Source organism: Cucurbita pepo, chromosome 15 (assembly GCF_057944985.1).
Source record: "Cucurbita pepo subsp. pepo isolate OVF chromosome 15, ASM5794498v1, whole genome shotgun sequence".
NCBI classification, from domain to species: domain Eukaryota; kingdom Viridiplantae; phylum Streptophyta; class Magnoliopsida; order Cucurbitales; family Cucurbitaceae; genus Cucurbita; species Cucurbita pepo.
The window spans coordinates 4,132,172-4,204,076 of record NC_141812.1 but is presented as its reverse complement, the minus strand read 5'-3'; the positions used below and the strand labels follow the sequence as shown (position 1 = coordinate 4,204,076).

Below are 71,905 nucleotides of genomic sequence, written 5' to 3'. Positions count from 1 at the left end.
GCTAGAAGCATATTTCATTTTTTAGAATTAGGGTAGAATTGGTTATGCATTTCATGTTTTTAAATTTATTTCATTATCGTTTTCAATTTCATTTTTGAATTATGTTTTGAACATGTAAGACCATAACGGTACTTTTATTGATAAAGTATATTTATGTTTGAAATCTAGGGTCGTTACATATCTAAAGTTTTTTTTCTTCAAATAACTATTGTTACAGCTTGCCAATCTACTTCCGTCATGTCATCTCTCCCTATGGGTACATTCTCGACCAACAAATAGTTGAAGATTCCTTGATTGTGGTCACATGAAGCCTATCTTTGGCACAAGTGTACTCAAGGTATGACTCTCGTAGATCAAGCTCCTCAAAATCTACTACCAACATTTGCGGACCCATTACTATGAAAAGTTTCACTAACTACTAGTCCTCACATCGTCATATAATCTAGTTGAGGGTAACTGTTGAGGATTATTGGGAGGGAGTCCACATTGGTTAATTTAGGGATGATCATGGGTTTATAAGTAAGGATTACCTCTCCATTGATAACGAGGTCTTTTGGGAAAGCCCAAAACAAACACACGAGAGCTTATGCTCAAAATGGACAATATCATACCATTGTGGAGAGTCCTGATTCCTAACATGGTATCAAAGTCATGTCATTAGTTATGTCAATAGAATCCCCAAAAGTTGATACCATTGATAACGAGGCCTTTTCGGGAAGCCCAAAGCAAAGTCATGAGAGTAGAAATATATCTCCATCGATACCAGGATTACCCCTCTATAACAATAATACTCCTAAGCACCTCTCTACCTCAACCGGTACCTGAAAAAGAAAGAAAAAAAAGGGGTGAGTATAAAAATATACTCCATAAGAAACCTATTTGTATGTAGGCTCTCATCATTTTCCTCCAAGTAGATTCTCACGGCTTTCTTTTTGTCTATACGAAGTTCCAATTGATTCCTCACTAATCATCAACTCGTCTAGTCCCTAGTCCCTTGTCGAAACTAGTTTACGGCGTCACTGTGTCGACCTTGACCCGTTTCTACACTTAATCGAATTGTTCATGCTAAACCACTTACCCTCGTAGTCCCTGATCTCTACCAAGACCGTTTATGAAGTCAAAACGTCGGCCTTAACTCGTTTTTACGCTCAATAGGAGCTCTAATCTTGACACCTACTCGTGTAGTCCCTAGTCCACCAAAGAATGACTGGTTTATAGGTTCACCTATTTCTACACTCAATAGGGGCTCTCCACCTACTTGTGTAATCCCTAGTCCAACCAGGACTAGTTTACAATATTCATCTGTTTCTACACTCAATAGGAGTATGTCTTGAGCTAACTATCCATGTAGTCCCTAGTTCTTCTCAAGATCTGGTTTAATGAGATTAGAGCATCGACCCTATCTCGACTCTACACTCAATAGTAACTCAACTTGTTTCACGATTCTGTAGGTTATTCAAATCATGTTAATACACTATGGAGGTTTACTAGGCTCTAGGAGCATTCATGCATTTTAAATTCCATTTTCTCAATTTTTAGGACGTTCTAGGTTACTCTCGGGGCTTAATCAATCCCTAGGTGCACATAGATCTAACCTTTGACTCTACATGTAAACCACACTAATTATAGCACTCTAATCTTAGTTGTGATCTTGATGTGTGCTCTACTAGAAAAAAATATAACTAGCAACCGTCTCTAATACATAAATCATGTCTATCCATTCATATATATTATTTAAGAAGGTATTCCTACCAAGCCTTAATGCATGAAAGTCATGACATAAATCATGCACAAGATCAACAATCAAACAAGCTCAACAGGGAGATAACATCCATCAATCACCCGAAGAACAGATCAGAATATCCCTTCCTCTATCATACCACATCGGAAAACATTAATTAGACATGCTTCTCAATTCCCTTGCTCTAAGGGAAATTTCGTAATTTTATAGTGTGTGTCATAATTACAAACGTTCTAAACACCTAAGGTCCATCATGCTTGCATACTAGCTTGTCCTAGCGATCTCTACTAGTATTACCTGCCTCAAATCCAGATTGTCACTTACTCGAATGAAGCTTGCCTTTTGAAACTTATTTTTCCACTAGTTGGGAGACCCAAATTTCTTGAAAGCTCTCTAATAGGCCATGAATCAAGTCAAATTTAGGCTAGTATGCATCAAAATTGGGACGAAATACAATCGAACAGGAGTCAAATCAGGTTAAAAGAGGAACCTCATGTGTTGGTTCACAGGCCCCACGCGCACAAACACACACGCGTACAGGCGCGCCTGAGGGGGAGGGCACGCACTAAGGTGTTCCCACATGGCGCAACCTGAATGGTCCACCAAGGTCGAGGGCATGAGTTTGAAACTTTGGGCACTCGCTGGGAGTTTGATTTTTCTTACGCTCAGTTGGGTCAGATCATCTTTTCAGGATGCACGCAGGTTATTGGGTACCCGGCCTTCGAGTATTGCCTGACATAATATTTTCTTTATTTTTTCTCCACCAATGCACCCGTCCTTTCTTTCCTCCTCAACACCTGAAATGTGTCCCCCCGTCGTTCGTCTTATTCCTCCTCAACACTACTATTTCCAGAAGATCAATTATTTTTTATTTTCATATTTCTTTCTACATAACTTGGATTAATACGATTCCTTCACAAGATTTGTCGAATATATATCCATCCACCGGTATGTATTTTTCTTGTAATTTATTTCTAATCACATAGATAATTAACTTAGTCCAAAGTTGGCAAGAAACATCAATATCTACCTCTTTTGATGAGCATCGGAATGAAGGGAATGAACTCTTCATCCACGTAGCGGAAGCATTGGGAACCGGAGGGTCCTATTTATAAGGACTCTCGGACAATATTTGCCAAATAATATATTTACATATTTAATATATTATGATATTATATCTTATACAAATCATATTTAGATATTACAAGATATCTATTTAACTAATTTGAATCTCATTCAAATTTTAAATATATTTTTATTTAATGTATCAAAATACATTAATTGATTTAATATTTAATTGTATCAAACATAATAAATATATATTTCCTTTAATATATCTACTATATTAAATATTAATTTAACCCTTCAAATGAATATATTTTTTTCCATTTATATTAATATATCTAATATATTAAATATTAATTAGAACCCTTCGAATTAAATATATTTTCTCCTTTTATTTAATAATCTAATATATTAAATATTAATTTAACATTTCAAATTAAATTTATTTTCTCCTTTATATCTAATATATTAAATATCAATCGGAATCCTTCAAATTTTCTTTCAAATAAATTGAACATTTCACTGATACTATGAGCTAGCAAGGGAACCTTATGGACCTACCGATTATAAGCTCCAATGATATAAAATTAATTAATCAATTTCCATTCATTAACTCTACGTCACTCCACTATAAACCTAGAGTTACACTCTTATGCACTGTGGGACAAGTTATGTCCATTGATATAATCATTACAAGCAAGTCGATCCTTCACAAGTTGTTCATAATTATAGTTGGGGCAAAAGTCCGTTTTACCCCTGTAATTACATCTTTCACCTTAAGTACCACTGATTCTCTAATGAACAATTTGTTTATGATCCAATGATAAACTAGGTCCCTCTCGGGCCAATGAGAGGGTGGGACCCCATTGTTCAAGTCCTGAAATCAGTACTTAAGAGAACAACTCATCTACTCTCCTTGTATGGAAAGAAGTGAATTCCATCTCATGATATTATGTTCCCAACTCCCTATTTGGTCAAGTCCCCGAAATAGTAGGCATATTGAATCCTCTAAAGAGTCATTCTCACCCATGAAAATTAAAGGACAAGCTCTCAGAGGCAGGAATTCATAACTCACTAAGGATTAAGATCGAGTTGCATATGATCATCATGTGAAATATTAATCTTCTCAACTAACGGATTTATAAAGAGAGATTAAATATTTCTTGGTCCAGTCTTATACAAACTCATTGTATAGGATACCCACACTTACATGTCTCCACATGAATGATTTGGATCAAATCATTTGTAACGATTACGAAGTGGATCCTATCAATAGTGTTACCAGGATAAGACACCCAACCTCAAATCATTTGTAACGATTACAAAGTGGATCCTATCAATAGTGTTACCAGGATAAGGCACCCAACCTTATCCATATATTATAGACTCTTTAGGTTATTACTTGAACACGATCCTCTTGTATGTCAACCACATATTCAAGATTACATTAATAACCTTGGATTTTCATACAATGGATAACAATTAAATTACAAATAAAATAATATAAATTATTATTAAAAACTAAATAATTAATTACGAGGCTTTAGGGCATAAATCTCAACACGGAACTCCTACTTATAATCGGAATCAATGGACTCCGTTCAAAGATTATGAGTGCCATCCTCCCTAGATTAACATACTCAACTTTCAAAACCTTACTCCCAATATTTCTCACATATTTGAGGGAAATGCTAAAACAAAATTTCAAGAACTTACCTTTGGATTTTCTTCGTTCCTTGACAATTTTGTACTATTCAAATGTCCATGAAGGATTTGTGAAGAAAGCTCGGCAAAAATCAGACTCCTCGTGACCGGATAGGAGCTATGGCCGTTACTTCTCAGTCTCTCTCTAATTCTCTAGAACCTTCCTTCTTCTCTCTATTCTCTTTTTCTTTTCTTTTCTTTTCTTTACATTTCCCTAATTAAGGAGGGAAAAATGACCAAAATACCCCTTTGGTGTTGCCTTGGACCACTTTTCTAATTTTTCAACATTTTTCTTTTGTACTTTTCTTGAGTTTGTAGGACTTTTCCAAGTATTTTTCTCTTCTACACTATCTTAAAATTTCTATCCTTAAGCCTCTCAATAAAATCTCAGAAGTTTGGGCTCGATAGGAAATATAGGTATTTAATACCTCATTGTAACTCGGGTTTTACAATATTGATAAACTATAAAAATGTTATATCATTGATAGAGTCCAAAAAAATTGTTACATTCAGAAATTATGTGATATATTTACAAATAAAAAGTTAAAGACTTTCCATAATATTTCGTATATTTTGTATATGGTAGTGTATTGAATATTCTGAATATCACCTACATCTTCATCAAGACTTTATTTAGGATGTCTATCCAAAATAGGTCAAACACACATTATGAACTTCTTATTATGGTAGGAAGTTTAAAAGTTGCCCAAAAATGGAAGTATGCAACACAATCATGCAAGTTCAATGGTTGGTAAATAACATAATTGTCAACAGGTTTCTCGAAATTGCTCTTGCAAATTTGATGCACACATTCTTTACTTTCCTACTAATAAGTTTAGTTTTTATTGAATACTTTTATGAAAATTTATAACCCTTAACATCGAATGTAAAATTTTTGGAGTTATCTAAATTTTGTCAAATTAAATCTTTTAATTATAATAATATTTTTTAAATCACTTCAACTTTAAGTCGATTTTAAACGACTTGAAGCATGCATTAGCCTATAAATATCACTCGATAGCTCTTCCATTTTTCCATCAGTTCTCCTTTCTTTTCTTCTCTCACCCTTGTCAAAAATATTTGTACAAGTTAGTATTCATATGGCTCTTTATGGAAACTTAATGTTTCTTCTTTCTCTTTGGCTACTTCTGTTTTTGAACCATGCCATGGCTGATGAATTAATATTAGATATTGTTAGTTTCGGAGCGAAGCCTGATGGAAAGACCGATGCTTCACCTGTGCTTCAAACAGTATGGGCTAAGGCTTGTGACTCGTCGGGACCAGCTACTATTAACGTGCCCAAAGGCACATTCTACATTCAAAGTGGGAGCTTTAAGGGACCTTGTAAGAACAATGTAATTACTATTCGCATGGATGGCACTCTTGTGGCTTCCTCAGACATTCAAGTTCTAGCTAAAACTAAAACTTGGATTGGGTTTCAAAACGTAAATGGGCTTTCCATTTATGGCGGTGTTATTGACGGGCAAGGATCTGGCATATGGAACTGTAAACTCACAGGGAATAATTGCCCTGATGGAGCCACGGTATACATTATTTAAGTTGGCTAGATATAAAAATTACCATATTGATTTATATTTGTATTAATTATAGCTCTTGATTGTTTCAAATTTGTAGAATCTCGAGATAGAAAATTCACAAAACATAATAATCAATGGATTAACTTCGATTAATAGCCAAATGTTCAACATCGTGGTGCATGGTTGCCAAAATGTGAACATTCAAGGAGTGAAGGTCTCAGATGCTGGCAATAGTCCGAACACTGATGGCATCCATGTGGAGGAATCATCAGACGTGACTATCCTCAGCTCCAACATTGGCACAGGTGACGACTGCATCTCAATTGGTCCAGGGACCACCAACTTATGGATAGAAAATATTACATGTGGACCTGGACACGGGATCAGGTAGGTGACAATAAAATAATTTTTTGAAATTATTTTGTTTGTATGAAAAATTAATTAGGAATTATACAATCAAATATAAAATTGGATTTTGAATGAATTAAAACACCGTTTTAGAAATCTTTTGTTCTTGGACAAAGTGATTTTAACTATTTTCCTTTTACTTATGAAAATAATGAATGCAGTTACCTAATATTAATATGAATGAGAAAATGAAACCTCATAAAAAATTTAGTATTTTTTTGGTATTTTGTTGAATATATGTTTGTAGCATTGGGAGCTTGGGGAAGTCGGCAGATGAGCCTGGAGTGAAAAATGTGACAGTTACATCATCGACTTTTACTGAGAGTACGAATGGAGTGAGGATTAAGTCTTGGGGAAGACCGAGCAATGGGTTCGCTACGAATATTCATTTTCAACACATTATTTTGGATAATGTGGAGAACCCTATCATAATTGATCAAAATTACTGTCCACATGACCAAGGTTGCCCCAGTCAGGTATATTTTTTCATTAATCCTCGACCGGTTAACTTCTTACCAACTATATTTCCCTTTATATTTGATTAATAGAGCTTAGATTTTTAATTTCCTACGTAATTGATTTCTTTTATCTTCAACGGATTAGAATTTATTTTGTTCATGACGTGTGTTAGCTAATACTATACTTTTTGGGTAATGAATTGTTGTGGACAATTTAACTCTCACATATCTTGAAAAGAGTGTAATATTATCCATTTTGCTCATCATAAGCTTTTATCGCTTTTTTTTTTTACGTAAAAGATCTCCAATAGTTGTCCTTATTTAGTTTTCATACTATATTTTGATTGTTCTTATTTGCATGAATAGGATTCAGGAGTAAAAATTAGCGAAGTAACTTATGAAGATATCAAGGGAACATCATCCACTGAAATAGGAGTCAACTTTGATTGTAGCCCAACAAATCCTTGCACTGGATTAAGCTTGGAAGACATTAAAGTGACTTATAATAATCAAACCGCTAAAGCTTCATGCAAAGATGCCAAAGGAACTGCCTCTGGTGTGGTTGAACCTCCTAGTTGCTTAGAATAGACGAACCTTATTTTGGTATTAGCCGTGTATTATAAATATGGATAGAGGAGTTCTATTGCCTCAACCTAATAAACGAACTCTTATGATTTAATTTTCTTATCATTCGGAGAAACACAACTTAGATTTAGTAGTTCTTAAATTACTTCAAAAAATATATATATTTATTAGTTTATTTTTATTAGGTAACATTATTAAAATAAATTTTAAGTAATAAAATTTTAATTTAATTTATGTTCTTGAATTTGTGAACTATCATCTTAATTATTATCCTCAAATAATTTAATTTAATAAAATTATATAAACTTTTACTCATTAAAAAAAATGAAAAAACCGTTAGATGAACAAGTGTTGTGCAGAGTATAGAGTATGATATTGTCTACTTTGAACATAGGCTCTCCTCCCTTTGCTTTGTGCTTCCAAAAGCCTCACAACAATAGAGGAGAGTATTCCTTAATTATAAATCATTTCCTAAATTAGCGGAGGTAAGACCTTCATCCAACAAATAATATTAAAAAAGAAAAATTATAAAAATTATAAATAGGAAAGAGTTGAGAAATTAAGAGTAAAAGGGGAAGAAATATTAAAAAATAAGAAGAAAAGAAAAGAAAAGGAAAAAGAAACACAAGATCTAAAAAAAGAAAATGTATCGTTTAGGCATGTTGTTGGCTTTTAAGATCCCAAATTACCTTTTATGTCAAAGCTTAAATAAGAAGTTTGGTACATAGAGTGTTAGTATTAATGATTTATGCACTAATTGATTCATCAAAGTTCTTGAAATGTTTTTGAAAAATACTAAGAGATAATTACATATTTGTAAATTGTGGGGATGGGTGAAAGATTGTTTTCATTATTTTGAATGCATGAGAATTTTGGGTCAGCGTCTTAAAATTCGTTCCTCTTGGCTCGATAAAGAAAAACTAATCATTTCCCATCATTTCGTCCGTTGTGAAGCTAAATCTGACCATTTTAAGGCAAGTAAGACCTGTATAAGGGTAAATTTCTCAATTTAAGTTCAATTGAATTAATAGTTATTAAGTTACTAACGAAACGGAACAGATATTCCAATAGGAAACGACAACCGACGATGATTTGGTGCATTTTCGAGGAACAGAAGCAAACATACTCGAATTAGGGAGATCGCCGGATAAGGTCAACCAAGTAAGTGGTCCTACCGTAGTTTGGTTATAATTGTGCGTTGTATGATGACACGTGCTTGCCGCTTTGCACGTGTCATAGGCTCGTATATGCAAGTTGTTATGAAATTATATGTAAATGTTATGTGATGTGATTTTTATGTTGTATTTGATGAATTGACATGCTTTATGATATGATTTGTTGAAGATATGCTTAGGATAAGGATTGTTATGTCTGAAACCATGAAAACTTTATGATATGATATGATTTATATGTGACATTAATGATATGCTATGATTGATATGCAAAACGGCAAACTACATGAAATATAACAACGGAATACGCGTGAGAGTTATGATAAATGATATAAGAAATATTATGAGAAATTATATGAAAAATGATATAATATGAACAAGAAGCTAGCGGAGTTATATTAATGATAATTAAAATGAAAAGATGTTGGGATCTCATGCATTATTGTGTGTTCATGCATCAAGGGATACCCTATTTCTTCACGATAGTACAGACGCGTACACTACGATGCAGGAGAACGATCATTATGTTTACTATAATGTTGTTGTGAAGGTCGCTACTCCTAATGGGTGCCTGGCATCAACAGCTACTAGAGAATGCTCGTCCGACCAGAAAGGGGTCCAGAAGGTGTGCAAACCGACTGGTGGTCCATACTCACACTGTGAACTGTATGTAGGGAAATTAAGTACACATCCAAGTTGCCCGTTAGGATAGCCGCCCTAGAAAGATAGATTGTTATGATAGGTCTCATGCATGAAACTATATGTGTTTGCATCTAACTCCGATAACGGGGTCGCTTACTGAGTATTTATTAAAATACACAAGCCATGTGCTACTCTACTTTTCAAGTAAAAGCAAGGCTCGCTTGTACAACTGACGGTGGCATTACAATTATGAGACTATGATGCATGGTTAGGATAGTTTCGTAATTTGAATTTAGTAGACTATAGGTTAGTATAGGTAAGTGCATTTCCATTTAGAATATAGGTTAGTATAGGGCATTTTGCTCTATGTCAAATATGATATATATGGTAAATTATAATTTAGTACTAAATATCCTTAACACCCCACCGCAAGCTAAGCGTCGGATTTAAACGAACGTGAAGCTTGAATCTGAAAAATTCAAAGAGGTTGAGAAACACTTTTCGTGAAAATGACAACAACCTGGTTCAGAGGAGGCGTAGAGAAACACTTTCTTGGCCATCGAAAACTGCAGAGGGACCGTCGCTCAACGGCGATGCTGCCTTGACTTCGGCGAGAATATGTCTAACCCATGAAGAGGGATCGTCGCTTACCGACGATGCTACCTTGGCTCTGGTGAGAATATGTCAACTCAAAAAGTAGAAGGGAAAACCTAGAGCAAGGGACAAAGACAATGTTGAAGCTGGAAGAGTCGCCACAGTGGGCGAAAGGGCCAATTTTGGCTAGAAGGGCGGCGGTGACTTGGTTGGCGAAGAGGCCAGTGTGGCGCCTAGATTCCAAAGGTAAATCTATGCAGAAGAAGGTTGATAGGTTTAGGTCAAGGTTTCTTTGAAGGATGAAGGGAAGATTGGGAAGAAGATGAAAGAGACTATGTTTAGAAAAGGTGAGGTTGCATGTACAGAGTATGGCAAAGGGTGATTTGAAGGTCAAAAGAGCAGAGCCGAAAAGTAATCAATCGGCTCCACCTGTGGCAGCCATGGAGATTGCGCCTGCGGCATCAAAGCCAGCAGGGGTGGTGGAGAAGAAGATAAGTAGGGGATTCATAAACCATTGAAAATAAAGGATCTGGGTTGCTAAACCGAAAGTGCTCTAATACAAGGTGAATGTTTGATTAATCCACCAATTAAATGGTGTGTGAAAATTCTCTATTTACAATCAAATAAATTACAAGGATATGAAAATAGTAATAAATGAAAATAACAATAAGTCGAATGATACCTATGGTAAGTCATATAATAAATATATCATAAATGATATATGGTAAATTATAATTTAGTACTAAATATTCTTAACAATAATAATAATAATAATAATAATAATAATAATAATAATAATAATAATAATAATAATAATTATTATTATTATTATTATTATTATTATTATTATTATTATTATTATTATTATTATTATTATTATTATTATTATTATTATTATTTTATAAGAATCAATATTGGCACGACGTGCAAATAGTCAATTCATATCCAAGATAATATCATAATCATATATATCTAATATCATCAACAACCACCTAAGACACTATTGCTCTGTCAACTTTCACTCTTTCACAAGTCATCAATATTATTGTGGAGGATGTAGATACCGATAGCTCATAGCCTAAAGACTCTAGTTCAAGTTGAGCTTGACGAACAAACTTAAACGAAATAAAAGAATGTGTAGAACCTGAATCAACTATAGTGTAAGCATAATAGCCGCACAGATGTAAAGTACCTGTCACCACAGTACCGAAATCCTCCACTACTTTGCTAGTCGCGGCGTAGGCTTTACCTCATGCCTGATTCTGACAACTAGCACTTGTTTAACCACCTCTACCTCCTGAGAAAATTCTCTCAATTTTTACTACTTTCGGATATATCGCATTTGGGCACATTCTTGGAGGTCGAGGATCAATATATCATGATACTGCCTACTGTTGGGATCCATAAGACATCCAAGTATACTCCGCTTACTCCCCACTCGCACCTGACTATGAGAACTACAGTCACTTCTTGGAGTATTTATATCAAATTTAATAGCAACTTTAAAAGTGGTAAGAAAATCATAAAGATGCATGTACTGGTACTTAACCCTCAATCTCTAGCCTCAAACTTTTGATAAAGAGCTTTGTGTTCTCTCTTCGGTACCTACCAACCAAATGAGGAAAAAATCTAGATAATTGTGTAAACTATATATCATATTCGTCCACGGATGGATTACCTTGCTTCAACTCCAAAAACATTATCCCGATTACGAAATTGCACCAAAGTAGGGTAATATTTTTCACAAAACTCTTGTTTAAATGCCGACCAAGAAATTGGACCTCCACTAGTATCCATATTAGACTTTTTTATTTTCGCAAAAAATAAATTGGTCCTGCTAGCATATACGTGGCACATTGAACCTTGTAGCTTTTCGGGTTGTTCGCGTATCTAAACTTCGTTTCAATAGACTTCAACCACCATTCAGCTGCCTCAAGATCTACCACTCTACTTTTAGAAGTATGTGGTTCATGTCTCATCGAATCATGTAAGTACCCACTCTCTTCAATCATAAAATGTTTATCATGTGGTATTACTTTAGGTGGTGTCTCTATCAAGACTACTGTACTTGATGGTACTGTCGGATTTGGTGGAGGTACTGATGTCTAAACATACACTTCACACAACTTACGTATATACCACTTACCTAACCGAAGGGAGATACAACTGAGCCGAACTAGAACTAGAGAGATCCATACTGTCAATTCTAGACGGTCTACAGAACCTAAAACCTAAGCTCTAATTCCAACTTGTAACTCCCACTCGTCGAAAGACCAAATCACAGAAGTTACTACTAATGCAAATAATTTATTTACAAAATAAAAATATTTTCTTTAAATGAAGTAAAACATTCAAGAAACATAACACTAGGGAAGACTTACAAACTCAAAACACCCTATAAGTTCACAAACAACAAAAGTAAATACACCAAAAAATAGATCGGGATCTCGATAGGATTCCCTAAAATCTCCAGCTCGGTTGCTTTACTATCTCAGTTACTCAACATCACGTTTATCTTGAAAGAAAAATTAAAATAATTTCGATGAGTAATTAATTTAGTCAGCAAGTAGCTAACTTGTCTTTTACAAGTTTTATTAATCGTGTTTTCAGTGATTCTTAAGTTTTATTCACCCATAATTCATAGTTTCTTTTATTAGGATCTTTTGTTCGTTAAAAGATATTTCAAGGATAAAACAAGACTATAGTAGATGACAATTTTGGGATTATGGAAGAATAGTTCAATAATTTGAATTATTAAGCATATGCTAAAATAAATTCAAAGAGGTTAAATATCTTCAAAATATATCTAAAGGAATTCTTTTATTTAATACTCAAATATAAATTTTCTAAAGAAAGTCAAATAATTAAATATTTTTCAAGTGAAACCACTAATCGTTAACAAATGTTGTTAATAATTTGAAAGTCGAGTAGATCCTAGTCATTAATTGGATAAGCCTCATCCGAGTGGAAGAGTTATGAGATGACTCAATCGTATGGAAATTCGAATTGTCATGTTAGATTACCCTTAGAATAGTTATGATAAATACGTTAAAGTCATAAAATCCAGGAATTTGTAGATGTTCTTGATGAGGCTAAACTCATAGGATATAAATGGATCTACAAAAGGAAAATTATGTACCAACAAAAAGATATAGATCTTCGAAATAGAACTTATGACAAAAAATTGAAGAGAATGTAGCTAAAGTGACTTTCTCTCGTGTTGAGCATTCTAGAGTCTATTAGAAAGAGAATGCATCTAAAGCAAAATGTTCGCTTAAAAAAAAAAAAAAAAAAAAAAGTAAAATTTCTTTATTCAAATGAATTTAACATATATATTTACGTAATCATTGTGTGAAAACAAGTAATTGCTTAGGGACGAGGTAAGCTTTCAATCTAACATAAATAAATATTTAACCACTTTTAAATGAATGATTTGGGATAATTTTAAGAACAGATATTTATGAATAATAAATGTTAATATTGTCTCGTACATTTTGTATTAACAAAATTGTTGTCAAATATAATTATCTTTCTTGAGTGGGAGTCAATTAATACATAAATGAAAATTAACGTTTAATATACAGTTGGTTAGATTATATCGGTTAAACTAATGGTATGACCAATAAGTGTAAAATTAAAAGTTTTCTCAGAATATTGATGGATTATGAGAAATTTTTATTGCGTATGGAATTGAAGATTTGATACACTATTTCTTGAAATTTATGTTAAGATTAATTTTACCTTAGATGGTAAAGTATGGTATATAAGCTATTTTTGCTTTTATAGCAACAAATGACTTGTATAGCTACGATAATTTCTTAAATATTTGAAAAATGTTTCTTTAGTCTATTCGTGTAATGATCAAGATAACTTTTGATATTAGTTGTTGACTATATAAAATGACTCTATAGGCTAAATTGTTTGAGAGTCACCTAGAATGTTTAGAACTAAGAGATATGACTCATCTTCGGTAGGGGAAGTGAGATGACGAGTTGAGTATAGAGTTTGCCCTAGGACATATGTCCCACCAACTTTAGTGCAAGTGAGAAATTGTTGGAATTTATGCCCAAAAGTCTCAATTTAGGCAATCCGATGTTTCGACAAGGCTCCGCTTAACGGTCTCTTGTATGGCTCATTTCTCGTGCTTAGATCCACCCAAGTTTAGCAGCCTGAAAATAGGGGAGAACCCACATATGCACGCCTAGTGGTGCTCTCGCAAAAGCCTAAGCCAGTAATTGGCTAAGGTCCGTTCCTGCAAAGTGTTGCAAGCAATTAAGCCTTGCTTTCATTTGGTTGCTTTAGTGAGATCGTATTCTTCCTCAAGCTTGGAGTTGCTCTTAGCTGGTCGGGTTGCCAGCCCACAGACCCGTTTCGTTGCCATAGTTACGTAATTGATTAGTTAATTTTTAATAATAAGTTTTTACAATTTGAGCGTTGCAAGCTAGGAATACTTCAAAAGGTAGAGTTCCTATTTATTGTTTTTATTTAGTTCTTAATAAAATCAAAACATCGCTAAGTTGGTGTCCTCCTTTTTTTTCCTTTTTTTTTTTTATAATAATATTAATTATTACTATTATTATCAGAAATTTCATAAAGCAAGTCCTGTGGTACAGGTTGCATTACATCGGAATTGTTAACCATACACTTCACTCACCAACACAAACTGAATCAAAAATGAAGAAATATCATCATACACTTCTTTAGAGGCTGCTTTCTCATATCACTCTCCACAGACTTGGATACTAACTTTCATCCCTTCATGAACAAATCTAAACTTGTTGCCAAATCTTCATGAAAGATCCACCATCATGTTCGTAAGAAGGACAGAACTGTTTGCTGCCAACTTAAATGCAAAGACTCCCCAAGTTCGAAATTCAAATGAAACCCGAGCTAACCCGAGCTATAAAAGTTAGCATAGGAGAATCTGGTGCAAATCCAATAAGAAATTTCCAGTTATGATTGTGTTAATATCTTGTCTCTAGATCTAAACACAATTCAATATTTTCATGAAATGATTGATCATGTACACCATCTCATCCAGGCTCAAAATGGAATTGGTTGTCGATTTGGCCATGACTCGATTTTTTGAAAGTATTTGACTGCCACCACTCCGTCGAAACCTTCGGTCAGAATGACCTTGTTGTCCGACATGTAAAGCTTCATTCCATCTGAAATACAATGTTTTAGCAAGAAACAGGCATTAGAGATAATCAGTATTATACAAATGAAAATAAAAGAGGGTTCAGCAGTACCATTCAGAGCTTTATTGACATCAAGAAATATTAAAACATTAACGTTGCGTCTCATACCTGTCCATTTCCAGAAACAGGAAACAAGTTAGCCTTAGAGGAACCAAAATAAATAATAAACAAATGACAAATAACAAATAAATAAATAAAAGAGAAGGCAGAAGAACAGCCAACGATATTTGAGGAGAGATTTGTGATGATTGGGGCCAGCTCTGGACTTGAAACTTGGAGGATCCTACGGTAAGGGATTGAGGAAAGAACTGGAGCAAAGAGGCACGAGAAGGAGGGATTCGAATTCGAATTCAAATTTGAGGTAAGTTTTCGTGGCTATGAACCAAATCTTCTTCAAGTGATTTTACCTCGAATGTTAATGGATTTCCATGATTTCAGGGCGTATAGTTTTGTGTGAGGACGCTTTACACAGTTTGTGAAGGAACTGAGACTTGAACGTACTTGTAGGGAGAGATCAAGTTGAGAGATTGAAGGTTCGTTCTTGAGTTTTCTCGAGACTTTGAAAATCAATAATTTCTTCTATTCTTAATGAAATTGCATGATTCTTGTCCCAATAGGTTCGTGGTGAAGTGCAAAGGATTGAGGTGTGTAAGGCCTTGTTCAGAGTTGAGGAAACTGGGGGGTTCAAAATACAAAATACTGTTCATGGCTGGAGGTTAGGAGTAAGGAATGATACTTCACTATTTATGTACAAAACATTGACATTTTCACCCAATTTGGCCGGTTTTTGTCCAATTTCCGATCCAATTTTAATGGTATTAATATTTTCTCTTAATTTAGAACCCTATTTAAAAAGTTAGAAGAAATTTGAAACTCATTAAGGACCCGAACCGACCATCAAAGTAACAACCGAACTAAATAAGTAGCACCTAGGAACTTCGGATTAAGGTGAGCTTATAGTACGTATTGGAGCATGTTATAGGAAGCATGATACGAAAGTTCAGAGCCGAAATGAACTAATTTTATTGATAATAAGCATGATGAACAGTATGCTCAATTTTTATGAAAATGACGAAATAAACCAGAAATGGAACGAAAATGAATGAGGGTGAAGATATGCAATTCGAAGAATATCCTATTCTTTACCATCTCTCCCTATCAATTACAGAGTTGTGGAATTGGAATACTGAATCATGGAATTTACACTTGAGGTGAAATATATACAGAATGGAAGTGGATGAATGGGCATCTTTATCCCACCTTTTGCAGAGTTACTCAGTCGGAGAAAGGGAACTGGTGGGTGTGAACTTTACAGAAAAGTGGGACTTTTACCACAGGTTATTTGACCAAACAGCTTGCATCTACCGGCAATATGGTAAAATTCAAATTCTACAAACTATTACGGAGGGGGCAATCTCTCAAGGATGTCAAGTTCCTTATTTGAGAGCTAAGTCATGCTTGCATTAACACTTTGAAAATCTCCATGGATTACAATTTCTCCAAGTTGCTGCCACTAATGTATGAACAATCATGAGACGAATTCATTTATCTAGCCAGTCTACCTACAATTCAACATTCTGGAACTTCTTACAAGATGCCTTTGGTTGGAGTTTTACAAGACCAGGAGATACTTTCACCCTCCTTGATGCGTCCCTCATCAGCCATCCATTCAAGAAAGAGACAAAGATCCTATGAAAGAGATTAATTTGGGCTTTCTATTGGAACTTATGGCAGGAAAGAAATGCACAGATCTTAACAGATAAGCAACAAAGCACCTAAACTTCGCATATAATCTTTTCTTGCTTAAACATGGAAAACGATCTCTTGTCGTTTGTAACTATAGTCTATCGTCCCTCGAGACACATTGGAGGTATGTTTTCTAATTATGTATGGTAGGAATTTTTGTAATCATTTTCATCAATCAAAGAAACCAGTTTCTATTCCCTACAAAAAATAAATGTCCATTTACTCAAGCAGCAAGTGCCGATCAAAGTGACATCATGGTTTTATCGGAAACATTCTTAAGAAAGCGTAACAATTAGATTTTCTTAACTTACCACTGATAACTTCTCCATCTGTTGGCAAACCACATGAGAAGTGGACATGCAATCTTTTCATGCGTTTCAAACCAGATGCCAGAATTGATTCCAAATTCGTTTTATAAGTACCATGTACGCAAACTGTCATAAAGAGAGGGAGAAAAAAAGTGATTAATTGAATAACAAAATTGGAAGTTTAAAATGCATGGATACTCCCATCATGCACATCAAGGAGGAAAGGATGATATGTGAAAAAAGTAGGAAAGTTGAGGCATCAAACTGCAGTACCTGGAACCTCCTCAGCCGAAAGAATCGGTTTTAATAAACTTTCAGTTTCAACCACCTGCAAAGGACGTTTTTTTCCATTTATGATGGTGTACACAAAATAGTCAATCTGATTCCAGTATCACAATCGTACAAGAGTTGAGGAAGTCTTAATACAACACTACACCCATCTGACAAGGCTGATGGATTGTCACAAAATAGAGTAACAACAGTAACCAGCTGAAACGGATTTTTCATTTCATATATTACTAATAAGTCAATGTAAAGAAGAATCAAATGCATTTGACCTAATGTGAAGCAATCAACAATTTTGCATGAATGATCTTGACTGCCAATCCCCCAAGACTTTGTAACAGTAATGGATTTGATGGTTTATAAAGAAAGAAAATAACCATGACTGTATGGCCTTGGTTTGCTCGAATGAAGAGCTCTCCATTCTCTTCCAGGAGGCTAAAACGCTGCTTATTATCCTTCCGAACAGCCTGGCATTGAAGGGAAAAAAAACTACTCATCAATACTAGATGCTTACAGAAACAAAACTGAACTGAAATTTACAAGTCGTGGAAGAGGAAATACAATAGTGGAACTAGTTGAGAGAAAAAGCAAGGATAAACGGATCAAGATAAATAGAACAAACAGCCTTTAACAGCATTGTTGAGCAATGGAAAGCATAAGTTACACATCAGTTTGAATCTACATATTGAAGTCATACGAAAGCAACTAAAGATGAAAATTCTCCGACCAACCTCCCTTATGTCATCAACTGTGTGCGATCTCAGTGGGATATTGGCAAATGTTTTCAAATTCAACTTTAGCAAATCCTGAAGTTTGACATATCCATCACTCCTCATATTCAAGTTTAACTCAGAAGCCATATGTCGCAAGATGCGTGTTCTGAAGATAAAAGGAGCAAATATCAATCGATAAACATATAAACCATATCACACTGCTATAAATAACAAATCTTATATGCATTATGTATAACTTTTGAATTCCTCTCGATCATTTACTCGGGCTTATTCATTTTGCACCAGCCAATCATAAACAGTAAGATATAGGAACCCTCACAACAACCTAGCTCAAAATTGTTAAAAAGAACCACCCAAATTTATAAAGATATGGTGTCAAGTAACAGCACTACTAGAAATGAATATAACATTAAGACCATGAGACTGTATTCTACTCCCCTTGGAATTTTCTCAAGTTCAACGTGCATAACTGATCAGAACATTTGATTTAAGGTTTCCATTTAAAGCTTGATCTTCCTATCCTGTGTATCTCCATTCTAGGGAATTAAGCTTCAGCTTCATGAATCACCAAATGTACATATACCTATGTTTCGCCATAAATAACATAACTCAAAATAAAAGAGCATGGACACAGTCTTTCATAAGCTTAATCTAATAAACAATGAGTTTGACAACTAATCCGAGACAATTAACATCTAAACAAGATACCAATGGACGAAATATGCTTACAAGAGTCTACCAAGAGCATCAATTTTGTCTTTACCAGAGCCACCGCCTCCTCCACCGCGCCCTCTCGTGCTCTCTCTGTCACTCCTCATGTCCAAACCTCTTCCTCTTCCACCGCTAATTTCAAAAATCAAACCAAAGAACAGAATCAATAACCATCTCTACGATTTCAACAAACATCCATACGAATTCAAGATTCTAAAATATGAAAAACGGCGCAGAGAAAACGATTTAGATTTCCTTCGATATTCCGCCAGTTTCAAAGATGATGATGAAGGAAGGAGCATAATTACCTTTTACTGGAATGAGCAAAAGAAGAAAAGGAGGAGGTATTGCTCCTATCCATGGAAAATAGAGAAGGAGAGATTCTTGGAAGCAAAAGAGGACGGCAGCGCATAAATCTGATGCCGCAGATGGTAACAACAGAAGCCCACATCGGTAAGGGAGGGAAGGTTGAAGACGACGGTGGAATTAGCAATCACATGCTATGCGGTGTAAAATTATGCCATTGAGATATTATATCCAACGTACACGTGGCAGTAAGACCATCAAACGGTTATCCACACACCTGATGCCAATGGGCCAACAATTTCGATTCCCATTAGCCATGGTCCCGTCAGGTAATCACTAGTGAACCAACTACTAGTTATGGTCCCTCTCCCATAACGTCTGGTACTAAGTATGACCAAGCTTTATCAAACCTTTACTCTTTCCGAACCGGACCGATCGACCCCGACCATTTATATTCAAAATGCCAATGCCCTTTCCTATAGAACTTTATGTTTGATCCAAGACAATTTATACTTTGTTGTATTTCGATAATCGGCCAGGGAAATCCTTTTCTTTTCGGTGAGAGGAAATCGTTGACGGGAAGTTGTTGAAAGAAAATAAAACGGGTAAAATAACAAAGAGAGAGAATTGCTGAAATTTTGACTGTGCTTAAAATCACATTGTGAAATCTTCTGAATAGATAGGTCAACTTCCTACAAAATTGCCGACTAAAACTTTGTTAATCCATTCGACGTGTTTGTCAAATGGTCAAACGGAGGTATTCAATCCACTAATGAAATCGTGTGAATCTAAATAAGGAAAAACTCAAGTTTTATCTAACATACTTGAGATTTCGACGCTCCACTTTATCCAATACTAGCATACCTATCCTTAATAATTTACACCTGAAATTACAATACCCAATAAGGATACTCGACCTTGACCATTTATACTTTACTGTTAGGAGTCACTGGTCTAGTTTTCTGTTTCAAATATAGTTGTAGTCTTTCGGGCGTCCTGTTCTTTGGGACTCCTAGGATTTTTCTACTCATATTTTTATGTTAACTACTTTACGTTATTTGTGGTTTCTATATTTTTGTAAAGGCTATATAATGTCATGCTTATAATTAATAAAACCGCACTTGAGATCCAATTGTTTATGTTCTCTACTCTAACAATCTGCTGTTGAACTTATCAATTGGTATCAGAGTCAGCTGGAAAGAAGTTGCAATCTTCAAGTGATCGAACACTGAGAGAATGAGTGACGACAAAACATTAACGAAAATTCCTCACTTCGATGGTCACTATGATCATTGGAATGAATTGATGGAGAATTTGCTTAAAGCAAAAGGCTTATAGAGCTTGGTGAATGGTTTTTTGGAACTAGTAGAAGGGACAGAATTGACTACTGCACAACCAGAATATCTTGACGATGTTAGAGTCGAGGATCATCAAGTAAAGCATTACCTGTACAAGGCGATTGATCGAACTGTCTTTGAACAAATCTTGGACCGTCGCACGTCCAAGATTGTTTGGGGCTCAATGAAGAGAAAGTTTGGTGGAAACCAAAGAGGGAAGAAATCACTTTTTAATGCATTAAGAAAAGAGTTTGAGGTTCTAGAGATGAGAAATGATGAAACCATCACCGAGTATTTTGCAAGAGTGATGCAGGTTGCTAATAAGACGAGAAGTAATGGAGACGAAATGTCAGAAAAGAAAATTGTAGAAAAAATTCCACGCACCCTAACTGACAAATTTACATACGTTGTAGTATCCATTGAAGAATCAAAAGATACTGATACTATGTTCATTGATGAGTTATAAAGTTCATTAGTGGTGCATGAACAGAAATTTCGACGCTCCAGCAACAATGATGAAGAACAAGCGCTGAATGTTGTAGGTCGATCAAGTACAAACAACAGAGGGAGAGGAACGTACAGAGGAAGAGGGCGTGGAAGAGGGAGAATAAATTTCAACAAAGCGACTGTTGAATGTTATAAGTGTCACAGCTTAGGACATTTTCAGTATGAATGTCCAAAGTGGAAGAATGAAACAAATTATGAGATGCTGAGCTTGACGAAGAAGATGAGATGCTGCTCATGGCCTATGTAGAACTCCATGGATCAAAGAGAAGTGACGCCTGGTTCTTAGACTCGGGTTGCTCAAATCACATGTGTGGTAATGAAAACATGTTTTCAAGCTTAGATAAAACTTTTACTCACAGTGTCAAACTTGGAAATAATACCAGAATGAGAGTGTCTCGAAAAGGTACTGTAAAATTGTTTTTGAAAGAAAATTGTTATACCATTGGAGAAGTATATTGGGCACCTGGACTCAAAAACAATCTTTTAAGCGTTGGACAACTTCAGAAAAAGGGAGTAGATGTACTGTTCAAAAATGGAGGATGCAGTATTTATCATCCACAAAAGGGGAAAATAGCAGAATCAATTATGAGTGCAAACCGAATATTCATTTTGCTTGCGGAGTCATAAATCACAACAACTGAAGGGAGCTACCTCCAAGTCTCTAATACAGATCAATCAACACTTTGACACTATCGTTATGGTCATCTCAGCTACAAAGGCCTTCGTAATTTGAAACATAAAAAAACATGGTGGAAGGTTTGCTGCAAATTGTTGGTCCAAGCATCACTTGCGAAGCATGTATAAAGGGCAAACAACATCGGACTTCGATTCCAAAATGCAACCAGTGGAGAGAAACTGAAAAATTGGGACTTGTTCATGTTGATTTGTGTGGTCCGATTACTCCGCCTTCAAGCAGCGGAAAAAGGTATGTGTTGTGTTTTATAGATGATTTTTCTATGAAGGCATGGATGTACTTTGTTCCAAAAAAATCAGAAACATTTTACCATTTTAAATGTTTCAAAATTCTTGCGGAAAAAGAAGTTGGAATGCCCATAAAATGCCTAAACATATAGAGGAGAAGAATTCAATTCGGCAGAATTTAATGACTTTTGCAAGCAGCATGGAGTGAAGAGACAACTGACCACAGCTTATACTCCAACAAAATGGGGTAGTTGAACGCAAAAATCGTACAGTGATGAACCTGGTAAGAGCTGTGTTAACAGAAAAGAAAGTACTAAAGAGATTCTAGCCTGAAGCTGTTGTGTGGGTGAATCATGTCTTAAATCGATCACCAACTCTTGCTGTAAAAGATGTGACACCAGAAGAAGCTTGGAGTGGAGTAAAACCATCAGTTGACTATTTTCGAGTTTTCGGATGTGTGGGATATGTTCATATTCCATATGCTAAGAGAAAAACGCTTGAAGATCAAAGTGTAAGTTGTGTTTCATTTGGAATCAGTGGTGAATCCAAAGGGTACAGAATATTTGATCCTGTTGCAAACAAAATCATAGTTAGCCACGATGTAATTTTTTATGAGGACCATGAATGGGATTGAAAAAATTCTAAAAATGAAACTGATTTAGATTGGGGATAAAGCATTGAAATTTCAGAAGACACAAAACAATACACAGGTTCAACTTCATCGATGAACTCATATGGTGAAATCGAACCTGCTGTTGCACCTGTTGCTCAACCTACTACTAATGACATTTTTTACAAATTCAAATCCGGTAAAGTATGAGGAGGCAGACAAAAAACTGAAAGTGGAGGATTGCCATGGATGAGGAGATTAAATCCATTGAAAAAAATCAGACCTGGCACTTAGTAGCTCTACTTGCTGGTGTTAAGAAAATTGGGGTAAAATAGCGTTATAAAACTAAGCTAAATGAGATTGGAGAGGTTGACAAATACAAGGCAAGATTGGTGGTAAAAGGATACACACAATAGCATGATATTGATTACACTGAAATTTTTGCACCGGTAGCTAGAATGGATACTGTGAGGATGATCATAGCTTTTGCAGCTCAGAAAGGTTGGAAACTTTATCAGTTAGATGTTGAAAAAACATATCTTTGTAGAACAACCAAGAGGCTATGAAAAAAGGGGGAGTGAACATATGATGTATAAGCTCAACAAAGCACTCTGCGAGTTAAAACAGGCACCTAGAGCATGGTTCAGCCGAACCGAATCCTACTTCATCAAAGAAGGTTTTGAAAGCAGTTCTAGTGAGCATACACTCTTTGTTAAAAGGAAAAAATGTAACATTTTGATTGTAAGCATATATGTTGATGATCTTTTGTTTACTAGCAATATAACACATTACTAGGAGAATTTAAATGTTCTATGAAAAAGGAGTTTGATATGACTGATCTAGGACAGATGAGGTTCTTCCTAGGGATTGAAGTAATACAACGATTAGATGGAATTTTTATACGTCAAAGGAAGTATACAGTTGAGGTTTTGAAGCGATTTGAGATAGAAAATTACAACTCTGTCTGTAATCCCATTATCCGGACAAAATATTGGAAAAGATGAAAATGGCATTAAAATGGATGCAACTTTTTTCAAACAGATAGTAGGAAGCTTGATTTATCTCACTGCCACTCGTCCTGATCTTATGTTTGTTGTCAGTCTAATAAGTCGTTTTATGACTTGTTTAACGCAACAACTATAGTGTATTCTACAAAAGGGAAGGAGTGAGTGAGCTGATCGATTTTACTGATAGTGACTATGCCGACGACATAGAAGACCGCAAAAGCACTTCAGGCTATGTGTTTATGATGAGTGAAGGAGCAGTGGCTTGGTCATCTAGAAAGCAACCTATAGTCACTTTATCAACCACAGAGACAGAGTTTGTTGTTGCTACTTCATGTGCATATAGCTGTTTGGATGAGAAGAATACTCAAGGAGATCCGTTCTTTACCGATAGAAGACTATTAAGCTGTCAAAAAATTCAGTTCTACATGGTCGTTTTAAGCACATAAGCGTGAGATTTCATTTTCTTATAGATCTTACAAAAGAAGGCACTGTCAACTTAGTGTTCTGTGGTACTCGAGATCAACTTGCTGATTTGTTGACAAAGCCTCTCAAGTTGGAAGCATTTCAGAAACTGCATAAAGAACATGGTGTATGTGATATTTCAGACTTGAACTAATTCTTGTCAAAAAAATTGGAATAAGTTCAAGGGAGGTAATGTTAGGAGTCACTGGTCTAGTTTTCTGTTTCAAATATAGTTTTAGTCTTTAGGGCGTCGTATTCTTTTGGACTCTTGGGATTTTTCTACTGATATTTTTATGTTCAACTACTTTACGTTATTTGTGGTTTCTATCTTTTTGTAAAGGCTATATAATGTCATGCTTAGAATTAATAAAACCGCACTTGAGATCCAATTGTATATATTCTCTGCTATAACAATCTGCTATAACAAATATATTTCTATCAACTCTTTACCAAATATCTACCACATATATCTCTATTTAGATCATTACGAGATATCTTCCAAATATATAGATCTAGACATCAGGCTCCATATCCCAACAATCTCTCACTTGGAGCTAATCCAGTCAATCACAACAATCTCCCACTTGAAGACTGATCCAATTAACCCCAACAATCTCTACTTGGAGACTAATTCAGTCAACCAAGAATTTCATTTTCAATATGTACCATACCACTTGAGGCTTTGCTTCCTCAATGTTTCAACATCAACACAACATGTTTGTTGGATTCTTTGCACCCTCTATCTTCTCTAAACACATCACCATCTTCCACTAACCTCTGAGTGAAATGGTATCGCCTTCTGTGTTTTGTCTTTGAATGATAGACTAGTTCCTCACCAACTACATGACACTCTAACTATCTACTTGAAGAATCTTCTCGCATTGCTTCTTGCCTAATTCTTCTAGATAGTCTGTCATCCATATCATCTCCTTTCCAGCTTCAGCTAATGCCACGTACTTAGCCTCAGCAGATGAAAGAGCAACGCGTTTTTGAAGCCTAGACATCCTATCATCCATGGCTTGCTCCCACTTGGTTGTATCCTCCAACGATAGGGCCCTCATCAAGGGGCTCTTGTTCCCCTTCATCAGCCAGCAACCCATAATGTAAAGAAGGTAAATACCTATCTGGTACTCTGATGACTCTGGATCATCTTTTCAACACCTGATCAGGTGTCACCTGCTCTGCTTCTGGTTCCTCAGCAATAGTCTCAAAAGTTTCTTGAGTATCCACTAACAACATCACTAGATGAATCTTTCAGCAACTGAACCTCAACTCCCATTTGCTTCACCTCTGGTTCCTCGACAACCGTCTCATGAGTTTCTTGAGTGTTTGCTACAACATCACTAGATGAATTTTTCAGCAACTCAACCTCAACTCCCACTTGCTTGGTTGTCTCGGAACCTTTCTTCAATTCTCTGGCAGTCTTTGTGAAGCTAACTTATTTCTGTTTGCTCATAACGCAGTTCTCACAAGTACTCATATCAACAGATTTCAGACCTTCCAAAACTCATTTCCCAACCAGCATCTTCATTCCTTTAACGCTCATATGTTCAAGTCTATTCTGCCATAGACTTGAATTTGAAGCGCTCTCAGCAACACCAACCATGTTCATACATGCTGTAGTGGTGTATATGGTTCCATATTTTTGTGCCACATGCTACCACCATAGCACCCTTCACAATCTTCCAAGAACTCTTCCCAAACTCTGTTGCATAACTTGTGCTATCCAACTGACCAATAGAGATTAGGTTCTTCTTGAGACTAGGAATATATTTGACATCCTTCAATGTTCTCCTTTAATCTTCAAATCTTTGTTGTTGGCAAGATACACCTTCTCCAAATTTCCAGACTTGAATTTTTGAAACAACTCTTTATTTGAAGATGAATGAAAAGATGCACCTGAATCCAAAATTCAGGTTTCAATCGGCACCTGAGAATTAGAGCATCCTCAATGTATTCTGCTGAATTTACCGAATCATCATCATCCTTTGATTTGTGATTTTGCTTCCTCTGTGTACAATGTGACCGAGAGTGACATTTTTCTCCACAACTCCAACACTTTGCATTTGGTTTGTTTGGAGATTTTCCTCAATTTCTTGATTTTGATCGCCCATTGTTTGGGCCCTTTGATTTACTTCTTCCCCTTCGATCAACACTGAGAGCATTGCCTGATGAATCTCCAATTTCCCGATTGCGAATACTTTCGCTGAGAACTACATCTCGAATTTCATCAAACTTCAGTTTATCAAATCCTCGTGAACTACTAATTGCGGCAACAATAGTATCCTATGACTCGGGTAAAGATGACATCAAAATCAATGCTTTAATTTTATCCTCGAAATTAATTTTCACCGAACTCAGTTGACGTAGAATCATATTGAACTCATTTATATAACCAGCAACAGATCCACCTTCAAACATTTGTAGATTGAACAGCCTCTGCATCAAATACACCTTGTTCATAGCCGACGGTTTCTCGTACATATTCGACAGCGCCTTCAACAGATCTGACGTTGTCTTCACCTTGATGATGTTAAATGCCACGTTTCTGGACAGCGTCAATCGGATTAACCCTAAGGCCTGACAATCCTTGAGCTTCCACTGCTTCGTGGTCATAGTATTCGGCTTCACCCCCAACAGGGGTTCGTGAAGATCTTTCTGGTACAGATAATCTTCAATCTGCATATTCCAGAAACTGAAATCAGATCCATCAAACATTTCAATTCTAATCTTTGAAATTTCCATCTTCTCTATCAAATCGTTACCAAATATCTACCATATATCTCGATAAGATTCTTACTCAATATCTTCCAAATATATCTCTACTATCCCAACAATGTAGCACTCGAGCTTGACAATAAATTAAATACTCGATTTTTTCTTTTAAAGTCAAACTTCTATAATTTTATTGAGTGCCTTACAAGTCGAATTTGAGGCTGTGGTAGAAAAAAATGCTAAACTTAAGGTAACTCAAGAAAAATATAAAAAAAAAATAGTGAAAATTTTGAAAAATTGGTCAAAGTCAATCCAAAGGGATAAATCGGTCATTTTCTTGAGAGAGAGTTAGGGAGAGAGTCGAAATCTGCTTTGAACAGCAATTTGTAGTCTGAATTTCACGGGAGTTCAACAAGAATTTCTCAGTGATCGGAGAGAACCATTCTGGACTTTTGAATCATTCAATTCCATCAAGAATTGATAAATAATCGAAGGTATGATTTTCGGGTTCTTGATTCTAGATTTTTTTGAAATTCAAGAGTTTTTCTTGGAATTAGGTTCTAAATTTTTAGTATGTTACTACTGGAGTGATGTTGCACAAGTTTTAGACCGAAAGGTGGTGTTCTGATGAACGCCAAGAAACTAAAAACTTTGGTAAGCTTTTAGTTTTGGACAACTTTTGGACCCGATTATTTCTGGGAGTGATTGACTAAAATTTTTTAGAAAAATACCTATATGCAAATGGGTTGAAGGTCTACAACTTTTACCAAGAATCGTCTTGATTCAAGTTTCCTAAGAAAAGTTATGAAAATGTTCAAAAATTAGAAAACTCACTAAAAACTAGAAATCGTGTAAACGCAGTAGGAAGACGACGAACTAGGAGAAGACACGTGTCACACGGAGGAAGGGTGAACGCGGTTAGAATCAGCGGCGACACGCATCAATGAATGGGAGGTGAAATGCGTCTGGAATCAGCAGTGAATGTGTGTCACGCTGACCTGCCGTCAACATGCGGTCTGACCCGAGAACTCGCTCGCAACCCATCTTTCGTCCCGTCGAGTGTGCCATGCATCGATACTAAAATTTGAAGGAAACTTACGGCCACGTAGATCAAACTCAAGAACGTGGCCTCAAATTGACCAATCGACGATTGACACGTGTCGTAGATGGGGCGTGAATGCACCGACGGGACGTGCGTGGTGTAATTCTGCATGAGCTATGCGTAGCTACATTTCCAGTGTGCATGAAAGCGGGTGTGTGCTTTTTTTTTTTGCACTATTTCGCCTTTGGTCATCAATTTTTCGTCTCGCATTCGATCCTAACCTTAATTTTGCTTGAATAAGGACCTACCAAATAAATATCAAGAATTTGGGGCTCTTAACGGCCGGTGTACGCCCGTGAGTGACTTTTTTTTTTTTTTACTCCATTTGGCCTTCATTTATTAGTTTTCGTTCTAAAGTACCATACACTGCTTGAAACTATTCAAAGTATGCCACTTAGAACATACGAAGCCTTGGGCATAGATTTTTAGATTTCATTGCTTGAAACATAAAATGTCTTAGACACAGGTTTCAGCCTACATAGCTTGGAATGTAAAAAACCTTAGGTATAGACTTTAGACTATGTAACGCATGAAACCTTGAACACAAGTTGTCAGATTTATGTCTTGTGCCATAAATCACAGGACAAGTGTCTTAGGGAATAGAACAAAAAAACATAAATCAAGGTAAGAACCAATGACAAGAACAAGAACCAAGAACCAAAAATTAGAACAAGGATCAATCTCTAAGTTCTCATAACTAAAAAGCCAAAACGTCATAACTAAGGTTCTTAAATTTGAACCAAGGTTAATAACTCAAAACCCAAGATCAAGGTTCTTGAGCTAGACTATGATAAGAACTCAAAATTCAAGAACATAGCGTGTACGGGTCTAAATTTCTCAAGATAAGGACAAGAATATGACAAGCAAAAGTGTGATACCATAGTACCATCATGGACAAAATTAAGAGACTACAAGTGAGTTAGACCATGATAAGAACTCAGAACTCAAGAACATAACGTAAGGATCTAAATTTCTCAAGATAAGGACAAGAAAAAGTGTGATAACATAGTACACATCATGGATAAAATTAAGAGCCTACAAGTGGACTAAACTACGATAAAAACTCAGAACTCAAGAACATAACGTACGGATCTAAGTTTCTCAAGACAAGGACAAAAAACATATGTGGTAGCTCTATCACGTTACATCAACCCACGATCTAACTCCTTCTCAAAAGCATTATAACTTGGTTCTCGCCCTACTCAAATCAAACAAATTTCTTTCCCGTATTATTTTTCCTCATTTACATGTATCCTAGAAAAATTTCTAAGAGGTCACCCAACATAGAATTACTCTAAGTAAAACGTGCTTAATTATGAAGTTCCTATGATTGAACCACCAAAAATAAATGTACACATTGTTGGTATAAGTAGTAACTTTCATTTCATTTAAGCTTTTCTTAGCTATCCTATTCTCAGGGTCCTTCTCATTTGGATGTGGTATCGGTTCATTTATGTACTTTTCTTTTACTCATGTGTCACATAACATGTACCTTGTTGCCCCGGCACATGTCATATGTATAACATGTTATAATATGATGTATTATGTTATGCTTCACTATGTGATGCTATGATACGTCATGTTGTGCTATGATATGTCACAGTATGCTAAGATATGTTATGCTATGCTATGTTATGTCATGATAAGTTACGCCATGTATAAAAGCTCCGTCAAAATGTTGTCATGCCACATTACACAAAATTGTTATGAATTCGATTATTTGTGATGCATAAGCCTTTTTAGACCATATCATGAAAGTCATGTTATGTATGAAAGAATTTACGGACTTAATATGCTATGATTGGAAGTTTGTTTTGCATCATAAACTATGCCATGGACTAAAGTTCTGGGCACCTCATGCATAACTGTGTGTCATGTCAATTGAGATACATTCCCGTTATGATGAGTACAAATGTATATAATACGACTGATAACTTACAACATTTATGTATGCCATAATGTCACAACCGACACAACCCATTAGCAAATGTTAGCCTGACGAACCAAGCCCAAGGGATGTACGAGCCTGTCTAGTGGACCTATTCTCGCACACCTAGGTCGTATGTAGAAAAGTATTACATATCCAACCTTGTTTAGACTGGAAAGCCACTTAATGCCATGACGAGGATGGCTGTGACGACGAGTTGAAGAACATGAAACCTGTGTAAGGATAGATGCATTTCATCTTTTCGTAGTCTTCGATTAGCATAGGACATAACCATCAGAAAACTACTCATACCTACTTTGATTGGCCACACGACAATAGACATTATCGAAACGTATAGGATGAATTTGTTGGCAACCAAATGGTCCCGTTTATAAGAATATTGGTAGATTTTTTTTCTTTTCTAAATTTGAAATACTATATATTCATATCAAAAATATATTTTTATTTTTAATTTAAATATTTTAAAAAAAAATTAATTAAATTATTTTTTTAATGTTATTACACGCGAACAAGTACAATTTTACTTAATTAATCAATTTTCATTAATTAACTGGATCAAGTTATTATAGACCTAAAGTTGTACTCGTATGCACGGTGAAATAAGTTATGCCTACAAGCAAGTTGATTATTCACGAGTTGTTCGTAATTACAAATACTTTCATAATTACATATTTCACCTTAATTACAACTATACTATAATGAAAAAAATATACTTATGATCTAACTCTAAACTAAGTTCCTCCGAAACTAGTAAGAGACTGGAGCAAGTACATTAGAAGAGTTTCCGTCTAGAAAACAACTTTATCTAGTTACGACTTATAATTAGAAAATTTGGCGTAATTGTATTTTATTTTTCTATTTAAAAATCTAAAAAAATATATTTTAAAATAACATTTTAATATTCTAAAATTTAGTAACAAACAAAGTTATCCAAAATTTAAATGTGTTTGTTACATAGCTAAGTTGTTTTTTTCCGACAATTTCAAAACATCAAATTCTGATGTGGACCACCGACTTAAACAACATGGTATACGTGGCAATATTAAAGTCACTTAACTCGATATGACACGTGGACGACCACACCAATTACCATCTTTTTATAAAGTGAGCCTTGTGGCTCCAGATTTTTCAAAAATAATAATAATAATAATAATAAATAAATTACTCAACGTGTTTCTTATTATTATCATTAGGGAAATTTATAATCAATGAATACTCTCTCCATTCCCATTCTACATGAGAGCTTATGCACAAAGTGGACAATATCATACCATTGTGGAGGGTCATGTTCGTCTAGCCATGCCAATAGATTGGTAAATCTTCACATGTCGAACAAGGAGTCAGCCTCCTCGAAAGCATAATAAAAAATGACTAAGACTCCAAAAGAAAAAGGAGTCGAGCCTCGATTAAGGGGAGACGTACTTTGTTCGAGAGGAGGTGTTGGATGATGAAAGTTACCTCCCATATAAGATGGTTCGGGAATGGACCAAGGCAGAAACTGGTGGGTATGTGAGAGTCGAGTAGAGGATAGATATATGAATGAACTGGACCACGTCCAAAAAAAGAAAAGATGCTGAATCGGTTACTGTTACCATAATTACAGAAAAGAAAACATGGAAATGATGGGAAATTGGTGGCAATGATGAAAGCAGTGACATGAGGTAGAAAGTTGATAAATGTGGAGGGCGTGGTTGAGTTTGTAATTGGAGAGCAGCCATGGGAGAGGAAGTGAGCAACAAGCAGGTGATCTTGAGAGATTTCGTCACTGGGTTTCCTAAGGAATCAGATTTCCATGTCAGGACCTCTTCCATTTGCTTGAAGCTTCCTCAATCCTCCAAAAATGGCGTTTTGGTGAAGAATCTCTTCCTATCCTGTGATCCCTACATGAGAATCCTCATGCTCCAAGCCTACGTGCCGTTCCCCATCGATTCTTTCACTCCGGGCTCGGTAATTGTACTCTCCCTCACTTCTTTTAGCTTAATTTTGCACGGGAGAAAGGACCGTGGTAAAATACTCCTCTAAAACAAAGTACACCATAGAGCCTCCCCTGAAGTCTATATAGCTCTCGAATAGTCTCTCTTCTTAATCGAGGCTCGACTCCTTTCTCTGGAGCCCTCGAACAAAGTACTCCCTTTGTTCGACACATGAGTCACTTTTGACTGTACCTTACACTATAGAGCCTCCCTTGAACAGTCTTCTTTTAATCAAGGCTCGACTCCTTTCTCTAGAGCCCTTGAACAAAGTACACCCTTTGTTCGACACACGAGTCACTTTTGACTACATCTTACACCATAGAGTTTTCCCTGAGATCTATGTAGCCCTCAAACAACCTCCCCTTAATCGAGGCTTGATTCCTTCTCTGGAGCTCTCGAACAAAGTACACCTTTTGTTCAACACATGAGTCACTTTTGACTAACACCTTCGAGCCTATCAATTTCTTTGTTCGATACTTGAGGATTTTATTGACATGGCTCTGATACCATGGTAAGAAGCACGACTAATGTGATATTGTCCACTTTATCCACTTTGAGTGTAAGCTCTCATGGCTTTGTTTGTTTTTGGGCTTCCCCGAAAGACCTCGTACCAATGAAGATGTATTCCTTACTTATAAACCCATGATCATTCCCTAAATTAGTCAAGGTCGGACTCCCTCCCAACAGTTCTCAACATGGGAAGGTTCGTGATTTCTAACAAAATCTCATTCACTGAAACAGGTGATATATGGGTATGGCGTGGCGAGGGTTTTGGAATCAAGAGACCCGAATTTGAAAGAAGGCGATTTGGTATGGGGAGTAACAGGTTGGGAAGAATATAGTGTGATTGAAGAGACACAAAAGCTGTTCAAAATCCAACATTTAGATGTCCCTCTGTCGTATTACACTGGAATTCTTGGTACCATTTTTGATTGCTTGAAATAAAACATGAAAATGGAACATAATTGTATTGTTAGTGTATTTTAAGGTTGGTTGTTTTGTGGCTCAGGTATGCCGGGTGTTACAGCATACTTTGGATTCTATGATGTTTGTTGTCCCAAGAAAGGGGAGTCTGTGTTTGTTTCAGCTGCTTCTGGTGCTGTTGGTCAGCTTGTTGGTCAGTTTGCTAAGCTGTTGGGTTGCTATGTTGTTGGTTCTGCTGGTACTCAACCAAAGGTGTGTCTCTTCACTCTTCTCATTCAACCACTTCAAAACAAAATAAAAAAACACTCACAAAATACACTTTCTACTAAAACGTTTTTGAATAAATTGTATAACGATGACTATTTAAAGAAACAAAAGAACGTTTATAATGCGTGTTTGCTCAGGAGAGGTTTCCATACCCTTATAAACAATGTTTATAATATGCATCGGTTAGGAAGAGGTTTCCACACCCTTATAAAGAATATTGTGTTCCCCTCTCCAACCGATGTGGGATCACAAATTCACCTTTTTCGAGGCCCAGCATTCTCGCTGGTACTAGTTCCCTTCTTCTGGGACCCCTCAATCCACCCCCTTCAGGGTCCATTGCCTCGTGTTCACCCCCTTTTGAGGCTCAGAGTCCTTGCTGGCACACCGCTCGGTATTTGGCTTTGATACAATTTGTAACGGTCCAAGCCCACCACTAACCGATATTATTCTATTTGAGCTTTTTCTTTCGAGTTTTCCTTCAAAGTTTTTAAAACGCATCTGCTAGGTAGAGGTTTCTACACCCAATGTTTTGTTTCCATCTCCAACCGACGTGGGATCTCACAAAAGCACTAACGTTTTTTCTAGTAGAAATGCTAGAAATGTTTCCCGGTTAATAATTTTTCCTAAAAATATTTTTCACGATTAATAACTTCTTAATGCATGCATGTTTTCCCTACTCGTAATTTGTCCATGATGATTAATGATCAATCAATTTTGTGTGAAGATTGAGCTCCTCAAGAACAAGTTTGGATTTGACGAAGCTTTCAACTACAAAGAAGAACCCAACTTGGATGCAGCTCTCAAAAGGTTCATACTTTCATAATTCCTTAAACTAATTCTCCATTTCTTAAACTCAAAGAACTAATTGAAGAAGTTGGTATCATTTATGGGGCAGATACTTCCCAAAAGGCATTGATATCTACTTTGAAAACGTGGGAGGCAAAATGCTGGATGCCGTTCTTGGGAACATGAGTATCCATGGAAGAATTGCAGTGTGTGGAATGATATCACAATATAATCTGGAGAACACAGAGGGAGTACACAACTTGATGAATATTGTTTTGCAGCGAATTCGTATGCAAGGCTTTGAATGTTTTGATTACTACCATCGCTATTCTGAGTTTTTGGATGCTGTTTTGCCGCTCATTCGTGCGGGGAAGCTTAGTTATGTGGAGGACATAGCCGATGGCCTCAACGCTGGCCCTGCCGCTCTTGTCGGCCTCTTCTCTGGCCGCAATGTTGGGAAGCAAGTCGTTGCTGTGGCGGCTCAATCTTGCATTTGAATCACTTGTTTGGAGATTGTCTTTCATGTTTGATTTGTATTGTCTTCCTTGAATTTCCCTTTCTTTTCTTGAAAATTGCAAAATAATGTTGGAATATGAATGAGAAATTGAAGCTCGAGGTTTGGAATTACGGATCTCTGGGTAGTGTTTGTTACCCTTAATTCAAGCTCGACTCCTTCTCTGGAGCCCTCGAACAAATTAAACCCTGTTGACTACACCTTCGAGATCCACAACTTCACAACTTCTTTGTTCGACATTTTAGGATTTTATTGACATGGCTAAGTTAAGGGCGCTTGACTCCTTCTCTGGAGCTCTAGAATAACATACATCATTTGTTTTATTTAACATGTGAGTCATTTTTTGCTATACCTTTGAGACTCACAACTTCACAATATCTTTGTTCGACATTTTAGGATTCTATTAACATGGCTAAGTTAAGGGTGCTTGCCTCCTTCTCAGGAGCTCTAGAATAAAGTACACCCTTTGTTCTAACACTTGAGTCACTTTTGGCTATACCTTTGAGACTTACAACTTCACAACGTCTTTGTTCGACATTTTAGGATTCTATTGGCATGGCTAAGTTAAGGGCATAGCTCTGATACCATGTTAGAAATCACGTACCTTCAGAATGGTATGATATTGTCCACTTTGAGCAGAAACTCTCGTGACTTTGCTTTTGGTTTCCCAAAGGGCCTCACATCAATGGAGATAGTGTTCGATACTTCTAAATCCGTGATCAATCCTTTAATTAGTCGATGTGGGACTCATCTCCCAACAATCCTCAACATTTCACTTGTTTCATAGAATAAACCCGAACTTATTGTTAATTTTTTAAAAAATATATCTTTTTCTGTTTATGATTCAATTTTTATATCCCAAACAATGAATCTAAAAAAATGTTCAAACTCGATTCAATCAAACCCGACGATGCATGAATATCCATACGTTTTAGTCCTTTATTAAATTGCATACTACCTATCTTTAATTGCTTTTATGGAAAAGTTGGCAATAAAACTACTTTATTTGGTCCATTGTGTGTAGATTGAGCTACTCATAATTAAGTTTAGATTTGATTAAGGCCATTAATATCACTTATTTAATTAATGGTTTAACTATAACTAACCTAATTTTAGTTATTAATAATTTTAGCATTTTAAAATATCTTAAGAGGGAGGGTAACTTTGTATCTATGGTGCTACCTTACATCCGAGATGCTTCGTTAGGTCATCCGATCTGATGTATTATTCTATTGTTCTATGTGGCTCGGAGGTTTCATTGACGGGATTCAAATTCAAAGGTAGCATCAAAGAAATATCGTAATTGAAAACGGGAAATCAAGCTCTTTTATCAAAGTTTAAAGGAAATACAAGTGCACTGTTCTAACCTAAGGGCTACAAAATTGACTACGGTGACTTTATTTTCATGGCCTCCATAATTGATGTCGTCATCCATACATGGGTGTCATACTTTTACCTAGAAACAGACGGATTCTCCTAACTTTGGTCTCTCAGTGTCAGTGTCGGCCCAGCAGAGTACTTTCGTCGTTGGTGTTCTTTTCGATCTCTATGCATTTCACCGCTCCACCGAAAATTCCCTCTGCCCCTACTCTACTCCAGCTTTAGTTTCCCCGCTTGTCCAAGCTTAAGCCTTGGGATTTGACAGCAGGCTTCCAAAGCCACCTACAGACACTTTACGCCCAATCATTTCGGAGCGTAGTTTGAGTATTTAAAAATACTTAGTAAATAGATGTAACAACCCTATTTTTTCTAATAAAATTGAGACGCCACTATGTGCATGGCATAACTACAAAATTTATTAAAACATTTCATAAGTAGTTCCATGGACTTAAACATTCGTGAAATCTATTTCAATTCGAAGTAATCATTTAGGAAATAGTAGAAATGAAATAACTAGTTCATAGCAATGAGATTGCTCTGATCTAACCTAAGAGATACAATTAAATAGAAATGCAACTACCCTAGTGATTTAATGTCTTCATACCATTACCCTAGTAATTTAATGAAATAACACGTCATCTGTACAGAGGTATCTTACCTTTACCTGAAAAAGAAGTAGCACGTAGCTTGCGTAATTAACAATACTCAGTAAGTGACCACTTTCGAGGTTGGAAAATGCAAACACAAGTAATTATGGTGGGACCTATCTTTTCATAAAAACATTTCATAGTCTTTTAACTCTATTTTCCAATCCAGGCAAACACTACACATGACTCACGCATGCGCGCATAGATCTACCAAGCAAGCGTTTACGTACCCTTGAGCCTGTCCTTTAGCTAGGAATGCTATGTTACCGGAATTATGGAGGAAAAAGAGACTACATAATATCATAGTGAAACATAGATATCATAATGTACGCATCCATGCTCATCATAATGGTTGCATATCACGATGCATGGGACATACAATATACATGAGGTCTCATAGTATTAATTCATGACATAGATGTATGATGCAAGTTATATCTCCATTATTTTCATGATGTAGCGTCCTATGGATATGCATATATAACACTTGTCATATCTTCGGTAATTAACATACATGGTTTTGTAATGTCTCATAGGCAATGAGTAAACATAACACATATTTTACATTGCATGGCATAAGGAGGTTTATGCATCATACAACATCAATAACATAACATAATTGTAATGACCCTAGATTTCTAATTACCTAGAGTTGCTACCGTCGTCATAACGTAATCATTTTTACGCGAAAATGAGTATTAAAACTTCATCATAAAACATAAACTTCATCTTAAAACACTGTCATGGAATTATGTGTTCTAAAATCTCTTTAAAACAACCTAACTAAAATCTCTTTAAAACAACCTAACAAAATACTAAATGAAATAAATAAGCATTAAAATTAAAAAATCCTATTCTGACCTAAGTTTAAGAAAATAAATACAACTACCTATGCATGTGCCATGATTTCGAATTACAGTACGGTTGTTAGTTGTACAGGGGAGCCTTGCCTTTATCTGAAAAATAAGAGTAGCACATGGCTGGATTACAAGATGAAAATAATGAGTACGGACACCTACACTATGACGAATACGGATGTGTATACTACAAGATGGAAATGATCATCATGTTTATCATGATGTTACGATGATCGTTGTTCCCTCTGGGTGTCCAGCAATGGCACCATAGAAGCTAGTCCAAGTAGCAGACCCAGGTGTGTGCAAGCTTGCCTGGTGGGCCCATGCTCGCACATGTGTAAAGAAGTACTACACATCTAATTTTTTCGGATTGAAAAACCACCTAAGAGAAGACGATTTTAAATTATAGGTCTTATTCATGTTGCACGTGTTTGCATTCCTTAACCCCAATAATAGGGTCGCTTCCCTAAATATTTCTTAAAATACCTAAGCTGGGTGCTATTCTTACATTTCAGGTAAAGGCTTTGTTTTAAGTTTTGCATTTTTACCTAGGGTAGTTGCATTTTATTTTCGTAGATTTTAAGTTAAATTAGAGCATTGTTTTCAATATTCTCTCTGAATGACGTGCAAAATGAAAACAAGAATTGTGCATTTCTTATGGGTTATCCCACTTATGGACCTTCTTTTGGTCTTCATGACTTGCAACATCAGCATAGAACTGCCCAATGGTTGTGGGCTATCCTATAAGGGACTTACCACGCCCTTATCTCGTACTTGGCCTAGGACTTACCAGATAAACTATAGTAAAATTAGCATCGGCATATCCTCGCTTAAGCTAGGGGAAGCGCACCCCATACGTTGCCATCTTGGTCTCAATAGAATTATTCTTTGACTTGCACAGATTAACCACAACATTTCCTCGTCGTGACCACATCTCTTACTAAACTCTTTTAGTGCCGTCCATCCACTTGTTGGAAGTACACTTCAGCAAACTTTTTATTTAGTCATCTTCATAATGTGATTATGTGCCTGAGAAAGTCATCGAGGACGATGATTAGTTTAAGTGACAGAGAGTGTCGCAACCATACTATGAATACAGTAGATTGTGCCTCCCATATGCAGACAGATAAGGCGGTGACATGGAAGTGGCGCCAACCGACCAAGTGAGAGTCGAGACAAGTCAAGTGCCATACAATTTGTGAAGAACCCAATTTATAATTCACAGATAAAAAAATATTAGAAGGCGATATCATTCATTTGTAGGTCAGTGGAAGAAGGTGATATGTGTTTTGGGAAGATAGACAGTGCATCCAACGTAAATGTTAACAAAATGTGTTGATGTTGGAAAATTGAGATTGTACAAAGCATTGACTAGTCTTATCTATAGCTTCTACAAATGTTGTGGCGCCGTGAAGATATTGTCAGAGGAGGAGGATCTTTTGAGAATCAATTTTAGATTGATTGGATCAGTCTCGCGTGGGGGAATTGTTAGGTTGTGGAGCCTGGTGTTTACTTATAGGTTAAGTTCATTTGAGTCCAATTCAAATTTCGATGATTCGGCTCCAAACATAATGGGTATTTCGATGTCAATTCAAAAATTTATGGGTTAAACTCAAATAATACAAAACCACATGGTCTAACCATTTGCATGAACCACCAATAAACACATCTACAATGACCTTATAGTTGCACATTAAAAATTCAAAAATCAGAGAAATAGTCCAAAATATAAAAAAAATTTGAGAAAAAACATCAAAGAATAAAAAAAAACTTGAAAAATAGACATCAGAAGGCTACTTTTCTAAAACAACCAAATTAGTCATCCAAGCTACATTAGAAACTATGGGCTGTTGACATTAAGGTAAGTGTGCCATGAAATTGGAGAAATTTTAACTAATATGGCTGCAAATGGGACAAAACATCCGGCGCCCAAATAATTGTCACTGTCGTACATTTTCAACCTTGAAGTGTTGTGATCTTGACACGCTCACGACAAGTCTTGAGGAGACCCAAGTCCTATATTAATTTTTTGCCTACTTTTGTGGCTTCATCGAACCTAAGGCGAGGGTTGTCTTTGTCAACTGAACACAATTTGTGTGGAATCCAAGTTTGTTCGGCAACACACACCGTCTATATGTGCATGTACAATCTTCTGCAACCCAAACAAGCCATCCGACTTGACCCTACCTCTATTCGAGGCTAAGGTCTCTCATATGCAACATTGCATCTCAAATCATCTTTGTTCCCAATTGAGTGGTTTATGTATCATGATGTTGTCCCATGTCTCGGGATAGCTTGACCATCTTAGCTTGCTTGGACATATCAATCGGAACTGACCCACGTGTGATTCATTTCGTCGGGACATCTCAAACATTCGTCCATCCGAGTTCTATTAAGACATTGGATCTTTCTGTATCCATGCTAAATCCTTTACGGAATCTATTACGGATAGTGGGTGTGTAAACACCATTACGATCCATGGGTTGATCCATCGACCTCCAAACCTCAATAAAATTCAAAGAATTTAGAATTTAAAAGAAAATCGAAAAACCAATTCTCGTCAGAACTCGAGTGTTACAATTTAATGGGCAAAATCAATTCCTTTGAATTTTTTAGGTTTTTATTCTCTTAAGCCTTTTAATGCTTAGTTGCATTGACCTTTGATTTTTATTTTTAATATTGATAGATTATGTATCAAAACTTGGGTGATTACATTCATGGAAATAAAGTATACTTAGGAAAAAGATAGAACACCAATCATCACAATATTATTAAGGAACGGAACTGTGATAAGCCTAATACGCCAATACCATATTTAGATTTCCTTATACTAAGCAACTAGGAGGTTTAACCACATCAGAGGCAGTTCCTTGAGCGTTTTTGCATGAAGCTTGAGCAATTTGATTACCATAAGTCAGATTAATATCTTTCAAGCTTAGTCGAGTGCAAGGATTTGTTGGACTACAATCAAAGTTCATTGCTATTTCAGTGGCTGATGTTCCCTTGATATCTTCGTATGTTACTTCACTGACTTTAACTCCGGAACCCTATTCATGCAAAGAAGAACAATCAAAATATGGAATGAAATAAAACCTTCTCAAAGTAACGATAAAATGAGTAAACGCAGGTAAAGAATAAAATAAATCAATTACTTATGGAACGATGTTTTGTTCATTAAATTTAAAATTAAATATACCTGACCAGGGCAATTTTGTTTATGCGGACAGTAATTTTGATCAATTACAATAGGGTTGCTCACATTATTCATAATAATGTGCTTGAAATGAATATCTCTAGCAAACCCTTTGCTTGGTCGTCCCCAAGTCTTAATCCTCACTCCATTCTGAGTTCCTGTCAAAGTAGATGATGTAACTGTCACATTTTTCACTCCGTTCTCTTCCACCTCCTTCCCCAAGCTTCCAATGCTGCAAACACATTCAACAAAACACCAAATTTTTTCATTAGATTTTGTTTCTCCGTTCTAATGTAATATATTATATTGATCGGTAGGTAACTGTGAAACGGTTAATAACTTTTCTCATATTTAAAATAGCTCTAAAACGTGTCTCTTTTCATTTAAAAAAAATCCATTTTATTATTTGGATTTATACTTTCAATCCAATTTTTCGTACCATCGAAATCACTTCTAAATATGTTGTTTATTGTCATCTATCTTTACCTACCTGATTCCATGTCCAGGTCCACATGTAATACCTTCTATCCACAAGTTAGAGGCCCCTGAGGCGATTGAGATGCAGTCATCACCTGTGGCGATGTTTGAGTTAAGGATGGTCACGTCTGATGATTGTACTACATGGATGCCGTCTGTGTTCGGACTATTGCCAGGGTCAGAGACTTTAATTCCTTGCATTTTCACGTTTTGGCAATCATTTACCACAAAGTTGTACATTTGACTATTAACCGAAGACAATCCACTAATGATTACGTTTTGTGCATTTGAGAGTTGAAGATTCTGCAAATTCAAAACAACCGAAAGAAACTTTCACCTAAAGAAAATTTTTAGATTTTGTAATATCTAGCCAACTTAAATTTTGCATACCGTGACTCCATCGGGACAATTCTCCTTTGCGTGTTTACAGTTCCATAAGTCCTTTCCTTGTCCATCAAGAACACCGCCAGAAATGGAAAGCCCATTTACGTTTTTAAACCAAATCCAAGCTTTAGTATGAGCTAGAACTGTCATGTCTGAAGAAGCCACAAGAGTACCATTGATGCTAATAGTAATAGCATTGTTCTTACAAGGCCCATTAAAGCTACCACTTTTAACGTAGAATGTGCCATTGGGAACATAAATAGTTGCTGGTGTTGATGAGTCACAGGCCTTGGTCCATGCCGTTTGAAGCGCAAACGAGGCATCGGTCTTCCCATCAGGCTTGGCTCCGAGACTAACAATATCAAATGTTAATCCATTAGTCAAGACATGGTTCAAAAACAAAAGCCGAAGGAAAATAAGAAACTTTAACGTTTCAAAAAAAGCCATAAGAAACTAAATTGTTCAAGTATTTGTAATAAGTCTAACAAGAAATGGAAGTAAGTGATAGGAAAATGGAAGAGATGTGGAATGATATTTATAGGCTAATTTTTCGTTTGCATGTTAAAATCATTTATAGAATCATAATTACCATTTTAGGACTCAATTTAGGTAACCTCCAGAAATTTTAATTTATTTGACACTTTCGTAATTTGAGATGACCAATCTTGAGTGTTACTTTTTCTTATTCTATTTCAGTATTTTTATTTGTAACCATCGTTATGTCACAATATCTACATTTTATATAGTGAAGTGCTAACATTTGTGAATATACGTCTAATTAGTAGATAGAATAGTAATTACCATTTTAATGATCGATTGTTCGATCTCTCCATTTTACGATTATTGAACGAAGAAAAACGTTCCAAAGGAACAGAGGAGATCACAAGGACAAAAACCCTAATTTTCCTAAGAATTGTTTCTAAAGAAAAAGACAATATATATTCAACGTTAGAGATTCCAAACAAAATGAATACGAAATTAATGAACTTCTCGAAGTAACACACATTTTTTATTATCGTTCATTGTTGTGTTTCCTTTTTTGTGTTATGTATTAAATTTTGAAATAAGTTCTCAACATCTTACCATATAAGAATTTTTTTACTACTTTTACATGTTGACGTTTTTGGACAGCTAAGTCCAAAATAATCTGTGTGCCAATTTATATTAACATGATTTATCTTTTGAACATGAAATTTAAATTTTGATTTTATGGTAAGTTTTTTTTATTGAATTTATACAGTAAACATTTAACTAACCCAAAATAAAAATAAAAATATAAAAAAGAAAAGAAAAGAAAATGAAAGTTGTCTAGAATCTATTAGGTTGAGGAAGTAAGAGTTGGATTTTATAACAAAAGGGAGGTCCGATGATTTTCCAAGTTACAACAATTGTTTTCTTTCGTTCCACTTTAGCGGTTCGGAGTTAGTTCTGACGACTTCACACTCTTACCCTTTCCTACTAGTTTCAACTCTGACAACTCCACGCTCGTACCCTTTCTTACTAATTTCCATACCCTTTCCTACTAATTTCAACTCTTCGAAAGCATTTAAGATTAATATGACTACGTTTAAATTATTTGGAGACAAGTTTAAATGACTAATTTGGTTTGGGTTTGATACGCTCGTACCCTCTACTAATTTCAACTCTTTGGAAGCATTTAAGGTTAGTATGACTATGTTTAAATTATTTGGAGACAAGTTTAAATAACGATATTGGGAGAGATATATATGATAGATATTTCGTAAGGATGTGACAGAGATATATATGATGAGATATTTCGTAAGATTTGGTAGATTATATCGTAGGCTACTAAATTTGTTAAAGCTATATTTAGTAAACGGAAACCATATATATACCTCATTAGACAGTAGTCTCAAAATGTACTTTCTTCCTTATCTGTATTCTCTCTTAGTGTACATACCTGAAGTCATCAATAACACCTGCCGTCAATATCTCTCCTGTTCTTGGTGTTCATTTTGATCGAGTGTTTGCGTTGTTGTGCGATCCTAGCAACTGGTATCAGAGCGAGGCAAAATTCACCACGATCTGTGAAGATGGAAAGTTCAAATATTGGAATTGAAAAGTTTGATGAATCCGACTTCGATTTCTGGAAGATGCACATTGAAGATTGTTTGTACCAGAAAGGTCTTCACGAACCCCTGTTGGGAGTGAAGCCAGATACTATGACCACGAAGCAGTGGAAGCTCAAGGATCGACAAGCCTTAAGGTTGATCCGGTTGAAGCTGTCCAGAAACGTGGCGTTTAACATCATCAAGGAGAAGACAACGTCAGATCTATTGAAGGTGTTGTCAAATAGGTACGAAAAACCGTCGACTATGAACAATGTATATTTGATGCAGAGGCTGTTCAATCTACAAATGTCTGAAGGTGGATTTGTTGCTGATCATATAAACTAATTCAATATGATTATAAGTCAACTAAGTTTGGTGGAAATTAATTTCGAAAATGAAATTAAGGCACTGATTTTGATGTCATCTTTACTCGAGTCGTGGGATACTGTTGTCGCCGCGATCAGCAGTTCCTGAGGATCTGAGAAACGAAAGTTTGATGAAATCTGAGATGTAGTTCTCAGCAAAAGTATTCACAAACAAGAAATTGGGGATTCATCTAGTGGTGCTTTGAGTGTTGACCAAAGGGGAAGAAGTAAATTGAATGGCCCAAGCAAAGGTCGATCAAAATAAAAAAACCAGAGAAAATCTCCAAACAAATCAAACGTAAAGTGCTAGAGTTGTGGAGAAAATGGTGAGTTTTGGGCAGATTGTACAAAAAGGAAGTAGAATCACAAATCAGAGGATGACGATGATTCTATACATTCAGCAGAAGACATTAGGGATGCTCTAATCCTTAGGGTGGGCAGTCCGATTGAATTCTGGATTTTGGATTAAGGTACATCTTTTCATTCATCTCCAAACATAGAGCTCTTTCGAAATTTCAAGTCTGAAAGTTTCGAGATGGTATATCTTGATGACAACAAAAATTTAGAGATTGAAGGAAAAGGGGATGTATGCATAAAAGCTCCGGCAGAAAAATCAGTGGATATTAAAGGATGTTAGATATATTTCTGGTCTCAAGAAGAACATGATCTCTATTGGTTAGTTGGATAACACAGGTTATGCAACAGAGTTCGGGAAGAGTTCATGGAAGATTGTGAAGAGTGCTATGGTGGTAGCATGTGGCACAAAATCTGAAACCTTATACACCACTGCAGCGTGTATGAAAATAACTATTGTTGGGAGTGCTTCAAATTCAAGTCCATGACATAATAGACTTGGACATATGAGCGTTAAATGAATGAAGATGCTACCTCCAAAAGGAGTTTTGGAAGGTCTGAAATCTGTTGATATGAGTCTTTGTGAGAATTGCGTTATGAGCAAACAGAAACGAATTAGTTTCACAAAGACTGTCAGAGAATTAAAGAAAGGTTCCGAGACAACGAAGCAAGTACGAGTTAAGGTTGAGTTGCTGAAAGATTCACCTAGTGATGTTGCAGCGGATACTCAAGAAACCCCTGAGATTGTTGCTGAGGAACCAGAAGCGAAGCAAGTGACACCTGAGCAGGTGTTGAAAAGATCATCCAGAGCTATTAGAGTACTAGATAGGTAAGTACCTTCTCGATCGGTTGGTGACTGATGAAGGGGAACTAGAGTCCCTTAATGAAGCCCTACAGTTGGAGGATACAACCAAGTGGTAGACAGTCATGAATGAGGCTGAGTACGTTGTAATAGCTAAAGCTAGAAAGGAGATGATATGGATGATAGACTATTTAGAAGAATTAGGCAAAAAGCAGCGCGAGAAGATTCTTCAGGTAGATAGTTAGATTGTCATGCAGTTGGTGAGGAACCCGGTCTATCATTTAAAGACAAAACACAGAAGGCGATACCATTTCACTTAGAAGTTAGTGGAAGATGGTGATGTGTTTGCAGAAGATAGAGGGTGTGCAAAGAATTCAGCAAACATGTTGTGTTGATGTTCGAAAGTTGAGGTTGTGCAAAGCCTCAATTGGTATGATGCAGAGAATGAAATTCTTGGTTGACTAGATCAGTTACAAGTGGAAGATTGTTTGGATATGGAGTTTGATGCCTATTTATAATAAAGATCTGGTAGAGATATATATGGTAGATATTATTTGGTAGAGATGTATTTGGTTAGATATATGTAGGCAGCTAAGTCTGTTAAAGTTATATTTAGTAAACAGAAACCATATATTTACCCATGCAGTACTATGCAGTACTATCAGAATGTACGTTCTTCATTCTATGTATTCTCTATGGTGTACATACATGAAGTCGTCAATAAAACCTTTAGCCAATATTCTTCGTTGAATTTTCTCTCTACTGTTATTTGTGTTCATCTTGATCGAGTGTGTGCGTTGTTGTGCGATCCTAACGGACGACTCTAAGTTGCATTCAGGTGATTTGGCTTGGATTTGATACGCTTGGACTCTTTCCTATTAGTTTCAACTCTTTGGAAGCATTTAAAGTTAGTATGATTACCTAAATTATTTGGATACTTCGTTTAAATTATTTGGAGATAAGTTTAAACTACGATTCCAGGTCGGCATTTCGGGTGATTTGACTTGTATTTGATACGCTCGGACCCTTTCCTATTCGTTTCAACTCTTCAAAAGCGTTTAAAGTTAGTACGAGTAACTAAATTATTTGGAATCATGTTTAAATTATTTAGTATGGCTATTTTTAGCTAGTTTAAATTATTTTTTATGCAAAATTAAGTGACCGAATTCCATAGTAGAATTCTAATTTATGAGTATGGAACTACATAGGTAGAATTAAATTTCATAAAGCAATTTAAGCCATCAAGAGGTCGTAGTAGCTTTAACCTAGGCCAACTAAGTAATTGCCTCTACTATCGGTTTGGTTGGATTTATTATGTATGATGACACGTGCATATGTGTGATATGCTTTAATATGTGATGTGATGTGAGATGTCAGGTTATGTTACGATAAGTTATGTTATGTTATGAGATGCAATGATGTAATAAGATGTGTTATATTAGGCCATGATATTCTATGCTATGCAATGATCTATTTTGAAATAAGAAACTCTACGATGCACACCCCTGTGGCATGATTTGAAAGTTATGTTATATATGAAATGATTTTATAAAAGGCTATGTATGCATATTATCGAGTTTAATATGTGATGAAAGGATGGGGGTTGTCTTGCATTATTTATTACGCCATGATGGAAAGTGTGGGGACCTTATGTATAATTGTATTTTCACATGCATTAGAATACTTCCTCTTTATGATGAGTACGGACGTGTACACCATAAGACTAAAATGATTATCATGTTTACCATGATGCTACAACGGTCGCTATTCCCAACAAGTGTCTGGCAACAATCTAGCAAATGTTAGCCTGACCAGCAGGTCCAGGAGTGTGCGAACATGTCTGGTGGACCCACGCTCGCACATGTGGGTCGTGTGTAGAGATGTTCTACACATCCAATTTGCCCAGACTGAAAAGCCGCCTAAGAGAAAACGGTTGTAAATAATAGGTCTCATCATTCTGTGTGTGTTTGTATTCCCTGACCAGAATAGTGAAGTCACCTATTGAGTATTTCTTAAAATACTCAAGTCTTCTGTTATTCTTATATTTCAGGTAAAGGCAAGACACCCTTGTACGGATGATGATGACATCACATTGAAGATCATGGAACTTGTGATTGATATGATAGTTGCATTTTATTTATTTTGTAGCTCTTAGATTAGATCAGTGCATCATTTTAATATTTTGTTTATTTTATTTATATTTCGTATTGATTATTTTTTGTTGCTATGATTTAAAGCTTTTAATGCGAACATTTAAGTCCATGACATCGTTTTATGAATTATTTGAAATAAATGTTTCGGTATAAAAAGATCACGACATGCATATAGTAGGGATTCTATTTCGGTAGAAAGATAGGATTGTTACAATGAAGTTAAAAAGTGATAAAATAACATAAAAGATAGGATTGTTGTTTGCTTGAGCTGAGTTTAGATTTCGTTGGTTCGATACCATATGTAACCGTTACTTCGATATCAATTTTAAAATTTTATGAAACTCAAATATCACCAAATCACAAAGTCTAGGAAACAATTCTCACCTCGGATCAATGTTTGAATCCCAACCACTTTGGAGAGTGCATTTTCAAGCTTTGGAACTCGACCATTAATGGAGGTGGAAACGTTTGGGACACTTTCAACTCTCAAATCCATCATGAACCTTGTTGAAAATCTCATATGGAGCATGTTGAGTTGGTAGAAGGGAAAATGATTAACCGTGACCCTCAAATTTAGAAGAAATCCAAGGAAGAAAAAACCTATAATCTAAAAGCTTCACACTCGAGTTTTAGGAATCCTCATCACTAAAGCTTGCACCGTCATTGATTGTTCTAGATTTTCTCTTTTTTATTTTAAACTTTTCTGGAATAATTGTCGTAAATATCTACTCCGATGAGAGTGCTGTTGACCTTGGTTTTTAATGTCAACTGTGGGATCTAAATAACTTCGAGTCTTCTAGAAGATGTCAAATTCTATCACAATCCAATGATTGGATGTGAAAATAAGGACAATTTTGTATTGCTCAAACATTTTTGAACCAACTTGCCGATGTGGGACTTTCGTCATCCAACACCTCCCCTCGAACAAAGTACGTCTCCCCTTAATCGAGGCTCGACTTCTTTGGAGTCTTAGTCATTTTTTACTATGCTTCGGGCTACTCCAAGAGGCCTCAAACCAATCGAGAGATTATTCCTTGATTATAAACTCATGATCATTCTCTAAATTAGCTGACGTGGAACTTTCATCATCCAACATGAGCTACACAAAGTTGAATACATATTAATCCATATAAGATATGAATATCCTCAAAAAGAGCGAAATACCTATACCGCAGCTTAGTTGTTTACGTGTTTGACGAATTTTCGCAACATGTTCATTCGAGTGCTGGTTGTTGCGATCGTGTTCTCTTATTCTATGCCCAAAGAGTGTAACTGTGTAGCTAATTATTTAGCTAAGAAAGCTGTCTGGATAGTGTCCTCCATGTTCAAAGTATTTCCTTCATGAATGCTTTTGAGATATTTGGCGAAGAACACGACCAACGTCCTTTTTGAGGTGTCTTATTGGTTTTAATAAATGTCATTTTTGTTACAAAAAAACAATCATCACAATAGCTTTTCTTAATAATTTAGCCAAAATAAAAAAATTTGAAGACGATCAATCTTTCACGTATATCCAAAATTTTAATGGTTCCCGTTACATAATTTAAAATAAAATTTTTGTAACGACTCTAAATTTTCTACCTAATCTAAGATCGTTACTGTATACATATAATGAATGTTGAACTCGGAATATTCTTATACAAACTTTTATAAAACATAACTTTCATCTTAAAACACAGTTATGGACTTGTGTGTTTGAATGCATCTTTAAAACGACATAACAATGGACTAAATAAAATAAATGAACGATTAGATCCTATCCTAGCCTATGTCTAGAAAAAACAAATGTGACTACTCTATGCATGTGTCATCGTCTTGAGTTGCGATATCGTCTGATAGACTATAGAAGTAGCACGTGACTTGAGTATTTCAAATAAATATCTTGACGGGTTAAATGCAAACACATACAATTTCATGAGTGTTGTAAATGTATACATTCAAGGTTGTTCTAGCAACCAATTCATCCTCTTGGCCGGCAAAGCTACAACACCACTTTGGTGGTAATCGCTCGTGTCCATCAAAGTGTTCCATGGCTCGTTAGTCCTCTCTTCCATTGTGTTGCACTACCTTTATATACCTAAAGGAAGGGAGTTTCCATCTCACCGGCGATTATATCCAACAGGGTAAACCGTTCCGTCGTTTTCTTTTTATATTTCACCTTTCCTTTTCTTATATGTGAGCTTATGACAAGTAGTCGTGCGTGGAGAACATTTGGAAATTATTCGTGATTTGTTGGTGTCTTCTGGTGAGTCACCCGAGAATTCCAACACCTCGCCAAATCCTCAGACGGTCGGCGACTGTTTTTTTTTTTTTTTTTTTTTTTTTTTAATCCTTACAATTTATAAGACATTTGTACATAAATTTTAGTTGATAATTCATTAAGAGATGAAACAGCCCAAGAGTAAAAATCAATAATTAAGTATGAAAAATTATGTTAATTAACAAATTGAAACAAAGAATAGAGCAATATCCATCTTAGATTATTAAAAATTTAACAAACAAAATGTTAGAACTAGTTCTCTTTAATTTGCCCCTAAATTTAAAAAAAAAAAAAAAACAAACATTTCAGTCAGCTCCAGGGCATCTGAGTATCTTCATAAACACAATGCAGAAAAGTTCTTTTCTTTTTCTTTTTGGTACCATTCTTACATATTCTGGCATCATCCATAGTGTAACACCGCGATGTTTCGTGCCCCTCACACCTCAACTTACAAAGGAAACGAGTATCCACGAAGATGTTTCGAGTCTACTCCCGACTCACGCACCAATGCTATTCGTCCGGTTCTCGCTACCTGTAACGAACACCCCAAGATCATCTATCTATGAACTCAAATAGGAGAGAAAAGGGAGTTTATTCAGATATTCTGTACAAACCTCACAAATGCCATAAGGCTCTAACAACCTCTGGAGTGCGACCATCTTATGCAAATCTCCTGTAAGCTGAAATGAGTATCAAGTAAATTCATCACTACAAATTGTTGCTCTATATGACACACTTTTCAATTTATTGAATCAAATTTGACCTCCTTGAAATATGAACAAAAATACATGGAGAAACTAATAATGTTCTTGATGTTGTTTTGGCTACACATGACTATTCTGGTATATCCTTAACTATACATGAAATGAGTATCAAGTCTATTTCTTAACCGATGTGAGAAATTTTGTGGGGATTAGGTTTTCTCTTAATATATCCTTAACTATAAGTCAATGGACCAACTAGTATATATCGACTAGTTTCGCGGGACAAGAGTGATGTTACTATACTTGGTTGTCAAGAAAACTAGTAAAATATCAATTCCGATGTAGATGACCACCATAATTTTTAATTTATTTTGTTAAAGTTATTGACTTCTTCTACAGGCCCCAATGATCACTATATGAGTATTGTATCCGTTGAAGTCAATTTAATGTGATGTACCACTAGATTCGCCCTATTCGATAAGCATTTGATTTTTTTATTTTTGAAAATTAAGCTTATAAACACAACTTCTACTCAAGCTTTTTTATTTACCCGTGTTTTAAAAAACCAAATCAAGTTTTGAAAACTAAAAAAATAAAAGATAGTAGCAATAACTATAGTATGAAAATTGGGAGAAAACAATTACAAATTTCACAACACAAAAACTAAAAATGAAATCGTTATCAAACACAGCCACTATAGTAAGAAAATTGGGAGAAAACCGTTACAAATTTCACGACACAAAAAACTAAAAACAAAATCGTTAGCAAACATAGCCTCGCAATTTACTAAATGTATAAATTTTATCCCTAAATTGGATGGTGGAAGTTCAAAATTAAAACTAATTGACTCAATAAGTTAACTACCGATAAAACAGAATTTTTATCAAAAATAAAATCGCAGCAGAATGTATCAGTTTCAGAATTATGTACCTCAAGTGTTACGGTATGGTCAGAGACATCCACTGCCTTGGCCCTAAATATTTGAGCAATATCAAGCACATCACGTCTAGCAGAGGGATTTGCAGCAATTTTAATCAGCATCAGCTCCCGCTCCGAAAATGGAATGTGGGTCAGATCCCGTACCTAGAGGAATAACCAAGACTGATTGGATTTAGACCCTTTGTGGTGGACCGCCCAAACAATGCATTTCAAAATTACTCCTTTGTTGCCAAAATGAAAAAGAAAAGATGTTCTCGCTTATTAGGAGAATCGAGTGCATACTCATAGAGCGTTCTGATAAGATTACTAACCTTGAAGACAATTTGTCCAAGGACAGTTTCTTAAAAGCAAGGCAAAAAACACAAAAGTTTAAATCTCTTATAATTGGAAGAGAAGAAAAGATGGAACATTGGAAGATCTCCAAAGCTCTAAGCATATATATCTTGCTACTGTTCAAAACACACAAGAATCAAGATCGTTCCAATCATGGATCAATGCAGCATATAAAGTCGGTATTCTCGAATACCACATGAAGAAATTTGTGCTTATGAGGAAAATATGATACAAACGTGCATATGAAGATGAACTTTGTGGGAAAAAGCTTATGATATTCACCTCATGAACCTCAACCAGCCTATAAAGTTGTTGAACCAACTTGTAGATTGATTCATCCGTGCCTGGAACAACAGTTGTTATGCGTGAAATACCCTCAACTTCTGCATGACCAACAGCTAAACTCTGATAACAAGGAATTCATTAGATTTGATTAAAAAAACTCTGATAGGAAATATCAAAAGAAATATAATTCTGTTGTCCTCAAAACATCGATACGATTCAGTCCGTGAGATTTTAAACATACCTGAATATTATACCCCCTTCTTGCAAAAAGTCCAGTGATAATATAAAGAACACCTGGAGCATCATTTACTAGCATAGATAATGTATGTGAACGAAGACCATCCATCTGCAATTTTTCGTAGTAAAATGATTCCAGTAAAATGAACAAACACTTTAATTTTCAACGTATAGAACACGCATAAACTAGCCACGTGGTTGTGGCAAACAGATACAGGAGCATTACTCAAACTATGACAACATATAATTTCCCTATAATGCCCATAATGGTTTCGAATAGAAAAGAAGGAGCCTTGAATTATGCTATGAAAAGGCAAAATACGATCCAGCACTCTACCAAATTAGTAATTATGCAGTAAATAATGTAACTACCACTACCCGACATTAAGAACCATAACAATAGTGATAATTTTGAAGCATCAAAGGTATCAAATTTTTCTTACATCTTCGTCATTGAGTACTCCCCAGTGAGCATCAAGAACTGGTTTGATAGTAAATTCATCTGACTGCTCCACGGGATATACATCTCCCTTCATAGAGAAAGAAAACATTACTAGAAGTTTACTTGCTTGTATCTGTAATAGACATACAGAGAATAACATAGCAATCTGATAAAAAATTTATTTTTCTTTCTTTCCTGTTCTTTCTTCTTTTTTTCCCCACTCAACACTCTTAACATTTGTTCGACAAGTGTCAAACATTCGTTAAAGACAATAGACATGCATCAAATACTTGATACATGTGTAACATTTGTGAAACCCAATATATGCATATAGTCTACTTTATCATCCACTTTGTCGAGAACTATTTTATTTAGGTACCACATTTATTCACACTTTTACAATACTCTATAACTCATTAGTTACCAACACTGTACCAGCAATTTTTATTCCTTCAATAAATCTCAATAGTAATAGCCACACCGTAACTATACAATGTGATATGAAGAGCTCCAAGTAGAGCCACTAATGAAACACATAAGTTTCCAAATATCACAAATCGATTCCCTCAGCCCCTGAAACATTCTACTGTTTCTGTACAATCCAACTTTCCAGCTTATTGTTTTCAAGGAATTTTGTCCATATACCCTCAACTTCTTTCAGAGATGACCACGGAAAACTTGCTACATGGTGTCTACAAAATTTTTGGGAAAGCATCATTAGAAAAAGGAGACCATAAGCATGTTGAGTGAGAAGGCAGTGCAAGAAAAGTTGATCGTTTATCTTCTGTGCCCAAATACCAATTAGGAGATGAGAGGCATTCGAAGGATTTTTTTTGAGACCTTCTACAATAGGGTATAAACAACTACTAGGGAGAACTTCCAACAAAAGAACTATCAAGAATATATCTCTTTCCACACAGATTCAATGAGATCTTCCAAAAGTGGTTCTAAGTAACGTGTACAAAAGGAAATCATAAAAGAAGCCCCTACATGTTTCCAGCCACTAACATAACCTATCTTGAAAATGTTAATAAACATCAAATATGTCTAGTAGGTGGTTCCAGATTCATAATTGGAAAAAAAAATTATAATTAGATCAATCTTGTTATAGGATATACAATCATAGTTTCAATACAAAAGATGCAATGAGGTATATCTATTCAGGACAAAAACCAGAATGCGGGAAAACTCCTTACTGATGAATTGGATTCACTCAGTTCACCGTTGAATGCTTTATTTTCGATTCCCATGGAAGCATTAACAGGCATCTTTTCTTCGAGATCTGGATAAGAAGCTGCAGAGTATCGCCAAAACGGTGCGGAAGCACCTAGCTTTTCTCTTCTCAAAGCAATCTACAAGATGAAAAAGATTTCAAATATTACTAATTCATGAAATCAAAAACTGCAAATATATAATTTTGTATCCAACCAATTAGTTTCGAACCGAACATATCCAAAATTTCAATTTGTCACTAATATAATAACATTCTTCAATTAATTTCCTATTGACCGTAGTTATAGTTCATTAATAGTTTACTAATGTGATGTAGCATTAAAATATTTTTTCTTTAAATGATACAAACGTGATTGAAATATATGATACATAAGATATAAAATTGGAACTTGCAAAATATAGGCGAGTAAAAATCTTGATACAAATTTAGATTAAAATTTTAAACAGTTATATTTAGAGTAAAAGTATAATACTAGTTCTTAATGAACATCAAGTTTCTAGGTGAACTTTAAAATTTGTATTTTATGTTGTTCTTTACGGAATTTATACAGCTTCAAACTATTTTTTTAACTACAATCATAAATTTATAAAAACAAAATCGATAAGAAAAATAACTTTCATTATCCAAAGGTAAAGTACAAAAAGGTGGGAAATGAGACATGCCAACCGAGCCAGGGGATTGATAGAACTCCAACTAGCAAAGATATAAGAGAAATTATAATTACAAAAGACTTTGAAGGAGAACACCCAGCAAAAATTCTAACTAAATCCCAAAACTAAATGCAACTAGCAGCCTTCTTTTGGAATGTTCCTTTATTTCTCCAAAGAAGCGCCATCACTGCATTAACCCAAAGGATTCTCCCTTGGCCGTGGAAGAAAGTACCTTCATGAGTTTTTCAAAAGAAACTGAGAATTTCTTTCTTCTTTCCTTTTTTTTTTTTTTTTTTAACACCAAAGACACTAAATGGAAAGCTCCCAATCAAAGAGGCCCCTTCTAAAGCCAAGATCCCAATCGTTTTCCTCATTCTTCCAACAATTCATAATGGTTTCATCTTGCTTCAAACGAATGCCAAGAAAATCTGTAATTCACCTTAAAATTCAAAAATATAGTGGAAATAAGCACCATTTGTTGCTATGTCAACCGAACCAAGGCCTACCTTTAGCTTTGCCTTTGGGAGGAAGAGAGCACCATCCTTGTTGATCAATACAATAAATACTCACATCCAAAGAGATTTATCCTCACAAATAAACCGCCACAACCATTTGAGGAACAAGGCAGGCCTCCATATCTCAGTGAAAAGTTCTGCCCCAACTTACAGGGTGGTTACACCCATGTTTCTCTCAGCTGCCACCAGCGATGTGGAGCAGCCCTCTCCATTTCCCCAGAAGATCTCTCTCACCAACTTTTCCTTTATCTTGATAACTCCCACTGAGGCTCTTAATAAAGAGAAGTGGTAAACTAGGCTGCTCAAACATATTGTGCTCGAATAAAAGGGCGATGATAAGCCACCAATTTTTTAAAAATTTCCTCTCAACTGGACAGAAAATTGTAGTGTCATCCACATAGTAAACCATCACCCTCCTTTTCCTATTCAATCCACTTCAGAGTTATCCCCTCACAGCAAAAATTAACCAGTCTACTAAGAGTATCCCCCATCAGGGTGGGAAAATGGGGAAAGAGGGTCCCCTGTCTCAACCCTCTCTTTGCCACAATTTTTCTCCGGGGTCTGCCACTTAAAAAAATGGAGAAATTCACCATAGGGAGATAGGCCATCATCCACCTCCTCCCCTTATTTCCAATACCTTTCCTTTCAAAGATAAAGTCCAAATAGGACCAGACGGCTTTGCCATAAGCCTTCATATAATCTAGCTTAAAAAATATGCCTTTTTTGAGCACCAAAGACTGAATCACCCACTGTTTCAGAGGCCAGTAAGACTGCATCTAGGATTTGTCTCGCTTCAACACAAGCAGCTTGGAACTTTCATCTCCCTCATTAAGCCACTGGAGTTTGAAATTCTACAGCCAAATACGTTGTTCCTTGAGAACCAACTCCTTAAGGTCACTTTTTAATAATCACCTAAACGTTGTTGTTCATTGGATTCCAGAGGACCTATTAAGTCGCTGGTCATCCACCCTACCACCGGCTTGTCAGTTTCATCAATTTTATCCATTAGAGCACACCTAACCTCAGTCGATCTCGACAACCTCAGTCGGTCTTGACAGTTGTTGGAGGGAAACCTTTGTGAAAGCATTAATCCAACTAAGAGAGCAAAATCCTGGCAGTAGTAGCCCATTGCTTTCTTCTAGATTCTCTATCTTTTTCATGGAATATACCTTTTTCAGTTTCTTAAGAAATAATAAAAATGATAAAAGGCATACTTAATTAAGGATATACATCTATAGCATTAATTTGATTTTGTATGTGGGTTCAAAAACTGAAATGAGGTAGCACATCTAGTTCTCATGGAAGTCTGAAACTGAGGGATTTGCCTTAGTTGTTAGGAACTCTCATGCACCGTTAAATGTGGTAGCACACCTAATTCTCCTGAAAGTTACTCTAATCGAAATTAACTACCCTGGAAATGAAAGTCGAACATGAAAAAGTAGACAATGGTGAGCACTACAAAAAAAGAACAGGACATACTAAGGAGGTGTGTTGGGATATTCATGGATAACCACCTGATTGGAAGCCAAACAAAGAAATGGACAACAGACGAGGAAAAACCTTAAAAGCAAGCATACTATCAAAAGGTAATGTGAGCCTGGAAATAATCTAACCTATTCACTAAAGAGCAACTGGAACTTCTTCAAAAACTACTTGGACAAACCAATTCCACTCAAAAGGCGCCCGAGGAAAAACAGAATCAGTAGCCCAAACAAGTAACTTCCTTCATGCTCTTAAAAAAACAACATACAATTTTAGTACATGGATTGAAGACTTCGGTGCCTCAGATCATATGACAAGTGATATCTCTTTGTTAACTAATCTCTTCGTATAAATCAATCTGAAGTCAAAATTGCTCATGGCATTATCTCTAAAGTAGTAGGAACTGAAAACGTCTGTGTTTCTAATGATTTAGTATTAAAAACTGTTCTACATGTTCCAAACCTCCCATACAATCTTCTCTCAATTAGCAAACTTACTCAAATTAAGAACAACATTGCACACACACCATTGTGTTTGAGATTTGAACTCGGAGAAGATGATTGGCGATGCTGAACCTTTCTCGAGACACTATTTCCTGAAGACCCTCAAGTCTCCCATTAAGGAGTTACTCTCAAAACAAAAGCTCAGTTTCACATCTTTGTTTGAAGAACTTAGGTTGTAGATTGAGGGAATTATCCGTTCATGATTATTCTTCACTGACTGTTATTTTGGATTTTCATGGATTCAGCTGCACTATAAGAGTTGGTACCCTTTCTTGAAAATCCTTATATTGATATGAGAGACAGGGTTAAAGGTATCTAGCATGTTTTGTGACTTGTTCTTTAAAGCTGAAGTTTAAATACTAGAACCCTTTAATAACATCTTTTTGTACACCCGTTGAAATGCTGTGAAGTTTTGAAAACGTGTTAGGAATAGTATTATAGACGTCTCTGCAAAGTTTTCATGCTTTTTGGTTCAGTTATTCATGAGTTAAGCGTTTTTCGACCTAAAATTACTCTCTGTTCATTGGCCTTTTGCCTATGAAATTCAGTGTAAAGCATGTTTGAAGAGCTTTACAACGGTATATGAGAACTCTCATTCTCATTCTATACATTAGAGTTAATCTATACGGGCTTACATGGAAGCCCTGATCTAAGAATAGTAAAATTACAATAAAGGAAAAAACTAATGAGCTCCTATATTCACATCTATAGTATGTATATATATATATCTGTGTGTGTGTGTGTGTATGTATATGTATTATGTATACTTTAACAAGTTCTTTTTGGTATTTTGGCAGGATTTTTTGGACTGTTCGATTTTCTTTTTATGGGGTGTTGTTGCTTCCTTCCTTTTCTAGTCAGGTGTTTTTTGTGACGTTGTTTGTTTTTTCCGTTGTTTATGGAGCCTTCCTTCATAGCTTCAGGCTTGATCGAAGTTCTTTTTAGCACAGAGACGAGAATATTGAAAAAAAAAAATCCATTGTACATAAAAACTACTATGGATTATTGTGGACGGTGGGACTCAATTGATAAGTCTTTGTAGTAGGGAAAAATCTGGAAGCTCTATAATGTTGCGAAAGAACATGAAAAGGGTTTACACATCAAAGTCAAAGAAAAATTATATACTTAGCAGGCAAAATTTAACAAGATTATACAAAAATGGGAAAAGAGAATAATATTTTAAAAGATTTAAGATTAAGCAAGTTACTGACCTTTCCAGTTCTAGCAATTTCTCTAATTCCAAATTTGCTTAAATTTCTTTGGAAAGCAACCATCTTCCCTGGATCCCCAGTTACCTACACGATACAAATAGCCTTAAAGCAATACAGATACTGAGGCCTCAAGGAAGGGGGCAAGAAAAGCAAAACTGGGATATAATTGATATCTGCAGAATGCAGAAAAATACTTGAATATCTAGAGTTACATTTTCTTCTTCTCTCTCTCTTTTTTTTTTTTTTTTTTTCCCTCCCCTACAAAGAACTAAACTTTCATAGATAAAAAAAGAAATAATACAAATATCCTTAAAAAAAACCCCGCAAAAGGACGTAATAATAAAGAAAATACTCCAAGCGAGTAAAATAAGAACTAACGAACAATTACAAAAATATTGTCTCACTAACACTCAAAGAGAAACATAGAAACTAGAGAAGGGCCCCTCTCCATTACTTTAAATGTTCTATTGATTTTTTTCCTCCACAAACCCCACAACATCGCACAAACCCCAGGCAGTTTAACAGGCTAAACATAGCAACAGATTAAGGTAAAAGTCTCACAGTTACCTAACAAAATTGCATGAGTTCTTTTGAGAGGGAGAATCCTAATCTCACCTCAATTGTTACCGAATCATCTGAGATATCTACAATTTTCGCTCTGAAGATGTCCACTAACCTCTTAATCTAAAAAGAAAAACAAAAGGAAATCAAGAAAGAATGTTAGTTGAGAGTAGTAGAAATAAATCAAATGACTAGCCTTAAGGATATAGGAAATTCTGAATACAAAAATTGCCTACAAACTACCTCAGCACGATATGCCGGGTCAGCATTTATTTTTATAAGCATTAGTTCACGTTCCACCTGTTGCACACTGGAGATGTCTTCAACCTGATGAGAAGATTAGATCTATGAGGCAGTTCCTAAAATTGTTCCTACAAGAATGGAAGGGCTAAATATATGTGCTGAACCATAATTAAAAACGAGAACCTTCAGAACATTCACAAGCTTGTGGAGCTGCTCAATAACTTGTTCTAACACCTTTTCAGTTCCGGAGACAACTATGGTGAAAAGAGCCTTGTCCTTATTCAGGCCAACGGCAAGTGATTCAATGTTATACCCTCTTCTAGCAAAAACGCCAGCTATACGATTAATCATTCCACTTTCATCACCAACAAACACAGAAATTGTATGACGTCTCACCCTGGAAACATGATAGGATGCACCACATAAGTATTTACATGAAAATAGGCATCCAATGGATTAAATTCTACTAACAATACCATCTTCATCAGTAACATAATTTGAACAGTGTCGTCACAACCAAATTTGTGTAATTTTTTAAAATTTTAAAATTTTGATCGTCTGATTGACCACGGTAACAGACAATATCAAAGCAACATAGAACATAGATCCATCATCCATCAAAACCCCAATCATCACTCGTTACAAAACTTAGAATTTTAGTCTGATTGGTTGGAAATGATCTATGATATAGCAAGTACTGACACTTCATAGTTTTGTTTCTATCGCAGGATTGTCAATTACGATTCATTCAAAAATGAAATTTACTAAATGGAACAAACACATTAATAATACTTAAATTTCAGATGATGAAACCAGATGGCCATCAATTAAGTCCAACAAAAATCGAATATGCTTGATATGTAATATCCATATAAAGCTAAGCCTAACACTACTTCGCCCCAGAGTATACCTTGTCCTCAAAGTGTGGTCAATCAGTAGGAAGTTACAAAGAACAATCAAAATTAAAAATGAAACAAAACCCAAAGCAACAGTTTGTTTTATCCTTTTTTTTTCTTTTTCTTTTTTTTCAGTTCCACCCAATTTCTAACTTAAATCCCCACAGAACATAACTGCTCCACCAGGAAAAAGAAAAGCCATACTATGATAAATTCAGGTTCCATCAACTGAGATGCATTACCAGTGTTTTGAATTAGATTAAATAAAGGGTCTTGCGAAACTACTAAGATAGAAGATGGTGCTATTTGTAGAGAATTTGAAGTGATTAATCTTTCTTTTCCTTTTTTAATGAAATACCTTACCTTCATTGAGAAACAATGAAAGAATACAGGAGCTTATAAAAAAGGGAAAAATCCACAAAAAGGGTGTACTTGTCAACTACAAGAAGAGACTCCACTCAAGTAAAATAAGTCCTAACGAATAATTATAAAAAATCTTAGACACCAAGGCCAGAGAAAACAGAAAATCTACCAAAAAAACTAAACATCATTAATGATCATTAATTCTTGCATGCTCCATCTTGTCACAGTCCTTTTATTGATGGTGAAGATGGGAACTGAAATTTAGTTGATATGATTGCTGAATAGTTTTCATATGAGGTTGAGAGGAAAAAAGGACGTCAGCTTCGCTGAATCGGGATCCTGGAGAATTTCCCCTAGGTCGATTTTTGCCTATTTCACGTCTCTAATATTGTTTTAATTTCAGTTCAATTGAATGGCCCCAATGCTTTTATCATTTCTCTGGTATTTGGTAGACATTACATCATTTAGTTGATTCATTTCACCTTGCTTTACTTTGATCGTAATGTGACAAACCAAAAAACAATAATAATAACAACTTCACAAGTAACCTCTCACAAAGTCTAGGCCCTTGAGTTCTCTTTCTTAAACCTAAAAGTTACTGCCGAAACCTTCAGAACTGTGAGTCAAACATCGGGAATAACTCCCACGACGTAACTCATAGGTCCAAATCAATCAATCAATCAATCAATCAGTAGCTCATCATTTTCTTTAATGATCCATGCATCCATCACGGAGTTCTTAAGCAGAAATATTCTTCCCATTATTCTAAACACTAGCAGATAATCTGAAAGCACAATTTTACTTCTTGTCTCAAAATACCAATCTTCTCGAGCGTGATCCTTTTAGCATGAAACGATCATACAAAAGCATATTTCCACCTAATCACGACCGGTTCCAATTCCTGAAATCTTCTCCATGCTAACCGGTGAAAACGTCCTTCAAACTTCCACAAGAAACCTAACCTCTAAGCTAAAAGAGAACAACGACTAGATTGGCTATACGAAACTACGAAAAGAAAACATACAGCAAAAATTTAAAAAGAACAATGCGTGCACACCCGGATATAATCTTTGAAGTAGTAGAATTCTTTCTAGAAAACGAGGGACCAGAACTCGTTCCAGCGATGCTTTTGATAGAGAGAGACGCTTTCCTGATCTCGTGATTGTAGCCTTGGGATTTCGTAAAGGAAGAAAATGATAGAGATGAAGATTTGGAGTAACTCAGGATTTTGAAGGAGAATTCGGAAGAAGTAGGTCTCAGAGAGATGGCCGACGCGGAGTCCATTGAAATGGCCGCCATGGGAGAAGGAATTCGTCAGCTGCAGAGCAAAATTGGTTTATAGTTAACAGTACTGAGTGGAAATATTTATTCTGCAGCTCTGCTAAGGGCGTAGGTGGAGAAAGAGAAAATCTCGAGTCATGTAAATGACCGTAATACCCCTTTGCGCTTACAGCTACTCAGCCTAACTAAGAGGGTTAAAACGGGAAATTTTGTAGTATTAATTTCATCATATATTCGACCATTAAGAGTTTTTGGATTTTGTTTAAAATAGCTTTAAAATATCCATATGAATAAATTATACTTTTATTTTTATTTTTATTTATTAATAAATATATGATAAATAATGTCTTAATAATCCTTTTTAAATAAATAATTCTAATAAAATTATCAAATTAAATTATTAATTATAGATATTATGAGAATTATAATAATAATTTGTAAAATAGTAAGAAATAAAAAAAAATAAAAAAGTTGCCACTAGCCATTAGTTTAACCTATTGGTCGGTAAAGCTACGACATCCTTCAATAATAATCATCCATGTGCATCGTGGTGTTCTTTTTGGCTTGTTAGGCCTCTCTTCCATGACGTTATCTACACTATACAGCGCCATGAGTCTCAACGGGGTGGTTTTTGACGTCGTGAGTTAACTCAATAGTCTTTTCTTCTTCTCCCTCATTTCCCCTCTGTATCATGATATTGCTCTTTGCAAGTGAGTTCTGTGAGGTACAGCTAAAGGTCGTTGGCGTATTATTGACGTCGGGGGGAAACGTGTAGGGTGAGAGTGCAAGAATCCTGGCGAGTCGTCGGAATTCTTGCGCCCTTTTTCTAGCGACCTCGTTTTATTTTATTTTTTTTAATGCCACCGAAGAACAGTTATGTTGGGGGAGATCTTTCCAACAAAGTCATTCGTGTGTGTATAAAGGTGTCTTACATTTACCTGAAAAAGAAGTAGCATGTGGCTTGAGTATTTAAGGAAATATTCCATATGTAGCCACACCGTTAGGTTAGACAAATACAATCACATGCAATCATGTTGGGACCTATCATTTCATAAAAACATCATGATCTTCAATTCTATTTTTCCGTTAAGGTAAAGTTAGATGTGTAGAACTTTCCAACACACAGCCCACTAGGTGGACTCGTATACGTCCCCCTTAGGCTTGCCTTCGACCTAGTGCACACTCACATTGTCGATACCATAGAAGGAAAGGAGCCCGTATAATATTATGGTGTGCATAATATCATAATGTACGTGTCCATATTAATCATTAACAAGAAAGTATTTCGATGCACGTGACATGAAGTCCATAATTTCAAATCATGACAGATACTTATGATACAAGTTATACCTCTATTTTTTTATGACATAGCGTTCTTATGAGACATGCATACATATATTGGACATATCTTTCATGATTAACGTACATGACTTATCAATATTTCATAGATATAAAGTGAACATACTAACACAATATACGTGGCGTGACATGTGAAGATTCATGTTGTTCGATCGATATGAAAACAAGTATAAAAATAATAATTCAATTCAAAACAAAAAACAATTATTTAAAAAAATTAGAAATCACGATAATTCTTTAAAAATTCAATAAGATAGAGTTAGAGAAAGTAATAATATAATAATGAAATTAATGGTCATATCTTGTAGGTTTACTTTGCATATTTATGTAACCTAACCTTTCCCTTAGAAATTTAACAGACCACCACGGCGTACGAACCACCTTAGGAGTTTCTTTAAACTGTAAGTGTGTGAACGGTGTCATAACTTTGTGGGGGACCAGGGGGTTCCTGATCAGAATCCACTACTCTTAATCGTTTCACATGGAAAATGTGAGTCCACGTCGTACATACCATTTAGCTGAATGGGATAAGGGAGGGGTAGGTCCTTCCCGATGAGGGAGACTATTATGGACCTAGGTGGTTGCCGTTCACCCTTGGGTAAGATACCAAGTAGTCTCATAAGTCATGCTTGAGGAAGCTCCCCTAGGTCACCAGTCATTCACAACTCGACATAAGGAACTCTTAGGGTTTAAATGAAAGGACGGAGAACCATAATAGCCCCAAGGGGATAAGACCAGAACCAAACTTCCTAGAGCCAATGAGAAGCCCGTGGGAATCTGTTAAGTCTAGAATGTGATGAGAGTCTACAAGTAGGTGACTTACTTTGTATAATTTTTATACTCATCCTTGTTTTCCTATCTCTTTCAGGTGTTTGTTGGTTGTCGGTCGAGGTGGAGGAGCGTTCGAAAGCTGTGCGGTCACAAAAGGGTCGTTTCGAAGCGTCAGTCCATTTTCAGTCATTTTGGAGTCTTTCGAATTTCTTTTTATATTTGTAACTCCTTCGTTGTATTTGAAATTAAACTTTTCTCTTCTTGTGTATTAATTTTATTGAATTTTCATCTTTTATTCTACATCTCTTTTAATTTCTTTTTAATTGTTTTCGCTTTCGTCTTTTTAGTCACGGTCCGAGTTTCAAAACCTCGAAAATCGGGTCATGACAGACCCAGATAAGACACCCAACTGTATCCATCTACTATAGACCCTTTAGGTTATTACGTGAACATGATAAGAGTATGTCAACCACGTACTGTTCAAAATTACATTAATAACCTTAGATTTTCGATAATGTTAAATTGTAAATAAAATAATAAAAAATAAATCCCAACACTAGACTCTCGAGACATGATCTCAATTTGTCAACCGTCAAGGTACTACTGAGGACCCCTACCGCTCATGACGGGTTCACTAAGAGACATGACGGGTTCACAAAGAGACATGACGGGTTCACTTAGATAATATGTTTTATATAACATGCTATTAATCATACTAGAGACATGTTTTCAAATCCATTCAAACTAGAGTTCAATAGCTCATTTCGAGAGAAACCTGTTGTTAGCTATTTGTTATGTTTTATCAACCATTTTCACAAAATGGTGTAAGTTGATATCTTGAGCGGTTACGAATAAACCATTGACACAAATAAATGCATTACGAGCTTCACACAAAATCTATTTATATGTTTATTTCATCTATTCCATACAGGAATAGGAAGAGATGCATGTTACACCACGATTTTGAATCAGAGAAATTTCAAGAAATGATAGATCAATAACCGAGCTAGATCTAATTTATCATACGAGATTTGTTGTTTCTACTGATTCCTACGGATTGGATCAAAAACAATTCTTGAATGAAGTATTCAACTTGAGAATGAATCGAAAAAAAATATTTATTTACTTGTTCGTGAATTTTCTTTCAAATTTATTAGAATTTCATGAGCGGATTCTTAAATACTGACTAGGGTAGAGTTAGAGGTGTACATGGTCCGGGTTGGGGGCTTTTTTTGACCCAACCCAAAAGTTCGGGTTGGTTGGATTGGTAACCCAACTCAACCCGAAACTTTTCACAACCCAACCCAACCCTCTATTGTTGGGTTCGGGTTGTGTTGTCAAATTTTTTTTTTTTAAGTTTTATTTATGTTTTATTTATCACAATTTATAATTATTCAGATAAAATGTATTAAAAGTTCACAAATAAACACAAATCTATTTATAATTATTGACAAAAAAAAAAAAAAAAAAAAATCAATAAAAAACAAGGAACGAAAATGACAACTAAATACAAACATTTCTTGAGAATCAGTTAGAGTAACAAAAATACAAAAATATATCAACAAATTAAATAAACAATAAAATAAAAATAATTAATTCAAAGGTACTGTATATAACAAAAAAAAAATATATTTTTTTAATTGAATTTTTTTTTTTCGAAAATTACTGAAATCCAAAATAAATGTTTGATGAAAAGCAAGTTGATCGGTTAATTCAATAAAAAATGAAATGGGTGTTCGCACTCGATTTCGTTGGTACCGTCCAATGGAATCAAATCGGGAACAGAATCCTAAACTTTTAGAAAAATATAAATATATATACGTGTGATATAATAACGTTGCAAAAAATATATAATAAATACATTATAATTTAAAATATGTTTTAAATACATATATATAACAAAAATAAAAAATATATAAATATATTTGAATTGAAAGATACTTATTTATATATTTTTATTTGGCTGGAGTTGATTTTGCCCATTAACTCGAAACCAAACCAAGGTTAACAAAAAATGAACCCAACTCTACTCGAAATGTTAACCCAACTCAACCCAACCCAACCCAACCCAACCCAATCCAACCCTATAGTTCGAGTTGAGTTGGTTCGGACTCTACTCGAAATGTTAACCTAACCCAACCCAACCCAACCCAACCCTATAGTTCGAGTTGAGTTGGTTCGGACGGTCGGACCGTGGTTGAATGTACACCCATAGGTAGAGTATTCATGTGAGATATTTTAGATTTTTGTAGGTGTAATTTGGGGCATTTCACAAAAATTATTTAAAGTGGTTCAAATTTTGTAAACACCATAAACATTTTGGATCCCCTCGGCTGATTTCTAGCACAGATGACATCTTCAGACTAAGAATTCTTCAAAATATTTTCGATAGAAATCGAATCTAAAAACGCCGGCGCCTTATTCATCTTCGCGAGGTGAATCTCCTGTACTATCTACTTGTTTTCATTGCTGAATCTCTGCTTCTTTACCTTCGTCGGTGCATGATTCTTCCTGTCTTCGTTCCTCCCACTCTAGATTGCGATGATGCTCTGCAACTTTCGAAGCATTTTCAGAGTATTGTAAACGTAAAGCTTTTCAACTTTTTTTCTTCTGGATTTTGGTTGTTTATAGGTCCGAGTCCTTAATTTAGCGTTTTCAAAGCTTTCATTTCGCCATGTTTCAGAAAAATATTTGCAAGAAAACATTGTTGATTCCGAAATCTGATAATCGGATGTAGGATGGTTCGATGAGGGGATTTTTCGATGTTGCCCACGAACTGTTTGATAAATGTTCTAACAGAGTTTAGGGTTTAAAATGAATGGAAAAACTATGTTTCTACGCCTAAATCGTGGAATACATGTTTTTAATCATAAGGAGTCAGGTTTTCTTTGGGTCTTGTTGAGGCACAAATCTAGCGGTGGAATGAGACCGAAGAGGAAAATATATTATAGAGTTGATGAACTTGACAAAGTTATGGAGTTGCAGAAAAAGCCGTCCCTTATACTGAAGCTTATAAACATTATCCAATCTCAAAAGCACAAGTTTATATTCTTGAGGGACTTGGAGAAAGAAGTGGGATTTGTCCAAAAATGGAATTTCATGGCTGTTATTGAGAAGTACTCTTCGATTTTTTATGTTGATTCTGGAAGCTGTAGAAGGCCTTATGTTAGGCTCACCAATAAAGCTGAAAAGATTGCTAGTGAAGAACATAAGGTTAAGAGTGCAATGGAACCAATTGTAGTTAAGAATTTGAGGAAGCTGTTGATGCTATCGGTTGACTGTCGAGTACCGCTCGAAAATATAGAGTTCATCGCGTCTGAATTGGGTTTGCCTTGTGACTTCAAAACTTCATTGATTCCTGAGTACCCTGAATTCTTTTCAGTGAAGGAAGTTGATGGGAAAGCCCACCTACATTTGGAGAATTGGGATTCTTCGCTTGCAATCAGTGCTCGGGAGGAAGGTTTCGGTAGAGCCAGAGATGTATCTTCTTGTGAGAATCGAAAAAGAGTTCGAATATCGAAGGATGGCAACTTTTCTGGTCCATTTGCATTCAAGATGTGTTTTCCTCCAGGCTTTAGGCCAAACATGAGTTACCTTGAACATCTTGAAAGGTGGCAGAAAATGGATTTTCCTTCTCCATACTTGAACGCGAGGAGATTTGACGCAGCTGATCCGAAGGCAAGAAAGAGAGTCGTTGCTGTTCTTCACGAGTTTCTAAGCTTGACAATGGAAAAAAGGATGAGATCAACACAATTGGATGCATTTCATAGGGAGTTTCTTCTTCCATCAAAACTATTGCTGTGCTTGTTAAAGCATCAAGGAATCTTCTACATCACTAATAAAGGTGCAAGGAGTACAGTACTTCTGAAAGAAGCCTATGAAGGTTCAGTTTTGAGTGATAAATGCCCCTTGCTGTTGCACTATGATAGATTCCTTTCACTCTGTGGTAGGAGGGACAAGAATTGCAATTCACCCCAGGTTCGTTTCTAGACTCGTACTCTTATTTATCAGAAAAAAAGAAACAAAAAATAAAAAAGAGCTTAATCCTCATTGGATTTCCGAAATCCCTATGTTAGGATCGCACAACAATGCACACACCCGATCTAGATGAACACAAAACACAGGAGTGAGAAAATGCAAGGAAGAATATTAGCTAGAGGTTTATATTAATGACTTCAGGTATGTACAGTTAAAGATGATACCAAAAGGCTCCATAACCTAACACCCTAGATGTGTTACGAACTCGATTGTTGTAGTCTGCTGTCCTCGTACACAAGTTATTAGAACGATGTTTTCAGGAAAGAGCGAGCTATTCGTAAAAGTAATTTTTACTGGCCAAATGTTGGCTTTAGAATTCCTGTAAAACTATAGTTCATGCGCAGTCAAAAGTGGTAAAAAGATGGCTTCTTCACCACTTTCTTCTTACAAATCTTTGTTCTTTGACTGGTGGGAAAGGGTGGAAAGAAAAATAGTTCATCCAAGATAGAGATCTTTTGATATACGTTCTTCTTTTGAAGACATTAATGAACTATGTGGTGAGCCATGAATGCACAGACACAAAGAGCTCTTGAACCAAGATTTGTGTGTGTTTTTTTGGGTTTATTATTGATATTAATTCTTAAATTAGTATGAGATTGATTGCCTTGTGAGGCTTTTGTAGCTATTTCGTCCTCCATTCTCATGTTTCATTGTTTATGAGTGATTTGATTGATCCATTTTATTTTGTGCTTATGAGGAGTGTGGTTATTACAACAAGTTTTAGCTTGTAGGTTTTCTGTTATCTTGATTTGTGATTGAGGTTGTTGTTTATTGCTTTATATAATTGATGATGATTTTTTAAAGTTTTTGTCAATGTTAATCCGTGCGATGAGCTATAAATTTTGATGGTATTTGGTTTTGGTATGAGTGTTGAGATTTGTGTCCTAAAGTCTCGTACTTTTGTAATAATATTTTCTCATTTATGAAAAAACAATGGTTATTACTTTAACTTTATAATGCTATTCAATGTATCCCTTCAAGATTACAACTAAGGTATGAATTTTGTTTGTGAGGGCATGTTCTAAGATGATTCTATAGTTAGTTTACTAAGCTTACCGGTTCGAGGGTTTAAGCAAATCGGAGAAAGGATGCGTTCTACGTTGTTTTCCTAAATGCTAATTTTGAAACTTGGATAATATGACCATACCTTCTCATTAATTTAGAAGAGACTTAGTTTATGATTTGATCTTAAGTAGTTCTCTTAAATACTAATTTTGAGACTTAAACTTTGAGAGACTTAATTTATTATTAAATTATAAACAAATAAATGAACCCGAAGAATCGGATATAATAGTGCAGAAAGTATATGATACAGATATAATCATCTACTAAACATAATTATCTATCATATAGTTTTACCATTTACTTCATATGTCATTTACCATAAACCATATCTGTCATTTACCATACACCATATCTATCTTTACATTGTATAATGAGTAAGGTAACAAGTTCGATCATCTAATATTACAAAAGGCTCTTTATCGAAGAAAATGGTAAATGGAGCAAATAAGATCTTCCATGTAATTGTCTCAAATAATTACCAATAGAGATCAAATAAGTCGCAAACTTAAAGCATATTGTTCATTAATGATGACTACATAGCCTAGTGTTGTAATAAAATAGAGAGTACTCTAAGCATATTGTTCATTAGACATATTTGGCATGTCATGTTGCCTTGCCCTTTTGAGCATGAAAGGGATCAAACAATTGCAATCAAATTGTACTCCGCATTCTACTCTAATCGCCCTGAATCGAATTCAACACCTATTCACTCTGTTTTAGGCACTCTTTGGGGCCAAATAACTAAACACATTAGTCTTTGCCTAGTTTACAACTTCGATAATTCGACCTATGTTTTGTGTCAAAATCAAAATTATGTGTGGACTCTTTTACCTATATTGTTATTCATGAAAGTTGTTTATTATTATGGTTATTGGATTCAATATGGTAGCTAATCAAAGTGGTCGTTAGATCTAAGGGTTAAGAAAAGTAATAGAGAGGTTTAGCAACTTGGTCTTCATAAAATCATAATCAAGATAGATCATTTGAGGACCATGAGCCACCTTTTATCGACTTCTTCGGTCTATAGTTTCTTCCAAATCATTGTGGGAATCATTCTTCATCCTTAATAAAAAAAAATGGTTGATTGTGTTTACATTATCGTCACAATTATATACGCAATTTTTTATCTTTTTAGTTGTCGTTGATTCTACGTTATGGTATCATTGTGAGCACAATATTGGCACAATTTTCTACAGTTTTATTAACTTCTACACGAAAACACGAGCACATAAAAATTTGGATATTTTCATTCTTATTTCTCTTTATTGCATGAATTGTGAATGAAAACACGTGCATGACTATTTATTTACTTAAACTTGCTGCTTTAATATGTCATGATTGATAATAAACTTAGGTTTTAGAGCTGTAACTTTGTAAATGAAAGTTACAATACCTCCAGACTATTAAAATATCATCACTCGCCCAATAGAGTTAAACTCAATAATTATAGCCCAATGAGGTTAAACTCAATAATTGCATGAGCATGTTGCCTACAAATTTTACGAAAATGATTTAAGTATTTTAAAAATAAAAGTATCTAAATATTTTAGGAATAAATTGTCTAGACTCTAATAAATACAAATCCTAACAGATTCCTAATACAACAAAGTGTAGTAGTTTCTAATCCTTGTCGATTAGTATTATTACGTTTAAAAAGTTCTTCCTTAACACATTTTATGAATAAATTTTTCTCCAAAAATGCCTCAGTTCTTACCATTTGAATTCTAAGAATGAGGCCTCCCTCATTGTGCTTATTTCCTTGGGTAATTTCCAATTTCTCCAACTTAATTTACAATTACTCATCCCTCATAGCATAGACGACTTGCTTTGGGTAAATTAGACTAACAATGTGGACGAGCGTTGAGACAAGTGACTCTAACGACTTGCTTTGAGATGAGTTTTTCGAGAATAATATCGAACGATACGAGTGTTCCGACATTGTGCTCCTGCCCATGTAGCAAAAATTGGTATATACACGTTATCTGGTACAAAAATCTGTAAATGACTTAGTATGGACATGGGCTCATGACTCAATAGAACCCGAATGAATGGATATTCGAATGCCCCAATGATATAATCGACACATGGTTTGTCTCAATAGACTTGTCTGAATGAGCTATAATGGCTAATGAAATCCCTTAGGATGATATCATGAAATGAGGGTCATATTTCAAATCACGAGACTTTAAAATGTTTGAATTTGGACATGCTTAAGACAAATGAAAGCATGATTAGTGGGTTCATCAACCACTTAAAAAGCAAATGAAAATATAATTTAAATCCCATGACATGAACTCAAAAGATTCAAAGAGAAACAAAAACTTGGAACAAACATGGGAGAATTTTCTCCAAAAGCTCTAATTATAGGTCCTTTCTTCTACTCCTACTACCAAAAGAAACCTGCATCCAGCAAACCAAAATCCATGGCAATTAAACTAAAACCTCCATTTATACATACTTCCCTCTGTATTTCGGCTTTGGATCTTTGGTAGCATTGCAATTGCCAGCAACCGCAAGCTGGGGATCAATGGTGGGGCTGAAAACTGCAGAATGGAGATTACCATCTTCTAACCACTTCAAATGGTTCTCCCTGAATTCTTCATGTTTTAACTTTGCTGCCTCTGCCATTTCTTCGGTGTACGAGCTATGTTTGACCATTGTTAGCAGTACCCGGCTGTATCGAGAGCTCAATATCTGCTCGGACGAACTGATTAACGTGAAACATGGATGCTCTGGGAATTGGTTAAACACACAATCTTCTTCCCTCAACACAGGGTAGAAGAATACAAGCCTGCCACCCATCACAAGCATCTTGGCTGCAAGGTTGAGTAAATCGTGCACACACTCAACAAGGCTGTAAGCAGCTGTTGATGGTATGTGGTCGGTTCTCTTGTCGTCTGGAACGGTGTAAGGCGCAACAGTTCCTTTCAACAATTTCCGACCACCGGATTTACGCCCCCCGGCACGTACTCCGTAAGGAGGGTCGCAAATGATGGCGTCGAATAACTGGGTAGAGAAACAAGTTATGAAAATGCATCAGAATCAGCACTACAAAATATCAGTAGCTGAATAACCAAGCCTCAGATTTAATAAGGACTCAGGACAGCCAATATAATGTTATAACTTATGATAAGCATCACATCAACAAGTACTTAAAACGGTCTACTGTGGAAGCATAATGGATTTATCCAATAACCTTGCTTTCTTTGAACCAAAAAAATAAATAAACTTTTAAAGCTTGCAATCAAGGCTGAAGCGAAGAAGGGAGGCTCCACAAAGCACTCCAAAAGCAACTGCAGCAACCTAAAACAAGGCTCGAAAAAACACAGCCGACTGAAACTCGGCCAAAAAAGAAATTTCAGGCAGAGCCTGCTGAAAAATGATGCATGGATATTTACGATCTTTACAGCAAACAGTTTGTTAAATTCCAGAAAACTTAAGCGCAACCACAGACCTTTCAAGACGAAAGGCTCGAAAATTGTGCAAATAACATGAGGAGAGCTAATCTTTTTCAACAGCAAAGGAACCGAGAGAAACAACAGCCACAAGACTAACCAATTGGAACTCTAAAACAACCT

At 35.6% G+C, this 71,905-nt stretch overlaps 7 protein-coding genes across 8 annotated transcripts in view; 3 read left to right on the top strand and 4 right to left on the bottom strand.

Annotated features, from left to right (window-relative positions):
* Positions 1–5,567: 5,567 nt before the first annotated feature.
* On the top strand, positions 5,568–7,567 carry LOC111776229 (polygalacturonase-like). The gene is made up of 4 exons (XM_023655626.2): positions 5,568–6,054; positions 6,146–6,435; positions 6,704–6,932; positions 7,281–7,567. Exons 1-4 carry the CDS (start codon positions 5,611–5,613, stop codon positions 7,500–7,502), a joined length of 1,185 nt encoding a protein of 394 aa, XP_023511394.2. The 5' UTR covers positions 5,568–5,610; the 3' UTR covers positions 7,503–7,567.
* A 7,184-nt stretch (positions 7,568–14,751) lies between these two features.
* Positions 14,752–19,388, bottom strand: LOC111776504 (uncharacterized). The gene is made up of 8 exons (XM_023655965.2): positions 19,201–19,388; positions 18,911–19,024; positions 18,179–18,326; positions 17,825–17,914; positions 17,436–17,490; positions 17,166–17,288; positions 15,160–15,216; positions 14,752–15,075 (listed from the first exon to the last, which is right to left on the bottom strand). Exons 1-8 carry the CDS (start codon positions 19,341–19,343, stop codon positions 14,951–14,953), a joined length of 855 nt encoding a protein of 284 aa, XP_023511733.2. The 5' UTR covers positions 19,344–19,388; the 3' UTR covers positions 14,752–14,950.
* Positions 19,389–31,449: 12,061 nt separating this feature from the next.
* On the top strand, positions 31,450–34,384 carry LOC111776490 (2-alkenal reductase (NADP(+)-dependent)). The gene is made up of 5 exons (XM_023655946.2): positions 31,450–31,754; positions 32,522–32,699; positions 32,790–32,956; positions 33,696–33,778; positions 33,867–34,384. The coding sequence occupies exons 1-5, from the start codon at positions 31,524–31,526 to the stop codon at positions 34,252–34,254; spliced, it is 1,047 nt and encodes a 348-aa protein (XP_023511714.1). The 5' UTR covers positions 31,450–31,523; the 3' UTR covers positions 34,255–34,384.
* A 5,519-nt stretch (positions 34,385–39,903) lies between these two features.
* Positions 39,904–41,695, bottom strand: LOC111811952 (polygalacturonase). Its single transcript, XM_023699028.2, has 4 exons — positions 41,216–41,695; positions 40,839–41,128; positions 40,352–40,580; positions 39,904–40,202 (listed from the first exon to the last, which is right to left on the bottom strand). Exons 1-4 carry the CDS (start codon positions 41,654–41,656, stop codon positions 39,981–39,983), a joined length of 1,182 nt encoding a protein of 393 aa, XP_023554796.2. The 5' UTR covers positions 41,657–41,695; the 3' UTR covers positions 39,904–39,980.
* Positions 41,696–49,414: 7,719 nt separating this feature from the next.
* Positions 49,415–61,178, bottom strand: LOC111811947 (acetolactate synthase small subunit 1, chloroplastic). The gene is made up of 12 exons (XM_023699023.2): positions 60,871–61,178; positions 58,738–58,951; positions 58,555–58,638; positions 58,366–58,434; positions 57,751–57,834; positions 53,352–53,507; positions 52,157–52,243; positions 51,718–51,822; positions 51,474–51,596; positions 50,850–51,002; positions 49,830–49,895; positions 49,415–49,747 (listed from the first exon to the last, which is right to left on the bottom strand). Exons 1-12 carry the CDS (start codon positions 61,110–61,112, stop codon positions 49,664–49,666), a joined length of 1,467 nt encoding a protein of 488 aa, XP_023554791.2. The 5' UTR covers positions 61,113–61,178; the 3' UTR covers positions 49,415–49,663.
* A 4,336-nt stretch (positions 61,179–65,514) lies between these two features.
* LOC111776505 (Ubiquitin carboxyl-terminal hydrolase family protein) lies at positions 65,515–67,899 on the top strand. 2 transcript variants are annotated; one of them, XM_023655966.2, is made up of 2 exons: positions 65,515–65,809; positions 65,962–67,899. In XM_023655966.2, exon 2 carries the CDS (start codon positions 66,039–66,041, stop codon positions 67,212–67,214), a length of 1,176 nt encoding a protein of 391 aa, XP_023511734.1. In that variant the 5' UTR covers positions 65,515–65,809; positions 65,962–66,038; the 3' UTR covers positions 67,215–67,899. The 2 variants fall into 2 exon arrangements, with proteins under 2 accessions (XP_023511734.1, XP_023511735.1); XM_023655967.2 differs by having other exon boundaries at positions 65,531–65,659.
* A 2,683-nt stretch (positions 67,900–70,582) lies between these two features.
* TRM11 (tRNA modification 11 protein) overlaps positions 70,583–71,905 on the bottom strand; it is a 9,084-nt gene continuing 7,761 nt past the window's right edge. The window contains exon 6 of the mRNA XM_023655924.2: positions 70,583–71,333. Coding sequence (XP_023511692.2) covers positions 70,776–71,333 — 558 coding nt within the window. The 3' untranslated portion in view covers positions 70,583–70,775. The remainder of the gene's footprint in view (positions 71,334–71,905) is intronic.

Coding starts and splice junctions, on each gene's coding strand:
- LOC111776504 (XM_023655965.2), bottom strand. CDS start 19,343: ATGTGGGCTTCTGTTGTTACCATCTGCGGCATCAGATTTATGCGCTGC. Junction 18,327..18,910: donor GATGCTCTTGGTAGACTCTT/GTAAGCATATTT, acceptor TTTTATCTTCAG/AACACGCATCTTGCGACATA. Junction 17,289..17,435: donor TTCGGCTGAGGAGGTTCCAG/GTACTGCAGTTT, acceptor TCTTTATGACAG/TTTGCGTACATGGTACTTAT.
- LOC111811947 (XM_023699023.2), bottom strand. CDS start 61,112: ATGGCGGCCATTTCAATGGACTCCGCGTCGGCCATCTCTCTGAGACCT. Junction 58,952..60,870: donor ACTTCAAAGATTATATCCGG/GTGTGCACGCAT, acceptor TCATGTTTCCAG/GGTGAGACGTCATACAATTT. Junction 49,748..49,829: donor AGCCTTATGGCATTTGTGAG/GTTTGTACAGAA, acceptor TGTTCGTTACAG/GTAGCGAGAACCGGACGAAT.
- LOC111776490 (XM_023655946.2), top strand. CDS start 31,524: ATGGGAGAGGAAGTGAGCAACAAGCAGGTGATCTTGAGAGATTTCGTC. Junction 32,700..32,789: donor GTATTACACTGGAATTCTTG/GTACCATTTTTG, acceptor TTTGTGGCTCAG/GTATGCCGGGTGTTACAGCA. Junction 33,779..33,866: donor TTGGATGCAGCTCTCAAAAG/GTTCATACTTTC, acceptor TTTATGGGGCAG/ATACTTCCCAAAAGGCATTG.
- LOC111811952 (XM_023699028.2), bottom strand. CDS start 41,656: ATGGCTTTTTTTGAAACGTTAAAGTTTCTTATTTTCCTTCGGCTTTTG. Junction 40,581..40,838: donor GGACCTGGACATGGAATCAG/GTAGGTAAAGAT, acceptor ATGTGTTTGCAG/CATTGGAAGCTTGGGGAAGG. Junction 40,203..40,351: donor AACAAAATTGCCCTGGTCAG/GTATATTTAATT, acceptor TTGCATGAATAG/GGTTCCGGAGTTAAAGTCAG.
- LOC111776229 (XM_023655626.2), top strand. CDS start 5,611: ATGGCTCTTTATGGAAACTTAATGTTTCTTCTTTCTCTTTGGCTACTT. Junction 6,055..6,145: donor ATTGCCCTGATGGAGCCACG/GTATACATTATT, acceptor TCAAATTTGTAG/AATCTCGAGATAGAAAATTC. Junction 6,933..7,280: donor ACCAAGGTTGCCCCAGTCAG/GTATATTTTTTC, acceptor TTGCATGAATAG/GATTCAGGAGTAAAAATTAG.
- LOC111776505 (XM_023655966.2), top strand. CDS start 66,039: ATGAATGGAAAAACTATGTTTCTACGCCTAAATCGTGGAATACATGTT.